The 72,089-nt window shown below is 43.2% G+C and overlaps 1 protein-coding gene across 1 annotated transcript; it reads right to left on the bottom strand.

Moving 5' to 3' along the window:
- Nucleotides 1–32,879: 32,879 nt before the first annotated feature.
- LOC122546141 (putative G protein-coupled receptor 139) lies at nucleotides 32,880–45,569 on the bottom strand. The gene is made up of 5 exons (XM_087981879.1): nucleotides 45,500–45,569; nucleotides 43,245–44,140; nucleotides 41,249–41,306; nucleotides 34,590–34,820; nucleotides 32,880–33,055 (listed from the first exon to the last, which is right to left on the bottom strand). Exons 1-5 carry the CDS (start codon nucleotides 45,567–45,569, stop codon nucleotides 32,880–32,882), a joined length of 1,431 nt encoding a protein of 476 aa, XP_087838005.1.
- Nucleotides 45,570–72,089: the final 26,520 nt, after the last annotated feature.

The following is a 72,089-nucleotide window of genomic DNA, read 5'->3' as shown; positions in this document are numbered from 1 at the left end:
CCCACTGTGAGCTATCTCGGAAGAGGGCTTGCGAAGATTTCAGGGAGTGCGAATGTGGCCGCAATTTTGACGGGCTTAAAAATTGACAGATTCACGCATCTGAAACTCTGTAACTTCCTTAGTCAGAGATTTGTTGGGATTAGGAATGCACTGTCTGGGAGACTGGTGAAGACAGATTCCATGTGAGATTTCAAAAGTCAGCTAGATATGGATTTCATATCAAGGAATTGAAATGGATTATGGACGTAGTGCTGGCAAATGGGACTAGGTGGATAGCACTTTCCGGAGCCTGGACAAATGCAATGTTTAGAATGGTCTCCTCCTGAACTGTGCAGTTCTCTGAATGTTATGTGATGGTGAGCCCACTGGGTCTTGCTCAAAAAAGTATGTCCAAGACCGGGCTTGAAAGGGGTTAGTGTCAGAGAGAAGGTACCCGACCTCAGAAAACTGGCATCTTGAGAAAAGTCCAAAAATGTCAGGCTAATTAATAAAGCCTCTAGCACAGAATGCCGACTTCGAGGAGCTTAGATTTCACAAAGGTTTTCACGTGCAGCTGCTTACAGAGCACAGGCTAGAAGTTGGAAGGATTGTAGGCTGTTTAGCCAATCGAAATTGCTCTTGCATTTGGTAATGTGGAGGTGCTGGTGTTGGACTGGGGTGGACAGAGTTAAAAATTGCACGACTTCAGGTTAAAGTCCAACAGATCGATTAAGAAGTATAAGCTTTCGAAGCGCTGCTCCTTCATCGGGAAGCTGGTGGAGCAGGATCATAGGACACAACATTTATAGCAAAATATCAATATGTCACACTAATGCAATATATTAAACAAACATAGATTACTGTTAAGTCTTTCACCTTTTTGAACGGGGCTGCAGGTTTCGATTCCTTTTACATGCAAATCTCAGGACTTCTTTCAAGTCACATTCCCGAGATAATTTACGAGTTTATATATAAAAAGTGATAACTCAGCGCAGACAATGCATGAAATGTTTGAGGTTCAAGTCTGTATTTATTCCAAACTTGAGTCAGACATGCTCTATTTCTAACGTAGCACATGGATGATACAACAATATTGACTGCCTACGGCTTGTGTGTTTTTTGAACAAAATATAATTAATCTGCACATGCAATGCTGCAAATGCAAATTCACTTCATAGACTTAAGGGTTTGTGCATGCCTGTGAGGGAGACTGAGAGCATGTGCGCACGCGTGTGTGTGTGTGTTGGAGGCAGCGGCACAGAGTGTATGTGTTTGTGCATGCTTGATCGTGTATATACCTGAATGTGATGGAGCATATGCTTGTGAGAGTGTGTGCACATACGTGTGAGTATGAGGTATGTGTGTGTGTGTTGGAGGCAGAGGAAGAGAGAGAGAGTGTGTGTTTTGTGCATGCTTGATCATGTGTGTGCCTGATTGTGACCGAGTATATGCTTGTGAGAGTGTGTGTACATGCGTATGACTATGAGGTGTGTGTGTGTGTGTGTGTGTGTTGGAGGCAGAGACAGAGAGAGTGTGTGTGTGTTTTGTGCATGCTTGATCGTGTCTGTACCTGATTGTGACGCAGTATATGGTTGTGAGAGTGTGTGCACATGCGTGTGACTATAAGATGTGTGTGTCAGAGAGATTGGGTGTATTCGAGAGGGTCTGCGTGAGTGTCTTTGTATGTAAAGTATGTGTGTGTATGTGAAATGGCTGATCTGATCATCCTCAACTTCACTTTTCTGCCTCTCCTAGATAATTCCTCAACTTCTTGATTTAAAATCTGTCGACCTCACCTATAATCATAATGAATCACCAAGTCCTCTATCGTGAATAATTTCATTGGTTCACTATGCTCCGAAAGAAGGAAAGTGTCCTCAACGCTGTCTTAAATGGGCGACCCTTTATTCTGAACATACGTTCTCTGGTCCAAAACTCTTCCATAAGGGCAAACAACCTCTCCTCTTCTACCATGATAATTCCTCTATGAATCTTTCATGTTTCAATAAGCTGACCTCTCGTTCTTCCAAACTCCCACTAATACAGTTTTCACCTACTCAGACTCTCCATAACTGGTATCAGCTAAGCGATCTCCCCTGGAATTCCTCAAATCCTAAACTGCCTGGGAACAGAGAAATAGCTGTGGAACTGAATGAATAATCTGTGTCAGACTTTGCGAAGAAAGACACGACAAATATCAGAAACATTCCAGACAGTTGGAAGGCCGAAATGGGTTCAGTAGCTATCACCAGGGAGAAAGTGTGAATAAAATTAAAGGCCTGAATGTGGACATATCACCTGGTACAGATTTGTGAAGAGGATAGGTGATTGATGAAGGAGCTGATGAAGGAGCATCGCTCCTAAAGCTAGTGTGCTTCCAATTAAACCTGTTGGACTATAACCTGGTGTTGTGTGATTTTTAACTTTGTACACCCCAGTCCAACACTGGCATCTCCAAATCATAAAGTCAAGGAGGTTCTGACAACTGGAAAATTGCTAATGTAAACCGCCTGTTTAAGAGGGAGTAAGGAAAAGGACAGGAAATTATAGAAATGTTACTCTGACCTCAGTCATTCGTGAGGTTTTGGAATCCATTGTAAAGACTGACGTTTCTGAATACTTGGAAATTTATTGTAAAATAGGGCAACGTCAGAATTATTTCATCAAGGCAATGGCATGCCTGACAAATCCGTTAGAATTTCTGGAGGAGGCAACGTACAAGTTAGACAAACGCGAGCCAATGAATATTGCCGATCTCCACTTCCAGAAGGTCTTTCATAACGTGCTGAAGAGGAGGCTGCTAGGTAAGATAAGGGCACATGGTGTTAGAACAAGATAACAGCATGGATAGAAGATTGGCTGTCTGGCAGAAGGCAGAGAGTGGGGATAAAAATGTCTTTCACAAAAAGGAAGCCAATGACTCGTCGAGAGGCTAGCTCTCAGAATGTAAGGACACTGCCCGCTGTCCAAGGAGACGGTGGCTGAACCTGATTGCAGCATTCTCTCCAGGCAGCCCTACCGCTTCCAGTCATCTCCCAGTCCCCATCTGTCCGCCCTCTGACAGTGCCTCCTCTGATATTTTCATGGAAGCATCGAAACTGGAGGCCGTTCGAACCACCAAGCCTGTTCCACTGTTAAACATGACCATGGCTGATCCTTCTATGATACAGTCATAGAGAATACAGCAGGGAAACAGGCCCTTTGGCCCGATTGTTCCATGCTGACCATGGTGGCCATTCATCCACTTCCAATTGTCCACATTTGGTCCATATGCCTCCAAACCCTACCCATACTTGTTCCTGTCCGATACAGTCTTTTTAAAAATATTGCTATTGTGCATGTCCCAACCTCATTCTCTGGCAGCCCATTCCCAATACACACCACCTGACCTTCAGATCGTTCTTTCCACTTCACCTTAAACCTATGGCCTCTCGTTTTCAATTCCTCATCACGGGGAAAAAAGACTTTATGCATTCATCCTATCTACGCCCTTTATGATTTTACACATTTCAGTGTTTTTACACCTCACTCTTCTACGTTCCTAGGAATAAAATCCTATCCTGACAAACTCTTCCCATAACTTAGGCCTAGTAGTCCTGGAAACACCCTCTTCAGAGAAAGAAGGAAACTAACAGACAGACTAACCACAGAAACTCAGAAAGTAGGAGTAGAATTCAGCCGTTCGGCTCTTCCAGCCTGCTCCACCATACAGTATAATCACAGTTATTTTTTCACTTTAGAGAGACAAAGAGAGAGAGAGGATGACAGGGAGAGATACAAACCCACAAAAACACATACATACAGATCCCAAAGCACGACGTGTCGCAGCACGAGTCGACCAATCGGTCCTCACACCCACTCCATCCATCAACATGACCAGAGAATGCAATCTAAGCAATGAAAATGTCCTTTCCTTGAAGGGTGGACAAACAGATAGATTGACAACAGAGAGAAGCGTACGCAGACAGACGGACAGAAACACTGAAACATGTAAACTCGGAGGAAGAGTTGGCTGATCGGCCTCTCAATAGTGTGATAGCTCATCTTCTGTCTCAACGTCATATTCCCACTTACACCTCAGACCCCTTGTTGCCTTTATAATAAGAATAAACAACCTCTCTTTTCCTTGAATTATTATGGCACCAGCAATGATTCTTGTGATACTCCAGTACTAAATCACATTTGATGTCAGAGCCGAGAGTACAGGCAGCCCACTTATGAATAGATGGGAAACATTGATTTCGATTGCTGCAGAGACACTGGAGAACAGGGCAAGTGAGGGTCAAAGTTTTGTTGGAATATATGTGAGCAGTTTAAAGGTTTTTTTTCTGGGTTTTGTGGCAACTTCCTAATTACCCGCAACTCAACTCCGTTTTATTCTAGAAAACAAGATGCAAAATCAAAATCTTTCATGTTGCAAGTACGTGCTTCTCCTAACTCAATTACCTCCCACTGCTAGCTGTTTAGGTGAGACATGCCCATTGCTTCACTTTGGTAATCATGAGGTGCTATGCAAGTGAGCCTAGATAAATACTGGCCAATCCCAGAACTCACTTTACGTTCGTAGCGACCGAACACATATGGACGGCCTGGGATGAGACCAGACTGGCTGGGGAGACAAACTGAAGACAAGAGACACATGTCCCCAGAGCACACATTGTTGCCAAATGTAGGGGTTGGTCATGTTGGATTTGCAAAGCCGCTCTCCATTTTTCAGGATTGACAAAGGAAAATGAGAGATACGGTGGGCTGAGAGATATGGTAGTCACAGATGTGCATGGCCTCGCTTGGGACTGAGGCCTTCTTCAGCCTTGTGATACTACTGACTATCGAACTGGCAAACAAAATTGGCCAGTGTCTGTCAATCAGTCTCATCCTCTGTCTCGGAATCTCATTGGTCCATCCTGAATGTTCAGACGTGGGGAGAGATTGGATACCAGAGCGCATGCGCTCGTACACACACACACACACACACACACACACACACACACACACACACACACACACACACACACACACACACACACACACACACACACACACACACACACACCTTTCTTAAACGGCCGACCCTCGCCGCTGTCTGGCTAGGGATTGAACATACCCTCTGGTTAGCCCTCTCAATTGTATGTCCCGATCTATCAGGGTGGTGCTGATTCTGCAATGGTCACAGGGTGAGGCCATTCTGTCCGTCCAGACCTACCCCCACCCACCGGGCCCATAGAATTCGAGAACCCGAGGTCGCTTCTGTCCTTGTTAACTTGTCGTCATCTCTCTGCTGCCTTTCCGTTAGTTTCTATTGAACAACAATGAACCAAGAGATTTCCAAACTAATTCCCCACCCCCATCATTCTGTCATGTCGTGCTGGTAACCCTCTCTCTATTTCGTCTGCATTAGCCTTCCCACAATCGGGTAACCACACATCGCTTACAAACCTCCAGTTAGCAACTCGGCACTGCTTTAAAAATAGAAACGTAGGTAATAGCAGGAGGACACGCCGCTCCTCTCTGTCATCCAACAGGATCATGGCTGATTGTCGAACTCAGTCCTCTGTTTCAATTTGCTCCGTTGGACCCTTTCGCCCTAAGAACCATTTCTCACTCATTCGTAAAAAGAAAATCATTGCTTTGGCCTGAAGCACATTCTGTGGCAGACAATTCTAAAGGCTCACCCACTGTCTGGGCGATTACATTTCTCCACGATTCAGTATTGCCCGATAATCGCAGACTGTGTTACATTTTTCTGTACTCCTGAGTCTTTGGGAACAGTATCCTGCCCCTACCTTGGCTAATCCTTTTAGGAATTTACTGATTTGTGTGAGATTCCCTATTTGCCCCAAATATCATTCTACATTCCAGTAAATGGAATCCTAATGGAGCCAGTTTCTTCTTTATATATTACTTCCATCGAGGAATTAGTCAGGTAAAATTCCTGGAACTCCCTCAATAGCCAGAACAACCTTTCTTAGATAAGGAGTCAGAAACAGCACAGAGTAGTCGGGAAGGTAACAAAAGATAGCACTGGATCGTACTTATGTATGTGCAGAGTGAGACACATTCAGGAACAATGTGTTGATTGGTTTGTACAATTGTGGACAGTTACAGATATCAGCCCGCTAACACCTTTCCGAATGATTCACTGACAGGTAGTATGTGTGAATTATATAGAGACAAATTTTCAATGGACTGGAAGAAGCAGAGTCTGTCTATCTCCCCGCGACTGACTTTGTCTCTATTCTCCGATGCAGAATCTGTCTCTATCGCTCTGAAACAGAATCTGGCTCTGGCTCTTTACTGCAAAATTGCTCAAAGCCCGGAGACATCCATTTTTCTCTCGTAGCACTTGGGAATAATTGTTGACTGGTCAGTGACTGTGAAAAGAATATGTGCTCAGGCAAATAATTCAATGAAGCTAGAAGAACATGAAGTCTTGGGAATGAAAGCTAACAGCTAATAGCATCCTGCGGATTGGAAAAATTGCATATTGATTCGCCAGTGTCTTTTCTTCTTTTTTAAAAAAAACTTCTTACTGTCTCTTACTCTCTCTCTCTGTTTCTCTCTCTCCGTTTGTAGGGATTTTATAACTGGTCGCGTTATAAATTGACCATGCATAATTTTGTGAACTGGTAGCAAGAACTAAGTCTAAAATTCTTGTAATACAGTCATCAGGTCAGACAGCACAGAAACGGACCCTTCGGACTCGAGTTAATGGTACTTGCCTTTTCCCTACGATAGAGGAATTTAAAGGCTGGCGGCACACTTTTAAGATAAGATGAGGGAGATGGTAAACAAAATAGGCTGTTTGTTTTACACAGAGGGTGGTTACAGTCTGGAATGAACTTCCTGAAGAAGTCGTGGACGTGAGTACAGTTGCAAGGTATAAAAGACATTTAAATAAGCACACAAAAAGGAGGGGTTTAGATGGAAATGGGCCCGTAGCAGTCATGTGGGGCTACGTTATTTTGGGATTATGCTTGTTGTTGAGACTTGTATTCGAATACTTTTAGATTCTTATTTCTGTTATGGAATCTAATGCTAAACGTGAATTTGGCCGTTGAGGTGCAGCTTGTATTTGGAAGCAAGAAGGAAATATATTTATTTACAGGAACTGGTCTGGAGAGATAATTGCAGGTGAATGGCTGCTTCTGAAACACTATAGACATTTCTGTTTTAGGATGTGCTGCTCAGAGAAGAACAGTTGGCTGGATCTTAGGTGGGTCAATCAACAGTAGCCTGGCGCTGGCCATTCATTCACAGAGAATCATGAAGGAATTTTATCTATTATTTGGACACGAGGCTGTGCGTGTGAAGCTTCAGGACTGGAAGCTGTTTTGACTTCTGCTCTCTTCGGTTTTATACTCGGTTTAAGGATTATCAATGGTTTTGAGAAATGAACCCCAATCTGTTAAATCTGAGGAAAAGTTTGAGATTTGAGCTGTTTTGAAGGTCATTGAATATTTTAATTTAAAGTGAATCTGGTGTAGGGAGGGTGATTTGTTTTGGATGGCATTCACCATGGTGTCACAACAGGATGAACAGAGGAAGTGGGAAAATAGCGGGGCAGAATTGGACAGGGAGTCAGAGATCAGGAATCAGAGAGGGAGAAACTGTGGTAGGGAATCATAGAGGAAGAAAGATAGAGGGAAATACATGATGGGAGAAAGAATGCAGGGCGGCACAGTGGTTTGCACTGCTGCCTCACAGTGCTTGGGGCCTTAAGTTCAGCCTTGGGTGACTGCTTGTTTGGAATTTCTCCCTGTGTGTATGGGTGTGCGCTGGTTTCCTCCCACAGTGCAAACAATTGCAGATTGGGTGGTTTAACTGCCCGGACTACCTACGAATATACTTGCAAGGTGGATTAACCATGGGAAATACAGACAAGGATAAGGAAGGGGATTGTGAGCATCAGAGGTTTGGTCTGGGCTCGATGGGCCGAATTGGGATCCCAGTAGGGATACTATGTAAAAGAGGGGTAAGCATCACCGAAACAGTGGGTAAAACGAGAGAAAACCACTATAAATGCCAGCGGAAACATCACAGAAGCGCTTCACAGGAGGCTCCCAGGGACTGCGGATGTCACATAGACAGGGGACGAAACGTCTGCAACACAAATTCCCAGCTCGGCGAACAGAACTACGACAGAGAAAAGCAGGTAGAAATGTTCTGCGTAGAAATCGAAGACAAGAAACAAAGAAGGAGACACCAAAGGAAAGAATAAGAAAGGAACTGAAGAAGGTGAAAGAACTGTGATGCGAAGGAACAGAGGGAGATTAATATGGAGAAAACAGTAAGGAAGAAGCTGGAGAGGCGAAGAGATGGGGAATCACAAATGGAGAAATAGAGATAGTAAACAGAGACAGAGGAGGGATGAAAGGAACAGAGAAATACCGAGGTAAAAACAAAACTAGACAGACAATATTGAGGGGAAACTTAGATAAGGAAACTGGAGGTCTGAGGTAGAAGCAAGTCATGAGAAAAAGATGGCCGAAGCAGAGATGAAGACATAAGTAGGGACAGTAATGAAGGAGTCGGTGACAATGCCTGTGTAGATAATAATGGAGCTTCACGATGGCAATTTTATCTCACCCGTTCTCTGACGTCTCCGTCTTCCCTGTCAATATGTGCACACCCCAATCCTAGTGGGAATAAAAATGAGAGACGGACAATAAATGTTGATTATTGCAGTGAGCTTTATTCACATCTGTTGTAAAGCAGTGGGTCAGAGGATGATTATACATGAAGAATCAAGCAGAGACTGAATTACCAAAACCACAGCTCGCATTAGTCAGAACTCAGACGAGTCGCACAGTCGGAAAAATTCCGGTTTTAGTGTCAAATAATAAAGCAGCAGATGGAATTGAAGGAACATCTCGTGCTTCGGGCAATCTTCTTTGCTTGACATCCTTCCTCCTTGCAGCTCCCTCATCACGCTCACATTCCATTGAACTAACTGAGAAAAGGAAAGGAAGTCTCAATTAATACAACAGTCAGTATTATAGGGCATAAAAAGCGCATCACAGTGAGCATATCGGAGACCAGAGCTATGCAGAATGCTCCGAATGTGGTCTGCCAGAGGTATTTGATGATCAGAACAGTGTACGTTACTTCCAGTGTGGTCTAACTTAGACATATGAAGATTAGGACTATGCACAGTGTTCCAAGTGTAGTTTAACTTGGAAGTGGTTGAGGCAGGTACATTTAAAAGGCATTGGGACAAATGCATGAACAGGAAAGTTTAAGAAGAATACAGGCCAAGTGCAGGGAAATGGGGGCCACGCATGTTGACATTTGGCCAGCATGGACCAGCTTGAGCCAAAGAGCCTGTCTTCATGTTGTTGGACTCTAACTCCATAACTGAGGGACATAGAGATCAGAACTATACACAGCGCTCCAAGTCTGGTCTAAGTGAGTAATATGGTTAACAGAACAATATACAGTGGTCCCAGTAAGATCTAACTGAGGGATGTGATGACCAGAAGATTGTACAGTGCTCCAACTCTAGTCTAACAGAGACATTTGATGATCATAATTTTGTACTCTGCTTATAGTATGCTCTAACCTAAAGATATGGAGATTGGAACTATGTACTGCGTTCAAACTGTGGTATACCTGAGGTACATAGAGACCAGAACTGTGCACAGTTCTCCACGTATGAACAAAATGAGGGCTATGTTCATCATAATTTTGCATAGTCATCCATGTATCGTTGATCTGGGAGGTATAATATATAGGACAGCTCACTGTGTTCCCAGTGAGATCAAACAGAGCGACGTGTGGAAAACTTCATAGCTTCATAGCCGATATCTCGGCTTCTGTCAGAACTTAATTTTCTGAGGAGACTCAATCAACAGGAGATGACAGAATACCCGTCACATGAGCTGCTAACATGTCACACGACTACTTGTTTTAGTCGAAGTGATTGTGTAAGAGGAGATTGTTAATGAAACGGTTGTACAGGGCCCTGGTGAGAGGACACATGTGTGCAGTTCTGGTTTCCAAATCTGAGGAAAGATATTCTGGCTATTGAGGGAGTGCAGCGTATGTTCACGAGGTCAATTCCTGGAATGGCGGGATTACCTTACACTGAAAGACTGAAGCGACTGGGCTTGTACACCCTTGAGTTCAGAAGACTGAGAGGGGATATGATTGAGACATATAAGATTATTAAAGGGTTGGACACTCTGGAGGCAGAAAACATGTTTCCGCTGATTGGTGAGTGCCGAACCAGAGGACACAGCTTAAAAATACGGGGTAGACCATTTAGGACAGAGATGAGGAGAAACGTCTTCACCCAGAGAATGGTGGCTGTGTGGAATGCTCTGCCCCAGAGGGCAGTGGAGGCCCAGTATCTGGATTCATTTAAGAAACAGTTGGATAGAGCTCTCAAGGATTGTGGAATCAAGGGTTATGGAGATAAGGCAGGAACAGGATACTGATTAAGGATGATCAGCCATGACCATATTGAATGGTGATGCAGGCTCGAAGGGCAGAATGGCCTACTCCTGCACCTATTATCTATTGTCTATTGAATGGAGTGAGGGTTGGATGCTTTTAGGCATCCTGGCGCTCGGGAATATGAAGGCAAAACAACCAATGATATAAGAAAAAAAAATCAGGGACTGTCCCAGAGGAGACAATTGGAGCGATGCATATAACTTGCAGGATCCACTGACTGGAGGTGATTACCAAAGAGGAACAATGCGTGATCAATGGTCAGTGGTTGGAACTGTAATGTAGAATTAATAGAATTTATCCTCCAAATGCTACATGTTAGAAGGAGATACAAGCAGACTAAGGACAGATCAGAGGGGGCAGTTGTTTTGGCTACTCTATTGAAAAGTAAAATTCCATTAATTTTATCAAAATGGTCGACGCTCAGTTTAATGGGTTTTTCGCCGAAAAGGGTTTCTTTTTTTTTCCAGTCCTGGAACCCCGATTTGGTGATGATGTGAAGACACAGATCAATCATGATCCCCTACCATTTCAGTACCGGTTTGACAGACTGAATTGATAAATCCTTGGTAAGCAATTATTTTAGCAGACTGAACACTCAGAGATGCACAAAGAAAAAGAAAAATATGGTATATGTTGTTGTTAACAAAAGCTTCCACCAGCTCCGAGTTTGCAAGGATCAAGAGCAGTGCTTTCCCGAACTTGCACTGAGGTTTTTCAAACGAGCAGTAATATGAGTGGAGGACGGATGCTCTTTATATGAAATCACAGATGATTCTCAAATGAGTTTTCACACAGGCACTGTGCGGATTGGACTCCAACCATGGTCATGTGAGTGGAATAGTCCACTGGATAAATCTTCACAGTTTGAAATGCGAAACATTCTGCGTATCTGGGAAATATTCAGCTTGGCATGAGACAAACAGTTACAAATGCATACACGATCTCTTTCTTACCGAATGGCCCAAGACCAGTATTGCAGTCACAGAGTTCTCACTGCTGTTCTAGCGCGATTAGATACATACTGACCAGTAAAGTGGGCACAGCTTTTCCTCTTATTGCAATTCAGATGCTTGTGCGAACTTGCCATGTACAAATTATTTTCTGTGAGCGGTGACCGTACTTTGTAAACCATACATGGAACATAGAACATTACAGCGCAGTACAGGCCCGTCGACCCTCGATGTTGCGCCGACCTGTCATACCAATCTGAAGCCCATCCCACCTACACTATTCCATGTACGTCCATATGCCTGTCCAATGACGACTTAAATGTACTTACAGTTGGCGAATCTACTACCGTTACCGGCTTAGCATTCCATACCCTAACAACTCTCTGAGTAAAGAAACTACCTCTGACATCTTTCCTATATCTATCACCCCTCAATTTAAAGCTATGCCCCCTCGTGCTTGCTGTCACCATACATAGAAAATTGCTCTACCTGTCCACCCTATCAAACCCTCTGATTATCTTATATGTCTCTATTATGTCACCTCTCAACCTTCTCCTCGCCAACGAAAACAGCCTCAAGACCCTCAGCCTTTCCTCGTAAGACCTCCACCTCCATACCATGCAACATTATAATAAATATCCTCTGCACCCTTTCCAAAGCTTCCATATCCTTAATATAATGCGGTGACCAGAACTGTATACAAGACTCCAAGTGTGGCCATACCAGAGTTTTGTACAGCTGTAGCATAACCTCATGGTTGCAGAACTCGATCCCTCTATTAATAAAAGCTAAACCACTGTATGCCTTTTTAACAACCCTGTCAACCCGGATGGCAACTTTCAAGGATCTGTGTGCACGGCCACTCTGTTCATCTACACTACCAAGGATCTTACAATTAGCCCAGTACTTTGCTTTCCTTTTACACCGACCAAAGAGAACCACCTCACACTTGTCCGCATTAAACTCCATTGCCAACTCTCAGCCCAGCTCTGCAGCTTATCTATGTTTCTCTGTAACCTACAAATCCTTCATCACTACCCATAACTCCACCGATCTTAGTGTCGTCTGCAAATTTTACTAACCCACCCTTCTATGCCCTCATCCAGGTCGATTATAAAAATGACGAACAGCCGTGGACCCAACACCGTCTCTTGCGGTACACCACCAGTAAGTGGACTCCAGGATGACCATTTCCCATCAATCACCACCCTCTGTCTTCTTTGAGGAAGCCAATTACAGATCCAAACTGCTATATCTCCCACATTCCCATTCCTCCGCATATTGTACAATAGCCTACTGTGGGGAACCTTATTGAACGCCTTGCTAAAATCCATATACACCATATCAACCGGTTTACTCTCATCTACCAGTTTGGTTGCCTTCTCAAAGAACTCAATAAGGTTTGTGAGGCACGACCTACCCTTCACAAAACCGTGCTGACTAGGCTTAATCAATTATTTTTCTAGATGGTTATAAATCCTATCTTTTGTAACCTTTTCCAACACTTTACCAACAACTGAAGTCAGGCGCACTGGTCTATAATTACCAGGGTTGTCTCTACTCCCCTTCTTGAACAGGGGAACCACATTTGCTATCCTCCAGTCTTCTGGCATTATTCTTGTAGACAATTACGATTTCAAGATCAATCCCAAAGTCTCGGCAATCTCCTCCCTGGCTTCCCAGAGGATCCTAGGATGAACCGCATCCGGAACAGGGGGCTTATCTATTTTCACACTCTGCAGAATTTCTAATACCTCTTCATTGTGAACCTCAATCCTACGTAGTATAGAAGCCTGAGTCTCAGTATTCTCCTCGAAAACATTGCCGTTTTCTAGATTGAATACTGTCGAAAATGATTCATTTAGTGCTTCCCCTATCTCCTCTGACACCACCCACAACTTCCCTCTACTATGCTTGATTGGCCCTAATCTTACACTCGTCATTCTTTTATTCCCTAAATGCCAATCGAAAGCCTTAGGGTTTACCCTGATCCTATCCACCAACAGCTTCTCATGTCTCCTCCTGCCTCTTCTGAGCTCTCTCTTTACGTCTTTCCTTGCTACCTTGTAACCCTCAAGCGCCCTAACTGAGCCTTCATATCTCATCCTAACATAAGCCTTCTTGTTGTGGTTCTGTTCGCCGAGCTGGAAATTTTTGTTGCAAACGTTTCGTCCCCTGTCTCGGTGACATCCTCAGTGCTTGGGAGCCTCCTGTGAAGCGCTTCTGTGGTGTTTCCCCCGCATTTATAGTGGCCTGTCCCTGCCGCTTCCGGTTGTCAGTTTCAGCTCTCCGCTGTAGTGTTTTGTGCAGTCCTTGCATGGGATTTTGTACACTACATTAGTTTTGCTCATGCTGTGTATCGGGTCCTTCTTTCTGGTGAGTTGTTGACTGAGGGTGGCTGTTGGTTTGTGTGCTGTTATAAGTCCTAGTGGTCGCAGTAGTCTGGCTGTCAGTTCGGAAATGCTCCTGATGTATGGTAGTGTGGCTCGTCCTTTGGGTTGCGGCATGTCCTCGTTCCGTTGTCTTTCTCTTCGGCATCTGTTGATGAAATTGCACGGGTATCGGTTTTTGGCGAATAACTTGTACAGGTGTTCCTCTTCCTCTTTTTGCAGTTCTGGTGTGCTGCAGTGTGTTGTGGCCCCTTTTGAATAGTGTCTTGATGCAACTTCGTTTGTGTGTGTTGGGGTGGTTGCTTTCATAGTTCAGGTCTTGGTCTGTGTGTGTGGCTTTCCTGTGTACCTTTGTGGTTCTTGATCAACGCTGATTTTCATGCTCCACAGATGTTTTCTGACGTGCTGTATTTTTCCAGTTCCACATTTTGCAGGCTGTAACTTCCATTTTCTACTGTCCTGACTGTTTCAGAGACATGGAGATAGGCACTGTGCACAGTGCAGCCAGCGTCATCTGGCTAAGGGATATGCAAATGGAGGCTCTGCACAATGATGCCGGTACATTCTGAAGGATAAGTCGAGGATATGCATAGTGATCCCAAATTGAATCTAACCGAGGGCTAGTGAGATGACAAGTGAGCACAGAGTTCCCATGTGGTTGTAACTGAGGGTAGGGAGATGGGGACTGTGCACAGGGCTCGCAGTGTGGTCTGAAGGAGAGAGTAATGGCGACTGTACACAGGGCCCCTATTGAGGTCTGAGCAATAGTGCGATAGGGAATGTGTTCATGCCCCCCCCCCCCCCTTACAGGCCAAAATATTGTGCAGTGGAAGGATAAGTGCCCAATTCTCCCGACGTAGTCCAATTGAAGCAGTCTGTTCATAGAACTGTGCACAATGGCTTGAAGTGTATCTGAGCCAAAGGACATGGGAATGATGAAATGCATAATGCAGGTTGGTTGATAGTGGAAACTCGATAAAACCACGTAGGGGAATGGGAGAGAACGCCTCCCTCCCATAAGCATCCACGACGTACCACAGTCCAAGAACCTCTCACTCTCTGCAATTCAGCGGCATCATTCAGATGCTCCAACGGGGTGGCAGGTATCGAAGTGATGGCTGTGATCCAGGAGAAATCCGGAGATGTAACCTTTGTATCTGGACATATGGCTGCTGCATCCGTCTACACAATGACTGAGATGGTGGGTGGGGGCAACAAGGTGGTGGGCATGGTGACAAAACAAGCCGTGTTAGAGGGCACATTCATCAGGTCCACTGATTCCTGTCAATTCGGGGAGTCAAATAATGGAGAGTTTTCAGAAATAAAGCCACTGCATTGACATTCACCTGAGGTCCGTCTCTTCTTGACACACAGTATGGCATTGGCTGGGGCACTGCGACACGACTGCATATATGTTAGCATTGTCGTCGGGTCAGTTCTGGGGAAGGGTGGACTCTTGTAGGGTCAGTGCTGTGGGAGTGCCACACTGTCATCGGGTAAGGTTTGAGGGGGAGCTGCACGATCAGACGTCAATGTGAACGGGTCAGTGCTGATGGACTGGACACTGTCGGAGGGTCAATTCTGAGGAAGTGGGCACTTTCACCGGTCAGTCCTTAGGGTGCAGACACTGTCAGAGGGTCAGTGCTAAGGGAGATCCCCACTGTCGGAGGGTCAGTGCTGAGGTTGTGCCACACTGTTGAATGATCAGAGTTGAGGGATTTGCCGTATGGTCAGAGGGTCAGCGGTGAGGGAAATCTGCACTTTTCGTGTTTCAGTGCTGAGTCAGGATGCACTTTTGTAACGTCAGTGCTGAGATAGTGCGAAAATGTCTCAGGCTCAATGCTGAGGAAACACTGTACAGTCGGAAGGTCAGCGCTGAGGGAATGGGCACTGTTTTACAGTCAGTATTGAGTGAGTGATAATTGGGGTTCAGTCCTGATGGAGTGAGTATTATTGGACGGTCAATGTGGAGGGAGTGGGAACTTTTGCGGGGTCAGTGCAGAGGGATTACAAAACTGTCGAAGGATTAGTGCTGAGGGAGTCCCACACTGTCGAAGGGTCAGTAATTAGGAAGTTCTGCACTTGTAGTGGATCAATGCTAAGGGACGGTGCTCTGTTGTAGGGTCAGTGCTCAGAGAATGAACAAGGTCTTAGGATCAGTGCTGAGGGAGCTCCGCACTATTGGAGGTCAGTACTGAAGGAATGGGCGGTGACGGCGGTCCGTGCTGAGCAAGTGCTGCACTGCCAGATGGTCACTGCTGAGGGAGCTGCACACTGTGAGAGGGTAACTGCTGAGACGGGGGCACTTTTCAATCGTCAGCCCCGAAGGTGTGCCGCGCTGTCGGAGTGTCAGTGCTGACGGAATGGGCACTGTTACATAATCAGTAAAGAGGAATTGGTCACTGTCAGGAGGTCAGTATTGACGGTTTTGGCACTGTCGGACGGTAAGTGCTGAAGGAGTGGGAACTGTCGAGGGTCGGTGCTGAGGGAGTGGGCACTGTCGAGGGTCCGTCCTGAGGGTGTGCTACAATGTTGGAAGGTCAGAGCTCTGCGAGTGTCCACTGCTGCAAGTTTAGTTCTGAAAACGTCGACTTTGTGGGCGGGTCAGTACTGAAGGTGCACAACACAGTCAGCGGGTCAGTCGTCATGGAGAGCTAGACTGCTGAGTGGGAGTGGACCCTATCGGAGGGTCAGAACAAGATGGCGAGGCAAAGAGAAATGCAATGTAATTGGTCTGAAACCCGGGAACATCAGGCACTACCTGGAGCTGGAGCTGGAGCTGGAGTTGGAGCAGGATCTTTTGCTGGTGCTGGCGATGGAGTTGGTGCTGTTGCTGGTGCTGAAGCTGGTGCAGGAGCTGTAGCTGGACCTGAATCTGGACTTGGTCTGGTACTGGAGGTGATGCTGATGATGGAGCTAGATCTAGTGCTGTCGCAGGTTCTGGACCTGCTACATGTGATGGTGCCGGCTCTGGAACTTGAGGGGTACTTTTTTACAGAGCTGGAGCTGGAGCGGAAACTCAATCTTGAGCTGGAGCTGGAGCTGGAACTTGAGCTGGTGCTAGAGCAGGACCTTTTGCTGATGTGGTGCTGGAGCTGGTGATAGCGCTGCAGCTGACTCTGCAGCTGGAGCTAGAGCTGGTACTGGAAAAGGAGACGAGGTTGTGTCTGCAGCTGGAACTGGAGCTAGTACAATTGCTGCAATTGTTGCTGGAGCTGGGGCTAGAGCAGGCTCTGGTGTTGGAGCAAGAGCTGTTACTGAAGTGGTGCAGGAGCTGCAGCGAGATGTAATCCTTCAACCTGTGCTGGAACAGGTTCATTGAGCTCGTGCCTTTGCTGCAGCTGGAGCCCAAGCTGGTGCTGAAGCTGGAGGTGGTGCAGCTGGGAAGAGTGCAAAGAAGATTTACGGGTATATTTCCAATACCAGTGGGCCTGAGTTATCGGGGGTGGTTGGCCAGGATAGGACGGCACTCCGCGGAATGGAGGAAAATGACTCGTGATCTAATTGAGGCGTATAAAATCATGAGCAGCACCGATAGAATGAATTGTATTCTCAGTGAATCGTAACCTAGGTTTTAAGGTGAAAGTGGATTGATTTAAAAAGGTCCTGATGGGCAAATTCTTCACCCAGAAAACAGTGCGTGCGTGGAATGGGCTGCCAGAGAAAAGGTTGAGGCAGATACAGTATTTAACAAAATAAACATTTGGATCGGCACATGGATTGGAATGGTTTTGGGTTATATGGACCATTCAGACGAAATGAGTGGCCACCATGATCAGTTTGGTCTGAAGGACCTGTTTGCATGTCGTGTTTCTCCATGACTCTATGAATTGGGTTAAAAATAGATAGGAACTGAGAACTTTGCTCCTAATGTGGTCCGTTTGGCGTGTTGGAGGCAGGCACGAGGGACTCTGCAATGTGCAGTCAGAATAGGGAAGAATGGATAGAAACTGGCCATTTCTTCTCCCAGCGTAGTCTGTTAATCGAGGATAAGGCAGGGTCTGTGCACTGTGCTCCCAGCAGGGTCTGTTAGGGGAGGTGTCGGCTGGAACTCTACACTGTATTCCCTGTGTGGTCTGTGAGGTGTGGTGACGGCAGCGCAAATACACTGTGCTCCTAGTGTCGTCCAAACAGTATAGGTGAAGGCAGAGACTGTGCACTATACTGTTGGTGTGGTCGGAACAGTGGAAAATGTGGTAGGTGCTGTGCACTTTGCTCTCAGTGTTATCTCGCAGAGTTGATAGAGGTAGCAAAAGAGTACGGTACTCCCAGTACGGTCTGAGTAGTGCATACAAAGGGAAGAACAGTGCACTTGTTTGAGGTTTTGTCCAAAGAGAGGAGGTGGAGGCATTGCGTTCTGAACAGGGGCGTTGGAGGCAGCGACCGTACTCTATCCTTCAGGCGTGGCCTAATCAATGAACACTTACACCAGAAATGTCATTAGCAGCAACAATTTGGAAGTGTGTAGAACGGTTAAGATGCCATCAACTCCTAGGGGCTCTCACCCAAGTACAAAAGTGAGAACTCTATCCAGTTTGATAAAAGTCCCAAATTGATTTTGACCCATAAGCAGCAGACCTCTTGAATAAGCAAGATAAGTAACTGGATTTAAGTTGGGGTGATCTCTGATCCAGATGAGCAGCAGTTCTGGTGTGTGTGAGTAGATCACTTCTTCCCGTATCTACAAAATGGATCATAAGATTGGCGACTGATGGCCTCACTTACAACCTCCTACTCCCACCCCAACCCCACCCCCACCATGGAGAGCTACAGCAAAACCAAACATCAACATCGGTGTTCCCAACATCTTCAGCTGATCTCCTCCGAGGGACATTGAGATAATTAAATTCTGTAAGCCATTTATAAGAACGCATATTATCTTAATTTGATGCTTACCAACGCTTTATAAGCATTTCATCCAACTTGCCGATGTTGAAGTGAATGTTGGTGAGCTGAATGATACTGCTTACAAAGTGTTCACAAGCTTCCGGCGAGTTTTATTAACTATTAATTACCCTCTGAAATTGCACAGCAGCATCGTCACAATTCACTATTCTCCCTAACTAAGATGAGCTACAAATGTAGAGAGCTTTCCCTCAATAGCTGTCTCTAAATCGTTTATCTTAACCAAAACAAGAGGGCCCCAAAACCAATCTCTGGGGCACCCCTTCAGATTGCCTCCAATCGGGCAAACGCCCATCAAAGCATACTGTCGGTTTCTTAACATTTAACCAACTGCTAATCCATGATGGTAAGGATCCATCCATCCCAAATATTCCTGACATGCTACGCAAACTGCTATCTGGCACCGTGTCAAGTAATGTCTAGTATTGACTTTTTTTTGCTCTTAGTGAATATTTATGTTATCCAAATTAGACCACATTCTATTTTCCCAATAATCCCAAGCTGACAGCTCTGAAGTTTAATGGTTTACCCTTTTCTTAAACCATAAGATCACATTTACACACAACTTGTGTTTGCAAAGCTCATTGCGGAAAATAGTGATGTGACTGGATTCTGTGCAGGTCCTGCAGAAGTATCCCGGGGCTGACATGAGCAGGCTCTATCAGCAAATACCATTTCCCTTTGAGAGAATTAAGACACCAACCAGTAGAGAATCCTTGTCCTGATTCCCATAGTCTTCATTGTAATCATGGCTCCATGCAGCCACACACTCTGACAAAAGTCGTGGCTCCCACCTTCTCCTTTTGGACCAAATTATTGTTCTGTGTTGAGAGCAGAACTCACAGAATCACTGATCGTTACGCAGTAGAATCACAGCAGAAGGCCAGTTTGTCCATGCTTTCAGCCTTGGCTCTTTGAAGTGCATCATGAATTAATGACATTCTCCTTGCATTTCAATAGTATCATGCATATCAATTATGTTCAAATCTTCACCGTACGCAGGCAGCACATTACCGAACAAAACTCCGTGCTTTAAGAAAGAGAATATTTTTTTATTTCATATTTGTAGCTTTTCAAATCAGTTGAAGTCTGTGCCTGATACCACAAACCCGGTTCCCTGTTTATTTGCAATCGGGAAAAACGTCTATCCTGTTTTCCTCTGTCCAAAGCCCTCGTCAACTTGGAGATCCTCCTCCCCTATCAAATCCCCTTCTTATTCTTCTCCTGTCAAATGAGAAAAATCCCATACTCTTCAATCATCAGAACTGTGGTTTCTCACCGGAAACCAGACTCGCAAATCTCTTCCACACGTTCTCAGACTCCAATATGTTCATATCCAGCCCAGGACGTTGCGTCAAGAACTGTGAGCAATATTCCAGTTGAGATGCAGTGAAATAATAATGAAGACGTCTGGGTGCAACTGAGGAGCATTACAATGCACTATTTAACCAGAGACACTCACAATCTATGACGAGATAGCTGGACTTCCCCAGTGATGATGGACATAGTAATTGAATGTGTAATGTTTCTGTTTGTATCCAATCTACTCCGTCAAGATCAAAACACATGATTTCACAATATTGACGAATTAATCTCGCGATCATTCAGATCTGCGTACTGTATCCACGGGGAGATAGTGAGCTAGCCGTGTCATATTCTGTTGCAGCTCATTCTTTTCAACTTAGCTTAATGTTTTGAGACTTGATGACGATCGGTATATCGTTTCACAGGCATTTTTTGACAAGTCATCGATGGTTCTGCAATAGTTAACCATCTGGGCAGGTGAATAAGCAGGGTGAGAGGCACACACACAGAAATAGCATGAGACGAGACCGAGAATGAGGGGGAGAACAGAGAACAGAATGATAATGATGCAAAGGAGCAGAATGAGATACAGAAAAAACAACAGCACAGGAGCGGAAATGGTATAGTGGTAGACGGGGAAGGCGGAAGTGCAGCGATCGATAGAAAAGAAATAGAAGGAGGAATTAGACGAAGGAAGAACTGCGGATATAGTTGTAAAATAGAGACAGGAAAGGCGAGGGAAAGAAAGGGAGAAAAGAAGGAAGTGAGACACAGAGAGAGAGAGATTTGGGAGAATAGTCGTGACAGGTGTTCGGAGAAGAAACGATTAGATAACAAGATGGAATCTCAGAATCAAATATAGAACACAAGTGGCCATTTGGTCCATCGAGTCTGTCATACCAAAATATGTTACGATTGAAGGAGAGTGATTCAGAGAGAACGCACAGACGTATTGTTGGACGAATAGAGTCAAACATCACTTTTTATTTAAACTTTCAAGTCACAAGATGTGCCATAGTTCTGGGCAGTTAGCGAATTCCTGATGAAATGTTGTCAATTTAAAAAGCCCTATCATTGTCCACCTATCTCTGTTTCTCTCTCTCTCTTCTCTGTCTCTCTATCTCTCTCTTTTCTCTCTCTCTCTCTCTCTCTCGATCGAGTCTCTTCGATTCTTTGTTCCCTTATCTGACAAAGTTATCACGCGCCCCAATTTGTGTCCACTTGATTTCGCTCCTGTGTGTATCCTATATTTCCTATCATCCTTGAACGGTCCACTTTGTCCCAACTGCCCATATCTGACCTATGCCTCTTTCTTTATCTTGACCAGAGCCAAAATCTCTCCAGGCAAACAATATCCACTACTTGCGGTAGCCGTGCTCTTCACAATACATTCATTGAATCATGGAGTCATCCAGCAAGTAAACAGACATTTCGGTTTAAACAATCCATGTTGATTGTAATACCAAACTAAACTTGTCATGACTGTTTGCTCGTGACCAGTGCCCCTTCATACATTTTATCTTTAATTATTTATCTAAATGGCTTGTAAACGTTTAGACTCTGCACATATCCCCCACTTTCACTTGCGAAAAAATCTCTGTATCAAATAAATTGTCCCTATTTTCTTTTTATTAAAATCTCTCAACTATCACTTTAAAATTATGCATCCAGTTTAGAAATCTCTCATTACAGGGAAAAGAAAACTATCATTTATCCTACCTATTACCCTAATCATTTTATAACCCTGATTAGATTATCTCTGCATCTTCGACGCGCCAGTAAAAAGTGTTATTACTCAATCCTTCAGTACCATGCAACATACTTGTGGGCGGCACGGTGGTACAGTGGTTAGCACTGCTGTCTTACAGCGCCAGAGACCCGGGTTCAATTCCCGCCTCAGGCGACTGACTGTCTGGAGTTTGCACATTCTCCCCGTGTCTGCGTGGGTTTCCTTCGGGTGCTCCGGTTTCCTCCCACAGTCCAAAGATGTGCAGGTCAGGTGATTTGGCCATGCTAAATTGCCCGTAGTGTTAGGTGTAGGGTGGGTTGCGCGTCGGGGTGGACTTGTTGGGCCGAAGGGCCTGTTTCCACACTATAAAGTAATCGAATCTATATACCAGATAAATCTCTTCTGAACGATCCATAACTTGATAATATCCTTTCTAAGACAAGAATATTCTTTGCCTGACCTCTGAGTATCTCGGTTTCTGGCATTTTCCTACCCTGCAGACGTCTGTTTAGCTGTGGATAGACACACCCTATCAGTTGTTCAAAATTCCGACTAAATAATACCAAAAATACCCTTCCCAATTCAACAAACGTAACTTTTGAAAGTTGTGTAACTATTTTAAAGCGAAGAGAATTATGATCACCGAAGCCAAAATGCTCACCCACAGACACATCAACCACTTGCCATGTTTTATTTCTGAAGAGAATATCGAATTGTGCCACTTCTTTAATAGGGCTGCCGTTTGTGATTTATTTTTTTCCTCAACACTCTGAACGAATATCTATCTTTGCAATCACTTAACACTGTGGAAGACCACTCTATGAATGGAAACTTTAAACTCTGTGATCTCTCGACATGTTTGTTTCTATATTCCCATTGACAATTGGATTTGTGTGGCCTACATTACAATACCATAAATGGGATCACCCCCTTCTTATTTCTGAGTTCTACCCTTACAGCTCACTGGACAATCCGTCACGAATATAAATTCCAAGTACTACAGTAAAGTTTTCGCTCATCAGAAATGCTAGCATTCCCTTCTTGCATCACATTTTTGTGGTTCCTTTATTATCTATTCCCTACTACATTTAGCTGAACATTGAGACATAGACAAACTATAACCTTACACCTTCAATTCATTTTCGGAGCTGACATGACACCTATTATTGAAGTTTCCTTGAGAATTAAGCTTTAACAAAAAGTTCTGGGGTTTACACATGAAAAAAAAACTGAAACCAACATGTTCATTCTAAAAGATGAAAGGCTTAACAAACAATTCAGATCTTTCTCAATATATGACACTGTAAACGCTTGGTATAAATTCTGTGTTTTCCAATCTTATACTCTACATAAACTTGATGAAGGAGCAGCCCTCCGAAAGCTAACACTTCCAATACACCTTTTGGACTATAATCTGGTGTTGTGCAATTTTTTTACCTTTGTCTCCCCAATCAAACACCGGCACCTCCAAATCATGACAACAAATAGGGAATGCGTAGGCAGGAAGGCATTGTCAAGCAGATAAGAGTCTCGTTCGGCCATTCCTGTCGCAAATGGGTCTACAGTTTCGCATGTTGGGATGCAGAGTGGCCTCTAAAGTGAAAGCAACAATTGTGGCCAAATCAGTGCTACAGCAATTGACATTGTTGAACTGCAGCAAGTGTATAATTGCAGGTGAGTGATAACGATTGTGCACTTTATATGGCCGCAAGCGACAGTCCCGTTTTATGAGAGGCCTCCCATGTTTCCAAAGGTAAGGATATTTCTGAACAGATGCAGGATATTCTGAAACGAGAGTTTGAGCAACATGGTCCGTATTAGTATTACTGAAAGGGCGATCAGGTCAATTAAATGCAATTTGGTGAGTTTGTTCTAAATTATAAAGTGTAACCTCTCAGGCTGCAGTTTCGGGATGACTCCCATTACAAGGTGCATATGAAACATGAAAAGGACGATGATACGTTTGAAAACATGGCTAAAGAATTTGTGTTGGAGGGACGGCTTCAGATAATTGAATATTGGGATCAATTCAAGGACGTATGGGGCGTATACATGTAGGGCAAATTGCCCATACTGAAGGTCACGATTACCTTTCAGGATGGTTTGCTAGCACCAGTCTGGAGAGTTTAAACTAGTGAAGCATGGGTGTGTGAAATATAATCGTTCCGCGTGTGAATTGATTGAGGAGCATTTCAATGTTAAATCAGTTTAATCCAATTTGAGGTATTGGCATGGCAAGCTTAATGAACCCTCCAGCATTAAGAACATAGAACATAGAAGAATACAGCGCAGTACAGGCCCTTCGGCCCTCGATGTTGCGCCGATCCAAGCCCACCAAACCTACAGTAGCACACTATCCTCCATATGCCTATCCAACGCCCGCTTAAATGCCCATAATGACGGAGAGTCCACCACTGCTACTGGCAGGGCATTCCATGAACTCACGACTCGCTGAGTAAAGAACCTACCCCTAACATCTGTCCTATACCTACCCCCCTTAATTTAAAGCTATGCCCCCTTGTAATAGCTGACTCCATACGTGGAAAAAGATTCTCACTGTCGATCCTATCTAAACCCCTAATCATCTTATACACCTCTATCAAGTCACCCCTAAACCTTCTTTTCTCCAATGAAAACAACCCCAAGTGCCTCAGCCTTTCCTCATACGATCTTTCTACCATTCCAGGCAACATCCTGGTAAACCTCCTCTGCACCCGTTCCAGTGCCTCCACATCCTTCCTATAGTATGGCGACCAAAACTGCACACAATACTCCAGATGTGGCCGCACCAGAGTCTTATACAACTGCAACATGACCTCAGTACTCCCGAACTCAATTCCTCTACCAATAAAAGCCAGTACGCCATATGCCTTCTTCACCGCACTATTTACCTGGGTGGCAACTTTCAAAGATTTGTGTACATGGACACCAAGATCCCTCTGCTCATCCACACTACCAAGTATCCGACCGTTAGCCCAGTACCCCATCTTTTTATTACTCTTACCAAAGTGAATCACCTCACACTTAGCTACATTGAACTCCATTTGCCACCTTTCTGCCCAGTTCTGCAGCTTATCTATATCCCGCTATAACCTGCCACATCCTTCCTCACTGTCTACAACTCCTCCGACTTTCGTATCATCCGCAAACTTACTCACCCAACCTTCTAACCCCTCCTCCAGGTCATTTATAAAAATGACAAACAGCAATGGTCCCAAAACAGATCCTTGCGGAACACCGCTAGTGACGGCACTCCAAGATGAACCTTTGCCATCAACTACTACCCTCTGTCTTCTTCCAGCCAGCCAACTCCTAATCCAAACCTCCAACTCACCCTCAATGCCATACCTCCGTATTTTTTGGAGTAGTCTACCATGGGGAACCTTATCAAACGCCTTACTAAAATCCATATACACCACATCTACTGCTTTCCCCTCGTCCACCTCCTTAGTCACCTTCTCAAAGAATTCAATAAGGTTTGTGAGGCACGACCTGCCCTTCACAAAACCATGCTGGCTATCCTTGATCACATTATTCCTATCCAGATGTTCATAAATCCTATCCCTTACAATTCTCTCTAAGATTTTGCCCACAACAGAAGTGAGACTCACCGGCCTATAGTTACTAGGGTTATCCCTACTCTCCTTCTTGAACAAGGGAACCACATTTGCTAGCCTCCAATCTTCTGGCACTACTCCTGTCGACAACGAGGACATAAAAATCAAGGCCAATGGCTCTGCAATCTCTTCCCTTGCTTCCCAGAGAATCCTAGGATAAATGCCATCAGGCCCAGGGGACTTATCTATTTTCACCCTTTCCAGAATTTCCAACACCTCTTCTCTACATACCTCAAAGCCATCCATTCTACTTAATTGTGACTCAGTACTCACATTGACAACAATGACCTGTTCCTGATTGAATACTGACGATAAGTATTCATTCAGTGTCTCCCCAATCTCTTCAGACTCCACACGCAACTTCCCACTACTATCCTTGACTGGACCTATTCCTACCCTAGTCATTCTTTTATTCCTGACATACCTATAGAAAGCCTTAGGGTTTTCCCTAATCCTACCAACTAAGGACCTTTCATGTCCCCTCCTTGCTGCTCTTAGCTCTCTCTTCAGGTCCTTCCTGGCTACCTTATAACTCTCAATCGCCCCAATTGAACCTTCACGCCTCATCTTTACATCGGCCGCCCTCTTTCATTTAACAAGGGATTCCAATTCCTTATTAAACCACGGCTCCCTCACACGACCCTTTCCTCCCTGCCTGACGGGCACATACTTATCAAGGACACTCAATAGTTGCTCCTTGAACAAGCTCCACATATCAATGACACCCTTGCCTTGAAGCTTATTTTTCCAGGCCACACATCCTAAGTCATGCCTCACAGCATCATAATTTCCCTGCCCCCATCTATAACTCTTGCCCTGTAGTGCACACTTATCCCTCTCCATCACTGAGTAAAGGTCACCGAATTGTGGTCACTGTCTCCAAAGTGCTCACCTACCTCTAATTCTAACACCTGGCCTGGTTCATTACCCAGAACCAAATCCAGTATGGCCTCACCTCTTGTTGGCCTATCTACATATTGTGTCAGGAAACCCTCCTGCACACATTGGACAAATACTGACCCATCTAATGAACTTGAGCTATAGCTTTCCCAATTGATATCAGGAACGTTAAAGTTCCCCATAACAACCACCAAAAGTGCATCGAAAGTGGATTTATTTTAATGCAAGGGGTATCAAAGGCAAGTCCGATGATATTAGAGGAGAAAGTGAGGGCTGCAGATGCTGGAGATCAGAGCTGAAAATGTGTTGCTGGAAAAGCGCAGCAGGTCAGGCAGCATCCAAGGAACAGGAGAATCGACGTTTCAGGCATAAGCCCTTCTTCAGGAATGAGGAAAGTGTGTCCAGCAGACTAAGATAAATGGTAGGGAGGAGGGACTTGGGGAGGGGCGTTGGAAATGCGAAGGAGGTCAAGGTGAGGGTGATAGGCCGGAGTGGGGTGGGGGTGGAGAGGTCAGGAAGAAGATTGCAGGTTAGGAAGGCGGTGCTGAGTTCGAGGGATTTGACTGAGACAAGGTGGGGGGAGTGGAAATGAGAAAACTGGAAAAATCTGAGTTCATCCCTTGTGGTTGGAGGGTTCCTAGGCGGAAGATGAGGTGCTCTTCCTCCAACCGTCGTGTTGCTATGGTCTGGCGATGGAGGAGTCCAAGGACCTGCATGTCCTTGACGTGGTCCCAGACGTGGTCGACGATGCCCTCCACCGCATTTCTTCCACTTCCCGCTCCTCCGTCCTTGAGCCCCGCCCCTCCAACCGCCACCAGTACAGAACCCCACTGGTCGTCACCTACCACCCCACCAACCTCCATGTATAGAGTATCATCCGCCGTCATTTCCGCCACCTCCAAACGGACCCCACCAGCAGGGATATATTTCCCTCCCCTCCCCTATCAGCGTTCCGCAAAGACCACGCCCTCTGTGACTCCCTCGTCAGGTCCACACCCCCCACCAACCCAACCTGCACTCCCGCCACCTTCCCCTGCAACCGCAAGAAATGCAAAACTTGCGCCCACTCCTCCCCCCTTACTTCCCTCCAAGGCCCCAAGGGATATTTCCATATCCGCCACAAATTCCCCTGCACCTCCACACACATCATGTATTGCATCCGCTGTACCCGAATTGGCCTCCTCTATATTGGGGAGACAGGCCACCTACTTGTGGAACGTTTCAAAGAACACCTCCTGGACACCCGGACCAACCAACCCAACCACCCCGTGGCTCAACACTTCAACTCCCCCTCCCACTCCACCAAGGACATGCAGGTCCTTGGAATCCTCCATCGCCAGACCATAGCAACATGACGGTTCCACCTAGGAACCCTCCAACCACAAGGGATGAACTCAGATTTTTCCAGTTTCCTCATTTCCCCTCCCCCATCTTGTCTCAGTCAAATTCCTAAAACTCAGCACCGCCTTCCTAACCTGCAATCTTCTTCCTGACCTCTCCGCCCCCAACCCACTCCAGCCTATCATCCTCACCTTGACCTCCTTCCACCTATCGCATGTCCAACGCCCCTCCCCCAAGTCCCTCCTCCCAACTTTTATCTTAGCCTGCTGAACACACTTTCCTCATTCCTGAAGAAGGGCTTATGCCCGAAACGTCGATTCTCCTGTTCCTTGGATGCTGCCTGACCTGCTGCGCTTTTCCAGCAACACATTTTCATCTCAGATAATATTAGAGCCGAGATCAGTGCATAGGCATACATGGGGTTACCAATTATATGAACTTAGTTGAGAGAAGCGCAGGACTTGCAGGTCAACCTTCCAGGATTTAAAGTTTTAGGCGAAACACGATAGCTTGTAAAAGGGGCGGGGAAGTGAATGTCATAACTGGACTTAGACAGGATATCTTGGAAGGTTCGTTTATAGAGGCAATATACTTCCGATTAGCCAGCAGAAGATACAGGAACAGATATGAATACTGAACGTTGAAAGAAAGAAAAACAGCAATGTTGTTCCAGTGTGCGATCTTAACTTCACTGTAAAAACTGGAAATCGCTTTGAACAGGAGGCTGAGATGAGGTATTATTTCTTAGGTACATCTCGGAGGAATTATTGAAATAGAATTTCCTTAGTTGAGGGTCCAGCAATGGAAAGGATCTTATAAAACGTTGTACTGTAAAATAATGCTTATCAGCTAATCAAAATTTCATCGATGATAAAGATTGTGAACAGTGACCAAAACTATGAAAGATTCAAGACTGAAGCTAATACAGATGAGATTTGTCAGGGGGTGATAATGGGGAATTAGGTAAAGATTAAATTCAACAGTACTAGACAGAAACTGAAAAAAATGCATTGAAAACGTGTGTATGAGAGAAAATGCACAAATGAAATGTGGGCGTTTTTGTATTTAAAGGCAAATAGATCAACGTTCAGGGTCAGCATAAGAATGAAAGACAAGGATGTCAAAATTCTAGACCTTGTCCTATGGACCAGCACAGACCCCCTACAAATATTTCAAGAATCTCCCGTATACTCTAACTACAATTTCAGTTCGCATCCCTCTGCAGAATTAGTTTAAAATCACGCGAAAAGTACAACCAAATCCCACCACTCTGCGAGGATTTTGGCTCCCAGCTGGTTCAGGTAAAGACTGTTCTGTTTGTAGAGGCCTCACCTACCTCAGATAGAGACACAATTCGCCAGGAACCCAAGATAACCAAACCCCGCCCCCCACCAACTATCCTGTAGACAAGTTTTCAACTCCTTTCTCTCCCTCTTCTTTGCCCAGCGAACATGTGGCACGGGCAACAAACGAGAAATACCAAATCTCTTTTTTCTACTCTAAAGTGCCCCTCTCGCTACCTTAATTTCTGCCTTAAATCCCCATCTCACTTCCTACCTATGCCATTGGTGCCTACGTGGCGACTTGGAGCTACTTCCCTCCCAATCAACGATTATGAAAGCACAATCAAAGACAACATGAACCCTGGTATTTGGGAGGCAACACACCAACAGTGAGTCAGCCTCGTTTCCACAGAGCCTCCTTTCTATTCACCTACCTATGGAGTCTCCAAGCAACCACCCAAATGTAAAGCCTAACTGACACAGCAGTCCCGTGTCGACTCCTGCTCAGTGAGTGCTCCGCCTATACACGAGATAAGCTTTTTTATATTATAAAATTAATTTCTCGCTCGCCCTCTGGTCCTCGCTGTCACTCCTCCAAATCTTATTGCCGCCTAAAAAAATGAAGAACTCTGATCTCCAGTTTAAGTTTTTGTATATTTTAAATTGTTCTTCCCGTTGATCCTCTGGTCCTCGCGTGTTGCTCCACCCACTCCAAAATGCTGCCGACAAAATGTAGAGGATTTGAGATTCCTGAGTATTCCTGTTCCTGTTTTTGAAGAATAGCACTGGCTATTTTCCATTCTTCTGAGACATCGCCTGTGGTTAAACAAAGTACAAAAATCTCCGTCAATATCTAATTCGTGGGCGGCACGGTGGTACAGTGGTTAGCACTGCTGCCTCACAGCGCCAGAGACCCGGTTTCAATTCCCTGTGTGGAGTTTGCACATTCTCCCCGTGTCTGCGTGGGTTTCCTCCGGGTGCTCCGGTTTCCTCCCACAATCCAAAAATGTGCAGGTTAGGTGAATTAACCATGCTAAATTGTCCGTAGTGTTAGGTGAAGGGGTAAGTGCAGGGGTCGAGGTGGTATACGCTTCGGCGGGTCGGTGTGGACTTGTTGGGCAGAATGGCCTGTTTCCACACTGTAAGTAATCTAATCTAATCTCAGTAATGTTCTGCCTTATCTCCCTCAGATACTGGGTTAGATGCCATTAGGCCTTAAAGTTTTTCAAGGCACTCAAACGACTCCTTTGCTAATGTCAACATGCGCAAGAATATCAACATTGGAAGTATGATTGCTCGCTGAGCTGGAAGGTTCGTTTTCAGATGGTCCATCACCATACGAGGTAACCACTTCAGTGAACCTCTGAATGAAGCACTGGTGGTGTGGCCTGCTTTCTATTTATATGTTTAAGTTTCCTTGGGCTGGTAATGTCATTTCCTGTCGTGACCTCATTTCCTACGATGATGTAATTTTCTGATCCTTTCCTTAGAGGGTGGCAAATTGGATCCATGTCAATGTGTTTGATGATAGAATTCCGATTGGAATACCATGTTTTAGGAATTTTCGTGCCATTCAGCCATTCCTTTACCGGCGGCACGGTGGGTCAGTGGTTAGCACTGCTGCCTCACATCATCAGGGTCCTCGCCTCGGGCGACGATCTGTTGGAGTTTGCATACTCTCCCCGTGTCTGCGTGGGTTTCCTCCGGATTCTCCCGTTTATTCCCTCATGCCAAAGATGCGCAGGTCAGTTGAATTGGCCATGTGAAATTGCCTATAGTGTTAGCGACATTAGTCAGAGGGAAATGGGTCTGGGTGGGTTACTCTTCGGAGCGTCTGTGTGGACTTTTTGGGCCGAAGGGCCTGTTTCCACAATGTAGATAATCTAGGTTTGTCGCATAGAGCGAACAGCTAATGGGGAGCTTCAAACCAGCATCTACAGGAAAACAACACATACAGAACAAATATTGAACTACACAAGTAATCATTCCAACATCTACAAATGAAGCTGCATTAGAACATTATTTCAACGAGTCACCCCACACTGCAGCACAGAAGAAATACGTGAAGCAGAGGAAAATCACCTATGGAGTGTACTTAAAAGAATGGGTTCCCAATGAATGCAGTGTGCCGATTTCTCAGCAACAAACCCAAACAAGCAGACAAAACGCGTCCAGAAACCCTAGCCACTCTCCCATACATCAATCACATCTCCGAAATGTCTGACAGACTACTCCGACCCATTGGCAACAAACCTACCAATACACTAAAACATAAGATAATGAACTTGAAAGACCCTATAGAAAACTAGCCAAATTAATATCACTTACAAAATATCTTGCAATCACTGTAACAAACATTCCATTAAAAACAGGCAGAAAACTAGCCACCAACATACATGAACATCAACTAGCCACAAAACGACATGAGCCACTGTCACTATTATCCTCACATATGGACGAGGAAGGACACCACTTCGACTGGGACAACACATTCATACGAGGACAAGCCAAACAGAGGCAAGCACGACAATTCCTAGATGCATGGCATTCAACCGGAACTCTATCAATAAAAAAATCGACTTAGATACCATTTTCCAGACCCTGAGAAAAAGAGCCGAAAATGACATCACCAACCGAAGGAAATCTAAAAACATAAATAGAAACCGGGCCCATATCACCAGTGTTTCATCTGGAGTCTCACAGATGTTGTGACCTTGAATGGTGACGAAACATCTGGAAATGAACCTCCCAGCTCAGCGAGCAAACTAACATTCAGACATGCGCAATTTTCAAAATGAATTATTGTAACAACAGTCTCCATCTAAACAGTCCAGCATTTTTGTCCCTAACGTTCTCCTAAAATTTCAATGAATTATGATCAGTGTATATGATTGTCTTAGATACGTTTCTGGTAATATAAACACATAAATGTTGCAATACCAACACCAAGTTCAAAGTTTCTTTCTCAGCAGCCGAGTATGTCTGCTGATGAACGTTCAAATTCCTGAAGAAATACTTGTCGGGTCTTTCTATCTTCTCGCCGTCTTCCTGCAGGAGCACAGCACAGACACCCACATAAATTGCATCGATAGCCACCTTGAAAGGTTTCAAGTAATCAGGTGTGGCTATTACTGGAGGAGTGGTTTACACTGTTTTCAGGCTATCAACACCTCCTGGCTGTCCGCTATCAACTGAAACATCTTGCCTTTTATTTTGCAATCACTGAGTGGAACAGCCACACTGCTAAAATTCGACACATTTTTTTGATAAAATGAACTTAATCTTAGGAACCGTATTACTGCTCTTTTGGTCGATGGTATGGAAAATTCCTCAATTACTTTCGTTCTCCCAACCCGTGGACCAGGGACCAGGAAAGTGACTTGGGCTTTGGCAAATTCATATTTCGCCAGGTTTATCACCAAACCAGCCTTCCAAAGTCGATTGAACAAGTCGGTTAAATGCTGTAAATGGTCTTTCCATGAGAGACTAAAAAGCACTAAACATGTCATTGATGTGCACAACACAGATTTGTCATCCGGCAATTACCTTATTGGTTGGTCTCTGAAATGTGGCCAGAGAGTGTTTCATACCAAATGGCTTACTGTAACTGATCAGTTCATTTGGCGTTACAAAAGCTGAAATGTCTTTGCTCTTTCTGACAAAATTATCTGCCAGTCGACTCTGAACAAGTCCATCTTAAAATATAAGTTTCTTGTCCCACCTTTTCAACACAATCTTCCAATCCCACAATAGGATAAGTATCAGTCTTTGTAACTGCATTGGTTTTGCGAACGTCCACACAATTGGGTACCATCTTGCTTTGCCACATAACGATGGGTGAGCTCCAGTTACTGTAAATGACTTCGATTATGTTCTCTTCGAGCAATCTCCTTCTTAACCTGTGCCAAATAATGAGACTTATGCCGATAAGTATATTGCTTAATCGGAACAGTACCTTCTATATCAACATCATCCACAATTAGATAAGTGCTTCCGATTTTGTCTTTCCCGCATATTTCCCCATGTTATCGTAATAACTCTTTCAGGTCATTTCGATTTTTCTCAGGAAGGAAACCCAAATGTTTATCATAATTTCTGACGACTTCCTCATTCTGCAATTTAATTTGAGTAATGTCAAATTCAGAATCCTCTGAAATTGGTTCTTCTCTTTCTGTTGTGATCATTAGCACTTTCACATACCCTGTAAAAATAGCATTTGGGCATGGTCATGTCAAACATATAGGAGATATTTTCCTGTCTGGAATCTCTATCAAGTAGTACATCGCAATCAATTTCCCTTCGATCTGATAAGGTCCACTAAACATTGCTTTTAAAGGATCACCTATGACTGTAAGCAATACTGTTAATTTATCCTGATAGAAACGTTGCGATTTTTTGATGTTTTCTCTACTTCTTGTTCATAACCTGCTGCAATATTTTTAAATGCGATCGAGCCAACTCGCCAGCTTCGTTTACTCGTTCTCTAAAATTTGACACACAGTCCAAATGCGTGGTCTCTGAATACTGACATACTTACTTCTCCTTAATCAATTTCAATGGTCCACTAACTTGATGCCCAAAGACTAATTCAAATGAACTGAATTTGGTCCATTGATTTGTTGCAACTCTGTCAGTAAACGCGCGAACGGAATTCCCTTATTCCAAACATGGCCTTTAGCTTTCGACACAACCGTCCTAGCGCTCCCTGTGAAACTGGATGTACACAGTAGATTTGAATTGTTTCATTCCTAATCTGTCTGTAACTTTCTTGAAAGTTTGGATATGACGTTTGACACTTTGGAAATCCGTATCGAGTTAAAAAAAATGAATAGTTCTCGACAAACCTTTTGCCTGTGATTTTGCACAATCGGATGGCCTTTGAAAATCTCGTCGGTAAATCCATTATTGCTTGCAAATACTGATTCCCACGTGTTGCTTGACGCAGGGACCTCCACAATCAGTCAAGACTCTTGTAAAAGTTTCCTCAACTGCTGGAATAAATAATAAAGTTACAGGTTTTATTTCCGCCTGTTGTTTTCCAATTACCTGACATGTATGACACATCAGGCAACATTCAGCTATTATCCTCGTGCAATCCAGGCCAGTAGAAATGGGCGACACGGTGGCTCAGTGGTTAGCACTGCTGTCGCACAGCACCATCGTCTGGCGTTCGCTTCCTCCCCTGTCTGTGTGGAGTTCGCACATTCTCCCCGTGTGTGCGTGGGTTTTCTTCGGGTGGTTCGGTTTCTTCCCACTATCCAAAGATGTGCAGGTCAGGTGAATTGACCATGCTAAATTGCCAAGAGTATTAGGTGCGTTAGTTAGTGGGGAATGAGTTTGGGTGGGTTTCCCTGCGGAGGGGCGGTGTGGACTTGATGGGCGGAAGGACCTGTTTCCACTGTATAGACAATTGAAACAAAAAGAAATATGTTGGTATTTTAATCTATTTCCCTCACTCCTAAATGATCCCAAGTGGTCACTCATACGACACTCGCAACATCTCCATTCTATGGCACACTGGGGACACATTTTGATGCATTTCTGCCCATTTCTCAACTGCTTGAATGTGTGATAGTCGCCATTTCCTCACTAAGACATCATTTTAACAAATAGTAACTGTCACGGCTGCATTCAGATTCCTCTCAATATATGTATTTTGATACAACTGCTTTACATTTTCATTTTTTGCTGCAACTCAGTGAGTTTTGCAGAGCTAAAGATATTTGCATGATTACCTCTTTGCACCTGTTTTGTGTCAACTATCTGATCGACCATCGTCTCTGACACTGACACTTCAGACACCTTATCTCTGCCATTTGATCTCTCTGGTTTCAACTGGTCATTCTGTGAACCTGTTACTACACACTCGGGGAAGGTTCCACGGTAAAACTCCTGCATTGCTTCAGTTGTCTGAGTCTCCAGTGGCTTTTCAAACACAGTAGATGTCACAGGTGAATCAGCAATATCTTTCGAAAAGACAAAATATATTCCTAGAGCTGAGAATTTGTCCAGTACTCCTACTGCCATTTCTTCACTCTTCTCTGAACTCTCTAGCCTCACTTTACATAACTGAGAGCTTTTGTCTCACCGTGACCACTAATTTCTTTGACAGTCGACCTTCAGAAATACTTAACTCTTCATGCATCAGCATCACAGACTGAGAGGATCCTGTGTCCCTTAATATTGTAACATGTCCACCTGCTATTCCTGTCCAATTTGAATAAACTTTACATTTGCAGGTATATTTTCTAAGTAGATCGGTCACTTACTCCTTAATCAACTTTCGATCAGTTTGTACACTCTGATCCAGCTTTTCAGCTTCCATTGTGCTTTCTGTTTCCTCTCCAACAAAACTCACAGTCTTGTCCAGTTTTCATACATCTGTTTTTTTTTTTCTCGCCCAACAACAATGTGATTTGATGTGGCCTACTTCATTACAATAAAAACACCGAAGCTTTTTACCTTCTTTAACCCCCTCACGAGTTTGTTCTTTACATTGTGGTGAGTTATCCTTCTGGTGTTCACCGAAATGTATCTTGGCCTTTCGGCCTGAGGATTTTTCTTTGTCCCAATTTCTGTCCCTCATGGACTGAAATTGATTCTGGAAGCCAAATCAGGTTTTATGAACCAGCTGATGATCATCAGCCACTTTAGCTGCTAACTTTTCCGTTGTAACTCTCTGCACCTCCACATGAGTACGCAATATTTCAGGCAGTGAATTTTGAACTCCTCTAAACTAATTGTCTCTGGAAGAGCATCGTAACTTTTCTCTATATTAAATGCTCTTATTCACCTATCAAAATAACTTTGGTTGCTCCTTTCAAACTTAATGTAGGTTTAGCCAATAATCCTTTCTTAAATTGCTGAAACGATGTCGACAGGTTTCTAGTACAAGGTCATATGAACTTGAGATAGTTTTTTTCACTTCCTCATACTCCACAGGTTCCTCCCCGATAGTGATGCGAATGCCTCATGAGATCTAACTTCAACAACACCCACATGGTCTCTGGCCACTACATTGGTTTCGTCACTTTTTCAAATGAGATGAAAAAGGCTTCCCCATCCTTCTCATCAAATCTAGACAATGTTTGAAAATACTTAAACAGTTTCTCAACAGGCCTTTGGGGACGACATGCTGGCACTGGTGCCTCACAGCTCCAGAGACCCGGGTTCAATTCCCGCCTCAGGCGACTCTCTGTGTGGAGTTTGCACATTCTCCCCGTGTCTGCGTGGGTTTCCTCTGGGTGCTCCGGTTTCCTCCCACAATCCAAAAATGTGCAGGTTAGGTAAATTTGCCATGCTAAATTGCCTGCAGCGTTAGGTGAAGGGGTAAATATAGGGGAATGGGTCTGGGTGGGTTGCGCTTCGGCGGGTCGGTGTGGACTTGTTGGGCTGGAGGGCCTGTTTCCACACTGTAAGTAGTCTAATCTAAATAATAACAGGGGCTTGGTCATCTTTACGCTCTTCCTCACTAAGACTATCTTCAGACTTCATCTCCATCCTTTAAAGCTGTATTTCCTTTCAAAGTCTCATTTTCTGAAGTTCAAACTCTCTCTCTTTCTTCCTCCTCTGCTAAAGTCATTCGTTCTTTTTTCTTTCTGTACCTGCTTTAATCGTAACTCAAACTAATTCATTCCTACTTCTAACTGCATTTTCTTTCATTTCCTATTGAAGTTTACTTATTTTTATGGATCTTGATGGGGCTTTCAACAAATTTAAATCCTGAATTACTGCTGCAATCATCTCACATTTCCTCACGTTAGGAGGCAACTTCAACTCCAGCGTTTCTACTAATTCCTGCAGCTCCGGTCTCGTTTCGCCTTTCAGGAAGGCATGGTGGCTCAGTGGACCAGGGTACGATTTCAGCTACGGGCGACTGTCTGTGTGGAGTTTGCGCATTCTCCCCATGTCTGAGAGGATTTCCTCTGCGTAGCACAGTTTTCTCCCCCAATCCAAAGACATGCAGGTTAGGTGAGTTGGCGATGCTAAATTCCTAGAAGTATAGGTTATTAGTCAGGATAAATGTAGGAGAATGCGTCTGGGTGGGTTACTCTCCCGGAAATACATGCAGGGAAGCTATTCGCTTGGAACTGAGAAATAACAAAGGGATGATCACCTTATTGGGATTGTATTGTAGACACCCCAATCGTCAGAGGGAAGTTGAGAAACAAACTTGCAAGGAGATCTCAGCTATCTGAAAGAATAATAGGGTAGTTAGGGTAGGGGATTTTAACTTTCCAAACATCCACTGGGATTGCCATACTGTGTTAAATGTTTAGATGGAGAGGAATTTCTGAAGTATGTACACGACAATTTTCTGATTCAGTATGTGAATGTACCTACGAGAGAAGGTGCAAAACTTGACCTACTCTTGGGAAATAAGGCAGGGCAGGTGACTGAGTTGTCAGTGGGGGAGCACTTTGGCACCAGCGATCATAATTCTATTCATTTTAAAATAGTGATGGAAAAGGATAGACCAGATGTAAAAGTTGAAGTCCTAAATTGGAGAAAGGCGAATTTTGACGGTATTTGGCAAGAACTTTCAAAAGATGATTGGGGGCAGATGTTCGCAGGTAAAGGGACGGCTGGAAAATGGGAAGTCTTCAGAAATGAGATAACAAGAATCCAGAGAAAGTATATTCCTGTTAGGGTTAAAGGGAAGGCTGGTAGATATAGGGAATGCTGGATGACTAAATAAATTGAGGATTTGGTTAAGAAAAAGAAGGAAGCACATGTCAGGTATAGACAGGATAGGTCGAGTTAATCCTTAGAAGAGTATAAAGAAAGTAGGAGTATACTTAAGAGGGAAATCAGGAGGGCAAAATGGGGACATGAGATAGCTTTGGCAAGTAGAATTAAGGAGAATACAAAGGGTTTTTACAAATATATTAAGGACCAAAGGGTAACTAGGGAGACGATAGAGCCCCTCAAAGATCAGCAAGGCGGCCTTTGTGTGGAGCCACAGAAAATGGGGGAGATGCTAAATGAATATATTGCATCAGTATTTCCTGTGGAAAAGAATATGGAAGATATAGACTGTAGGGAATTAGATGGTGACATCTTGCAAAAAGTCCAGATTACAGAGGAGGAAGTGCTGAATATCTTGAAATGGTTAAAAGTGGATAAATCCCCAGGACCTAATCAGGTGTACCATAGAACTCCGTGAGAAGCTAGAGAAGTGATTGCTGGGCCTCTTGCTGAGATATTTGTATCATCGATAGTTACAGATGAAGTGCCAGAATACTAAAGATTGGCAAACGTGGCGCTACTGTTTAAGAAAGGCGGTAAAGACAAGCCAGGGTACTATAGACTGGTGAGCCTGAACTCGGTGGTGGGCAAGTTGTTGTAGGGAATACTGAGGACGTACATATATTTGGAAAAGCAAGGACTGATTCGGGATAGTCAACATGGCTTTGTGTGTGCCTCACAAACTTCATTGAGTTTTTTGATGAAGTAACAAAGAAGATTGCTGAGGGCAGAGCAGTAGATATGATCTATATGGATTTCAGTAAGGCGTTCAACAAAGTTTCCCATGGGAAACTGATTAGCAAGGTTAGATCTCATGGAATACAGGGAGAACTAGCCATTTGGATACAGAACTGGCTCAAAGGTAGAAAACAGAGGGTGGTGGTTGAGGGTTGCTTTTCCGACTGGAGGCCTGTGACCAGTGGAGTGCCACAAGAATCGATGCTGGGCCCTTTACTTTCTGTCATTTGTATAAATGATTTGGATGGGAGCATAAGAGGTACAGTTAGTAAGTTTGCAGATGACACCAAAATTGGAGGTGTAGTGGACAGCAAAAAGGGTTACCTCAGATTACAACAGGATCTGATCCAGATGGGCCAATGGGCTGAGAAGTGGCAGATGGAGATTAATTCAGATAAGTGCGAGGTGCTGCATTTTGGGAAAGCAAATCTTAGCAGGACTTATACACTTAATGGTAAGGTCCTAGGGACTGTTGCTTAAAAAAGAGACCTTGGAGTGTAGGTTCATAGCTCCTTGAAAGTGGATTCGCAGGTAAATAGGATAGTGAAGAAGGCGTTTGGTATGCTTTCCTTTATTGGTCAGAGTAATGATTACACGAGTTGGGAGATAATGTCGCGGCTGTGCAGGACAATAGTTAGGCCACTGTTGGAATATTGCGTGCAATTCTGGTCTCCTTCCTATCGGAAAGATGTTGTGAAACCTGAAAGGGTTCAGAAAAGATTTACAAGATGTTGCCAGGGTTGGAGAATCTGAGCTACAGGGAGAGGCTGAACAGGCTGGGGTTGTTTTCCCTGGAGCGTTGGAGGCTGAGAGGTGACCTTATAGAGACTTACAAAACTATGAGGGGCATAGAGAGGATAAATAGACAAAGTCTTTTCCCTGGTGTTGGGGAGTCCAGAACTAAAGGCATAGTTATAGGGTGAGAGGTGAAAGATATAAAAGAGACCTAAGGGGCAACTTTTTCACGCAGATGGAGGTATTTGCATGGAAAGAGCTGCCAGAGGACGTGGTGGAGGCTGGTACAATTGCAACATTTAAGGGGCATTTGGATGGGTATTTGAATAGGTAGGGTATGGAGGGCTATGGGCCGGGTGCTGGCAGGTGCGACTAGATTGGGTTGGAATGTCTGGTCAGCGTGGACGGGTTGGACCGAATGGTCTGTTTCCATGCTATACATCTCCATGACTCTATGACTCTTCGGAGAGTCGGTGTGGACTTGTTCGGCCTGTTTCCACACTGTTGGGACTCTAGCCAAATGAAACCTCTAAGGTCACTTCTTCCACCTACAGTACCTCCTTGTTGACTGAAAGAGGCATTGCTCTCTAAGCGCTGTTTAAACCAATCAAATCAACTCCAGAAAGAAAAAGACACTAACACTCACTACAAAGAGACCACGATCTGTAATGGACTAGGACCAACGCAAAAAAAAAAAACATTTTTAAGCAGGTAGCCCAGCCTGTAACTTTGTTATTTGTTTTAGGTAAGTGTCTATTTTAGATATTTCCAATGTGAGTTAACTGGTCCAGCTGCCAAGTTTTAAGCAAACAGAATGTGTTTAGAAAATTACGGAATGCAACACAACGAAACAAAGATCGAATACGCAATTAACTTATCCTATCGGAAACCAAGAAGCTGGCCCAACTTAATGGCGCTGATCCAAATGAAAATTGCTCCGATGAACATATCCATTAGCACTCAGAGCAAAAATGAAACCACCCACCTTATAGGCTTGAAGTTGGACAGAATGAAGTTGGACAGGTGACAGGGGCAAGTGCAGCTTTTCTTCATACACACGGCCACTGAACTGAATCAAAATCTCTCATCTACATGAAGACTAGCAGCCCAGCTAGCTGGCTACTTACGTTTATATTTCACCAGTTTGCAAGGCACGAAAGCCTGAGACAGGAGATATTATCTGTTATGGGTAAAGAAAAGGTGCCCAAATAAAACTTTCGATCTCAGTCTCTTTGGACACTGGCCAATTACCCCATCTCTAGAAAAAATGCGAGGGCATAGTTAACTTGTAAGAAGGATTGTGACAAGGAATACACAGACAGAGAAGAGTTCCGTAACGCCAGGAAGACGGGTATGTATGGGCAGGCAGACCAGGATTCACCTGTTGCCATTCCTTTCTCACACACGTACACCACTTTGGATACTGTCGTTTGGACAGCATGGCCTCTCGGTGAAAGCAGTAGCATCATGTCAGTGAGACCACTGCAGACACTGGTACAGCAGGAGGTTTTGAAGCGCAAGCCAGCAACAATGCTAGGGGACTCTGCAGTCAGGGGCACAGGCATGCGTCTGGAATAAGCCCTGTGAACTTCCTTCACTCCCGCTCCAATGTCAGTACATCATTTCTCCATCATGGAGACAGAAACTGCGCAATTGTGGCTTTGGCAGCACCGTAAATACTGCAGAATAACCTTCTTTGTACAGTATTTTATTTTCATTCTTAATTGCCTGATGCACCTACAAAACAATACTATGTGACTTATGCACAAAGATACCTAGGTTTCTCCGCAAGTAGCATGCTACAATTATTATTGTCAAGAACTCCGACATGTTCCATGTGTAGCATACAGCGCCTCAGACGTTCCAGGATTAAATTCCACCTAAAGCTACTCATCTGAATTCACCAGTTGATGGATGTCATACTGCTGCCTGAGACCACCCTTGTCACTTTCAAAAACACCATACATTTTCTGTTATCTGCAAACTTACTAATTACTCCTTCAGCATGCACATCCAAATCATTAATTTATGTCACAAACAGCAAGTGAATCAAATGTACACCACTGATCACAAGCTTCCATGAACAAAACAGATATCCATCATTACATTTTCCCTCCTACTTGCAAGACAATTTAGTTTTTCAACTTGCACTGGATCCCATGGGTTCTTATACTTTGGGGCAACATTCCACGTATGACAATGATAAAGTCCTCATCAATGATTTTCGTCACCTGTTTAAAAAAAGTAACATTTTAATTAGTTACACAGGATTTTCATCCGCCAAATCCATGCTGACTATCCTTATTTAATCACTGCCTTTGCAAACTAATTGATCAATTCTATTTGGCAATTATCAGACTGAAGCTGAGGATCCATGGCAAGAACTATTTGTGGAGGCTTTGCTTGTACTGTAGGATGATATTGCCTCGGTATCGTCCAAACACAAACGGTCTGAGATCCACATGCATATCCTCGATCCTCATTTAACGCATCCATTCCTCTCCATGTGGTCTCCTCTATATCAGAGACACCGAAGGCAACCTTGCAGAATGGTGTTGGGAACATCTCTGGTGTGTACAAACCAACCATTCCACCTTCTCGTGGCCAAATATTTCAAATTCCCCTCCCTCTCCCCCGATTATATGCCCATTCTGGTCCTTCACCTTCTCTGCAAAGGCCACCCGGAACTGAAGGAGGAGCACCTAATCTTCTGTTTGATAGCCTTCACCATCATAGCCTCAACTTTAAATTCAACAGTTTTCGAATCTTTTTACCGACACAACGCATCTCAAATCCAATCCTCCAACTCGGCACCACCTACTTGAATTGAGCTAACTTAACCTTCCCACCACCCATTCCAAATATCCACTCCACCATTCCCACTGACCTAACAGCATCACCTCATAACTCCATCCACCTATTGCTTTCCCAGTTACATTTCCTCCAGCCTCATCCCCTCCACCGTCAATACGTCGCACCGCCCTCCCCTCTTCACAGTCCTGTTGAAGGAGAATGCATGAAACATCGGCGTTCCTCCTCCTTGGATGTTGCCTGAACTGTTGTGCTTTTTCCAGCGACACATTTCATTGAGTATTATGTATTTGTTTGTGAATCATACAGCCAGAACACGATGTAAGGGACATCTTGCAGGAAAGAGGTAACAAATGGCTTTTTTTACTTGTTTGTATCCAGGTGCCCTGAAGCTGTGAGATATGGAGGCAGAGAAAGGAAACGCTCATGACGAGATTTACCGAATGGAATTACCTATTCGAAGACGCATGACACGGAAAGCAGGACAAAGGTTACTGTGCTTGTGTGTACCATGGTTCTCTAAATGGTTAGAAATCAGAATGATATGACACATTGTCATCGCTCTTTTTTTGCACAGTATCAACCGCTCTATCGGGAGTCTGTACAGTAACTCTTCAACTCTGAAGCAATAATGTGGTTCATTCACTACAGATAATATTAATATTGGAACACAATCTTTTTGTTGTCGTTTTTGGCAAATATCATTGGAATACGACAAATTCAAAGTCGAATCAAGTTTATATTGACATACATAAAGGGAACAAAATGAAACAATCAGACTTGTGGACACTCACGATTCAAATGAATGATATAATAGTGGAGCTATCAGTTTTGTTTTATGAGACAAAGCACACCAGTGCAATCAGGGTGAATTCCACCATGAAATATGTTCAGCCAGTTCGCTGCTTCTGGACGAATTATCCGTTTTTGCAACATCTTATTTTTCTTGTCATTGAAGTTGACAATTCATTAATGAAATGGATTTTATACACGTGCACAAGCAATGATATTACACGCATATCTACGTTAAGTATATTATATGAATAATACCGCTGCCGGCCTGACATATGACAAGCTGATCCCGAATCAGTAAAAGCACCATGCAGCAGCGATAGATATAACAAAGGCTAAACAGTGCAATATGGAACAAAAGTAAAAAAAAACCTGATAATTGTTATATGACTGAATAAGGGCAATTTTAGCTTCATTAAGCATTCTTATATTAACACTTTCTGCATGGAATTTTAAGAAAGTGCTCCAAATCACGTGGGACAGTGTTTGGTGTACCTTTGAAATGTAGATGCTGCAATGTAAGCTGGAGTTCACGTTGAATTATCTCGTTTCCACATTTTAAATACATTTTCGAATGGACTCAGTGGATATTTCAACCAACTCTGCAACTCAGCTCTTATTTTACTCTGTGTTCCTGCATAAATAAAAGGGTTTATGCATGAACTCAATAACTGAAGCATGTATCCGCATTGTTGAAGAATAAAGGTGGGATCACTTGCATCTGAACCTGAGGAATATGTGACATTCGCTATTCGGACATAGAGGATCATTACAACAAATACCAAATATAGCAGAATGAAACTGCCCGAGATGGCAAACAGTAAAACAATGGACTTCCTTCGCTTCTCCATCTCTGGGTCACCCTGGTTCTCTCCAGTCCTCTGGGTCCGCAGCCTCCTGCGAGATGCATTGGCTGCAAGAATGTGTCTGACGGTTAAAGCATTGAGAAGCAAAATCAGAATGAATGGGAGACAAGGTGTTAAGATTGATCGAATCCAGTCGTATGCAGCCCATGCCAAGGATATGTAGTATATTGCCTTTACAGCACAGAACCAGGGTCGATTGTTAATAATGTATACAGGTTCATACATAAAATATGTGGCGATATTTTTTCCACAAGACAGTGCTGACACAATTCCTATCACCCATGCTGCCATCTTCTCAGTGCAATATTTAATTTTCAGCTTCTGCCAACAAATGGCAACAAAACGATCAAAGGTGAAAGCCACGGTTAACCAGACAGAACTGTCAATGGCTGCAAAATTTACAGCTGCACGAAAACTGCAGATGGGTGTGATAGAGAGGAAGGTGAATGGGAAATAAATTCCAGCGATCCGATTTAATATCACAATCGTGACTAAAACCAGGAGATCTGTCGCCGCCATAGACATTAGATAATAAGTCATACATCCTGAGAGGCCGCATCTTCTTCGCAATAGTACGATAATTATTGCCAAGTTAGCTGTAACAGAAATAAAGAGCAAGACAAGGTTTTTACTGCTTTCACTCTCTTTGTTTTACATGACATCATATGGTTTACGATGCATAAAGACATGATCTGATTTGTAGAGCAATCTATTATTCGAGAGACAATTCATATGGCTTATATACAATCCTTTGTGTAAAACAAAAATGATTGTCAGTAACATAACAACATAATAAGCTTTATGAGTCTGAATTAAGAATAGTATACGTGAAAAAAAATGCAAGGCATAGAATTCAACATGACAGCATCACATTCGCATCAGAAGTGTCGCACAACCAATGAAAACCAGAAGATATGCAAACATAAGATAAAGGAACAAGGATAGGTTATCTAGCCTTGTGAAACTGTTCCAACACCAAGTAAAGTGGCAGTTCATTTGATTTTTACTGCAACTTTACATTCCCGCATCTGCCTATTTTCCTTTAATACTCTGCATCAACAGGCTGTTTACTTGGGGAATTGCGAAGACTCGCAATGGTTACAGGAAAATAGACCACTGCATATCCGTCATTGACACGTCCTCTGGCGTACTGTGGCTCAGTGGTCGTCACTGCTGCCTCACAGTACTAAGGTAACGAGATCAATTCCTGCCTAATGCAACAGTCTGTGTGGAGTTTGCACATTCTCCTTGCGTCTGCACGGACACCTCCGGGTAATCCAGTTTCATCATACAATACAAAAATGTGCATGCCAGGTGAATTCGTCATGCTAAATTGTGCGTAGTGTTTGGTGCCTTAATTAAGGGAACGGATCCAGGTGGGTTTCTCTTCAGAGGATCGGTGTGGAATTATTTGGCCGAAGAGCCTGTTTCCATACAGTAGGGATATTAACCACTCTGCTATTTTTTGTGTCATGACTCCTAATTACAGTTCTACCAATATGAAAGAAACTATATAATCATAGTTGAGTTCTTTCAATAGCCACCCAGACAAATCCACGCAGGATTCTACTTATTTTAATCATGTCACTGCTGAATTTACCAACTTTCAATGATACGTGCCAGACTATCTACTGTTTCCGAATAGGTCAACCCACTTATTCCTCGTTGGGAAATTCTGAAATAACATTTCCATGAGGGGATAACTTATACATTTCGCGTAATCGTGCCAATAAACTGAAAATATCGATAGTATATATTGGGTCTTCTATATAGTATTAAATGGATAAAATATTATGTTCGTTAAATGCAAGGAAGATCGTCATTAATAGGTGTAGTTTCTCCCTTTAAAGGCGGAAAAGGATGTTGGAAAGGGTGATAACTGCCATTGGAAAAATAGAGAATTGATACATCTGGGCAACGATTCATGCACTACGAAAATAAACACACTGGTCTACCTGAAACTCCGACAGCAGCAAAGACAACGTAAGAAATGGCAAATAGCAGACCTCTTAGTACCTCGTGCATTTCGAACAGATGTTCTGCAGCGATTCAGAAATGGAGTGGAAAATTCTCAATTTATGTGCGATGCCAGACTCCTGAGATTTAATTACATGTCTGAACTTTGAAACACCGCGCATTTATTCAAAAAGAAAACAAATTACTGCAGTTGTTAATTGGTTTAATCGTGATATTTCAGCCTGGTCTGGGGAAAAAAGAGAAACGTTACTGTGATCCTCATTCAGTCTCACAGACTTTTTAAAAAAAAATTAGAATCCCTAAGCTATGGAAGCTGGCCACACGGTGAGTTGGAGGCTAACACAGCTGTTTCACAGCGCTATCGACCTGGATTGGATTCCAGCCTCTGGCCACTGTCTTTATGGAGTTTGCACATTTTCCCCGCGCCTGCATGGGTTTACTCTGGTTGCTCTGGTTTTGTCACAAAGTCCAAAGATGTGAAGGTTAGGTGGATTGGCCATGCGAAATTGTCTATTGTGTTCAAGGAAGTGTCGGAGAGTTGCATTAGTCAGTGTTAGATGTATGTTAGTAGGGGAAATGATCTTGGTGGGATACTTTTCGGAGTGTCAATGTGGACTTGGTGGGCCAAATAACCTGATTCCACACGGCATGGATTCTATGAAAGACGTCTATGAGACCGAATAATGATCACATTTTTTTTTTCGTAAAGAACAATAAGAAGTTTCAGTCTACGGCGAGGACAACTTTTCTAGGAGGTGCCCATTTTCCTGCTAATGCATTGCCAAATTCTCTGATAATGCAAAGTAAGATACGTATCCTTTGAACACATCCACGTTATTAATTTAGCCTCATAACAGTTTCAGGAAACTTCCCTTCATGCTACATAAACTTTGTTTGACTAGTTACCCTACTTACATTTATCTAACACTGACTAATGCAACTCGCCGACACTTCCTTGAACACAATAGACAATTTCGCATGGTCAATCCACCTAACCTTCACAACCTTGGACTTTGTGACAAAACCAGAGCAACCAGAGGAAACCCAAGCAGGAACAGGGAAAATGTGCAAACTCCACAAAGACAGTCGCCAGAGGCTGAAATTGAATCCAGGTCGCTAGCGCTGGGAAATAGCAGTGTTAACCAACGAACTACCGTGTGGCCAGCTTCCATAGCATAGGGATTCTATTTTTTTTTTTTAAAGTCTATGAGACTGAATGAGGATCACAGTAACGTTTCTCTTTTTTCCTGAGACCAGGCTGAAATATCACGATTAAACCAATTATCAGTTGCACTAATTTGTTTTCTTTTTGAATAAACGCGTGGTGTTTCAAAGTCTATAATTACCTTCATGCAGATAAATTCAGTTGCATCAGGGCAATTTTATTCATTAGACAGAAATGTAGTTCTCCAAAAGTAACAAACGTTCAAGCATCCAGTTCAGTAATTGCAAATTCAGCGTATACATGAAAATGAGAACAGACAGAACTGTGCTGGACAGGAACAGTAAGATAATTCACGGTTAGATTTTACACGTGACATTCGCTTATTCAGTCCAGTTCGGCAAAATTGTGCTGACTAGTTTATGACCATGTAGTAAGTCATATTTCGCAAAAACCATGGATGACTCAGTGATAGTTAGTATGGCTGTGCAGGGGCAAAGATTTGCCACAGAATTGTGGCTGCGAGTTTTCAGTTAGCGTCAAAAGTGCTTGATGGGAAGACCGGTAAACATTGTCATGTTATCGCTTAAATGTCCCTAATGTCTCTGACTCTGCTCCCACCGCTCGCAGTGCATTCCATGCACTCACCACTCACTGCATAAAGAATTTACATCTGACATCTCCCCTGTACGTTTCTCCAATCAGCTGAAAATTATGACCCCTCGTGACAGCCATTTCTACCCCAGGGAAAAGTCTCTGGCTATTTACTCGATCTATGCCTCTCATTAGCTTGGAAATCTCTATCAAATCACTTCTCTTCTTTGCAGTGTGAAAAGGCCGAGCTCGCTCAATACCTTTTCAGGAGGCAATCCCTCCAGTCCAGGCACCATCCTGGATTTGAGGAGTCGAGACATCTGGGGACTAGTGACAAATCTGGTAATTAAAGACCAATGACCCTTACTTCGGTTGTGGGTAAAGTGTTGGAAAATATTATAAGATATATGATTTGTAATTATTTTAAAGGAATAAGTTTATTACGGATAGTCAACACGTTTTTTGTGAAGGCGAGGTCGTGTCTCAGAAACCTTATTGAGTTCTTTGTGAAGGTGATCAAACAGGTGGGGTAATTCGGTTTGGGAGGAATAACATGAATGCAGTGTACTGGGCAATTACATGAAAATTAACGTCGATGGTACGGTCGATGGACACTGAGATCTCGCTGCCCTTGTGCATAGATCCCTGAAAGTTACCACCTTGGTTGATAGAGTTGTTAAAATGACATACATTGTGTTAGCTTTGATTAGTAGAGGGATTGTGTTTCGGAACCTTGAGATCAGGTTGCAGCTGTACAATACACTGGTGTGGCCGCACTTGGAGTATTGCTGACAGTTCTGATCACTGCACTACAGGAAAGATGTGGAAGCGTTGGAAAGAGTTCTTCGGGGACTTAAGAGGATGTCGCCAGGGACTGAAGGTTTCTCTTACCAGGGAAGGCTGAGGGACCTGAGACTGATTTCGTGAGAGAGAAAAAGGTTGAGAGGTGAATTAATTGTGGCATGCAAAATAATCAGAGTGTTCGATAGGGTAGACAGTGAGAGCATTTTTACTCAGATGGTGATGGCGCGCACGAGGAGACATAGATTTAAATTGAGGGGTAATAGATATAGGACAGATGTCAGAGGTAGTTTCTTTACTCAGAGTAGTAAAGGTTTGAAAGGCACTGACTGCAACAGTAGTAGACTCGCTAACTTTAAGGGCATGTAAATGACCATTGGATAGACATATAGACAAAAATCGAATAGTGTAGGTTCGATGGGCTTCGGATTGCTTTCACAAAACGGAGCAATATCGACGGCTGAAGGGCCTTTTGTGCGCTGTAATGTTCTATGTTCTATGATCTGTCCTAGTGAATCGCCTCTCAACCCAATTCAAAAGCATCTACAAACTTTCTAGAATGAGACGACCAGAATAGAACACAATGTACCAAGTGCGGTTTAACCAGGGTTTGATACAACTGGAGCAAAACACCGTGACTCTTATACTAAGTCTTCCTATTATTGCAAGCCAACGCAAGATATGCCTTCTTCATAAGCCCATCAACTTCGGTGGCAAATTTGAGGTTTCAGTGCATGTGGTCGCCAAGATCCCACTGTTTCTTCACACTGCCATGAATCCTTCATTCAACACTATATTCACCATTCAAATGCATCTTCCAAAATGAATCATTTCGTATTTACCTAGGTTGAACTTCATCTGCCAATTCGCAGTCCAACTTTGTATTCTGTCAATGTTGGCTTATCGCCTGCAACAACCACGAGACTATCTACAGCCCTACCTATCTTTGTGTCATCCACAAACTTACTAAACCACCTTCTTCATCACGTCATTTGAAAATAAAACACTAAAAAGAGCAGAGCCCATTAAGGAGATCCAAGTGGGACACCAATGGTCACCGAACTCCAGGCAGAAAACTTCCCAACCTCTATCACTAGCTGTCATCTTGTGGCCAGCCAATTATGCATGCAGACAGCCAAATTTTCCTGCATCCCATACCTCCCCATCTTTCGCAGCAGTTCCTAAAAATTTTTCTTTCCAAACCTTCTTGAATAAGGGCACAAAATTCACTGCTGTCCAGTGTTCAAGGACCACACCCGTAGCTAACAGTGAAGCAAATACATCTGCCACAACCCCTGTAATTTCTTCACTGCCCTCTTCCAGTGTTCTTGGATATATCAGCTCTGAACAAAGCGGTTTATTCAAATTCATTCTTTCACACGACCAACCACACCTCTGTTTTGATGTGCACTGTCTGCACGATATCAACACTAGCTTTCCAAAGTTCCCAAGTCTTCATGTCTTTCTCCAAGGTAAAGACCGATGCGAAGTATTCATCGAGGACCTCGCCCTTCTCCTGCAGTTGGAAATGAGGCATGTCCACTTTGGGCCTTCTGAGGTTCTACTGTCTCTCGAGTTATCCCTTTTCCTTTCATCTATTTAAAGATTCTCTTTAGATTCACCCTAATCATCTCAGCCAAATCTGCCTCTTCCTCCCTTTCCGTCCTCCTTTCTTTATTCAGTAAACTCCCGCATTCCCAATACAACCTCCAGGGATACATCTCGTCCCATGCCTACTTCTTTGTTCTCTTCAAAATCTCTTTTAATCCAATGCTCACTATTGCTGACAAAGTTGTCTTTCACCCTCGCAGGTAAACATAGACATTGTACTCCTGCTACCTCACTTTTAATTAATTCCCACTTGCCGAAGGTCCCTTTGCTTGCGAGCATAATACTCAAAAAACTCCTGGAATCTCCTGTCTAATTCCTTCAAAACTTCTTGCCCAATTTCTCACATGCGGCTGTCTACATCGCATTTGCTAAAGCATTGAATAAGGTCCCTCATGGCAAGCTGGTCATGAAAATGAATTCCCATGGGATCCACAGTGAGATGGTAATTGTGATTGCTTTGATCAAAGAAGAGAGATGATAAATTTGGAAGGGTGTTTTGTTTTACTGGAGATCCGTGAACAATCGTGTACTGAAAGAATCAGCGTTTTGATGTTGTTGTAAATGATTTGTAAGAAAATATTAGCTGTATAATCTGTACTTATGCAGACACTAAGAAGATTGGTGCAGTTGTCGAGAGTGTGGAAGGTTGTCAAGCTATATATCAGACATAGATCCCTAGAAAGGTCGGGCATGGAAATGGCAGATTGAGTTTATTTCGAACCAACGTGTGGTCGTACATTTTGGGAGGTTAATTGGAAGTGGAAGGCATGCGGTGCAAGACGTGATGCTTAGGAACATTGCTGTACAGAGATGTGTTGAACTGCAGGTTCATAGCTCCCTGTAAATATCAACGGAAGCGAATAAGATGTTAACGAATGTGTGCAACAAGTTTGACTTCATCGGTAGAGTATCAAATTTTGCGTTGTCATGTTTCAGCTGTATAACACCGTATTTCGGCTGTATTTGACTACTGTGTACATTTCTCCTCGCCATACCAGGGAACGATTGGGGATGCATCTGACAGGGCCACAATAGGTTTCCCAGGATGTTGCCTCCGTTCGACAAACAAAAGGAGAGATTGGACAAACGTTGACTGTTTTTCTCTATGTTTTGAAGGCTCGGGGTGACCTGATAGACGTATTTTAAAAGTCAAACAAATGGTTTGGGTGGCTGGTTGGAGCATTTTTCCCAGAATTAAAACGAAAAAAAAAGTTATATGGCATATGTTTAAGATGAAAGGGAGAATGTTGGAAGGAAATGTGTCAGTGTTTTTCATGGATGGCGACAGGTGCTTCGAACTCACTGTCATAGGAGGTACTGAAAGCAAATATAGGGGCAAATTTTACGAAGCATTTAGCAACGCGCATGAACCGACTGACAAAGGCGAGATGTGGACAATACGCAGGTGGATTGCATTAATTTATGACATCATGGTTCGCACAGCCGTGGTGCCCTGGAGGGCCTGTTCCTTGTTCTGGACCTTTCTATGTTCCATTGAGCGAGACCAATTTCTGTTTGACACTTTTTTTTGTATAATGGTCTAACTCCCGTTCAACATTGTTCCTTTCAGTGAGATCAGGCTCGGCTTTTCACTACTACAGTCAAAATGGAGTCGACAATCATCCCCCAAGTGTATACTTCATTCTTAAGTGTCCACCAGGTGTCCTGAGTCTGTGACCTCCAGGTCTGAACAACACTCTGCGGAACGTCATTAATGATTCCATGTGTCCAATCACATTAAATATGGTATGAGTTTCAGTGAAATCACTGCAGCTCTCCTCAACTCCCATTTCTTATAGAACAAAAGTAATGTACCAACAATGAACTTTGCAAACATTTACTGAACCCCTTCTGTGGCAATCCACCCTTTCCCAGGGAACGTGATGAGATCTACACACAATACCATTGATACGTTCTCACCATGTTCGTGTTATTTAAAAAAATGCCATTGTTGCTCCTGCACTGAAAACATATTCCTGGTGAGATCTATGTACCAACTTCTTCCTTAACTGTTTGCTGTTCCTGCATCTTTCCTTTTTGGGAAAAGTAATGGATCAGACCAGACCCTCCGCTTCTCTGCCATTACCACCTCACCTTTCCCACCCCCCCTCCCCACCACGGCAATGTATTGCAAGTACGTAGCCTCAAATATAGGTTGTTGAAATTATATAAAGTCGAGTTTAAGGTGCTATGATCCAGAAGCGATTCAACTGGTCCACCATTAGGCTGTAATGAAAACACACTTTATTCATACGACAAAGTTAAAGTACACGAAAAAAGTAATCCGCAATAACGTTTACACTGTTGAAATTCTGAGAAAAAACAAGGTGTCACTAAATCACGATTCATCACCTGTTCTAACGGAGACAAAGTTCTATAAAGACACCTGTAGCATGACAATGTAGTAAAACAGGGATGACTCTCTCTGCAGCATAGAAAAAAACGAAACAAGCTGCCCCTTTTGGGTTTTAAGAGGAAGTCTCGCTACCTAAGCCCTCCCTCCAGTCGACACTCTAGCTTTTAGCTGTGCAGTAGCAGAAAGTTTCTCATAAAGTGCAAGCAATGCAAAAAGCCTTCAAAGGTCTGCATGGGTCCTGACCCCGCAAATTCATGCTTCTTTTGTTAAATTTTAATGAAAACGCACCGGGGATAATTGCAACCTGTTTTACAACTGCCTGCGTGAAGCAGATACTCTGGCACCAGTGTGGCAATGCAAATTTGCCAGAGAAACAGGACACAACACATCGCTCTTAAAGACCCACTACTCTCACATATCCCTTTAAAAAACACATACATCTACGTACAAAGTTGGCCACATTTTCAAAGTCATTACTCCCACACTATTAGTATTCTACATTATATAAATGTGTGTGTTCACGCACGTGTGTGTCTATCCAGTATTAACCCTGCACGTCAATAATACGATAAATAGTCAATAATACAAACAAACAGTCAATAATACAATTCATTTCAGTTTGCTTGTTCCACCTCGCACACTTCCATTTTCCTTCACCAAAGTGATGATCAAGTATCAACAAACCTGCCAGCTATATCATTTAAAAATGGAATGGATGTAATAAAAGAACTCATCTCAACAATCTGGTGTTTACCCTGAAATTTGTCTGAAAATCTTAGGGGGTTCTCATCAGTACACACACTTGTCTGAGTTATATAGAGTCATAGAGTCATAAGGATGTACAGCATGGAAATAGACCCTTAGGTCCAACCCGTCCAAGCCGACAAGATATGCCAACCCAATCTCGTCCCACCTGCCAGCAACTGGCCCACATCTCTTCAAACCATTCCTATTCATAGACGCATCTAAATGCCTTTAAAATATTGCAATTGGACCCACCTCCACCACTTCCTCTGGCAGCTCACTCCATACACGTACCACCCTCTTGTAATGGCATGCAATGGCAGCACCAAACTCAACGTCCCGTTTTCAATTATCGAATAGTTCTTTTGATGAATATTCAAATTTCTGGAATATATTCCAAAGGTCTCTCAGTACGATCGTTGTCGTCTTGTGAGTGCACCCAACAGACACCACACCCTCATCATTCCAAACATTTAGCACTTTCACTGACTTTGAGCAATTTTTTTTTTTGCAAACACCAGGCAGGTGGTCAACACAGCTTTTGGGATTCAAATGTCGTGTGACACTCTTTAGTACACTGAAATTTTCTGCATGTGTTCAACAAGTCTATCAGTTGAACAACAACGCGGCTAAAATTGGTATGAATGATTAGTGAAAAGGATTTAGGTCCAGGAATTGCAGTAATTCGCTCTGTGTTGACGGTATAGGACGTTTACCAATTACTGTTATTTTCAAATTCCAAGGAATCATTTGTACATGTTTAATCATACGATCTAGGATCATACATTTTTGAAATTCATTCTTAGGGTTATCACCAAGTTCGTAGTTTCAAGTTCATCAAATAGTTTTAATACCTGCTCCAAATGTTTCTTCCGTGTGTGAGGAAAATCGCCAGATTTTCCATCTACATTACACAATTGTATATTGCCGAATTAACATGATTGGTTAATCTTTGAAATGTGGTTGGTGAAGTCTTCAAACATACAGCATGACTTTAAATTGGGTCGTCCATTTGGGTTCACGAACGCCGAAATTTCCTTCACTCTTTCTGATAAAGGCACATGCCATTATTGCCTGAGAATATCAGCTTAAATATGTAAGTTGCTTGTGCCATTTACACATTATATTTTCCGTTTTTGCAATACAGTACTAATCAAATTTTCTAACAAGTAACACATTCTCCTTTTGCTATTCTTCCCTATCAAAATACTCTTTGAACATATTCAAATAACACACCTTATGAGTCTTATGTCTACTGATGTTCCTATCGAATAATTTGATTTGGTCCTCAATATCTTGTTTTAAATTTTTACCTCCCGCGGGAAGCAATTCTAACACTTTATCTTCACTGGCCAATCTTCGAATCTTTGATCTTATGTCTGCTTGTTGTTTGATTATATGTTGCAAAACTTTAAATACCATCTTGCCAACTCATCCGTTCAATTCGTTTTCTTCCAGAGATCAGACACAAGCTCCAAAAATGTAGGCTCTACATGAGGACTCACCAACCTTTCTTTAAGCAATTTAATAGCACTTTCACCTCATGGCCCAAAACTATTTTAAATGGACTAAATTTAGTTGTTCCATTAGGTACATTGCTAAATTCAAAAATTAAAAATGGAATTATTTTATAGCAATCCTCTGGATACTCTTGACTATAGATACTCCACATTTTCTTTGAAGATTGATGTCACCGTGTTAATGTGTCCTGCGATTCTGAATGGGATGCATTTGATTTAAGAAGCATTAATTCTGAGTTATCCATAAATATCTTGAATAATTTTAGTGTAAAATTAGAGTATTGATCGTATTGATTTTCGGTGAGTTGCCCATATCTAGTTAAAGAAAGGTACCTCCTCTGCCTCCTTTTAGCTTTGAAAATGCATAATGGAATGACATCATAATCCAGTCAACATGTTCAATACGGCGAATAATTATTTATTCCTTCTTCTCGTTATAGGGAAATTTCCTACGCAATTCATTAACAATCTTGTAAAAGGTTCGTGAAATGCTGGAATCAGTATTCAGGGTGTTGGTCATCTCATTAACTCAAATGTTTTCATTATTTGACACATGTGACGTCGTCGGCAAAATTCTGGAACAGCTATGTTCAGTTCATTCCAATAAAACTACATTTATTTTTTCAAGTTTGGCTTGTGCTTTCCTTACTCCCAAATTACCTATTATTGTTAAGTAATATACTGAGAACAACATCTCCTTTCTGCTCATTTTTTCATCCGCCTGAATATGTAATTATCCTCATTACATCAAGACTTCATTTTTACGACAATATAATTCGGAGGTAAACTCAGAGTTTTCTTCTCGGTCTGCTTTTAGGATCAAATGCTTCTTCTGGTGCTTCCTCTGTCGTAGTTCAGTTAACTTCTCCGAACTAAAAATGTCCTCTTGGACCTCCACTTGATCTTGTTTTTTCTTCTCAGCTGTTTGATCATACAGAGCTGCTGACAATTGAACGTTAACTGTCTTGTCTTTATTCTTTTATTTCCCCTTCCGTTTCAACATGCGGTTTTGCAACTCTGCTGACAAGTATTCAGGAAACGTTTCAGGGTGTACCTCCTCTAACATCTCAGTTGTCCATTGTTCCATTGGCTTTTCAATCACAACCGGCATCATTTCCACCTGTGATCTAGCTATGTCATTATCGGCGTTAAACTTTATGTCTTGAACAGAGAATTTATTTATCCTTCTTGCAATTTCATCAGTACTTTTCATCTTATTTTCCTAACTTGCTTTATTCAACGGAAAGGTTCCTCTCTAACCACAATTCCACATATTACCACTTTTATTTCTGGTAACCTTTTTTTCTGAATTGTATCTCTCTTCATTTCTCACTGTCAAATATTGACTTCCTCCCATTTCACTGTTTTTATTTTAACACAATCCTCCTAGCTCAAATGTTTAAAACAAACCCACACAGGTAAATTCTTTAAAGAGGTCTGCCAATTTCACTGAAACACCATCTGACTTGTTTGTGATTCTGTTGCGTTATCTATGCTTTCTTTGACTACCTACTTACTTATCCTGTTTTATCAGATCTGCCTTCCCAGTGGTTTTCAAGTGGTTTTATTTATTACTGTGGAAATATCTGATGTTGTTTATTTTCTCTTTCTCACTCATGGGTGTTTTGCTTAACTTGTAGCAAAATATTTTTAATATCTTCGATATGATCACACTTGCCCTTAAACAACTTAGGATGCCTATTTTCCATAATGCTTCACCCTCATATATTGCAAATGATGCTCGAAGCCAAAATTTGATAAATTAACTGACTCATAATCAGCTGCCATTTGCGCTGTTGACATTACAGTGAAAAAATTCTGTTCCTCCAGATGAGTGCTGATGACTTCAAGCAGTGAATGTTTGACTCCTCCAAAATAACAGCTTCTCTCCGAGCTTCATATGTTAACACGATATTCAATACCTTTATAAAACAATCAAAGTTAGTTTAATTGTTCCATTCTAATTTTATGCATGTTTTATCAAGTTACTTCTTCAGATTCTCTAGAACGTAGTCTGTGAGCTTCTGGCTTTAGTTCATGTGCACGACATAATAAGTTAGCTCGTTTGAGCATTGATCACATTAGCCATGTTATTTGTTTCGGCTCTTCATTAACTCGACCATTCTCGTCGAAGCTCGGCAACGTTTGAATGTATTTAAACAGATCCCCACCAGGCCTTCGGCAACGATTAGTTTGATTTTCATCACTGACCTCATCACGACACTGACCTGTTACCTTTAGCTGAGCCATTTTACGGCGTATTTGCCTTTTCAGCAAAGACAGTGAAACACTAATTAGAGAAGCATTGTGGGAGTATCAGCAAACATTCATCCCTTGGAAATAGAAGCCTCTTAAATGGAGTGCGAAGCAACCGTGCCTGACAAGCAAATTCAGAAATAGCATCAAAGCAAAAGTCAAAGCATACCATGCAGTGAAGGGCAGTGGGAGGGCAGAGGATTGGGAAGCCTACAAAGACCAACGCGGGATAAATATAAAAGGAATGTGGAGGGAGAAGGCTAAATATATGGGTAGGTTAGCCAATAATATGAAAGAAATGGACTTTGAACGGCGGGGAAAAGACGTTATAGAAACGGTGTTGTGGTTCATAGAAATTGTGGAGAAACCGAACAACTTCTTTGCGTCAGTCTTCGCATTGGAAGATTAGAGTAACGTTCCAAAACTCCCAGAGGGCCGGTGGCAAAGGTGGGAATGGTGGCCATTATCAAGTAGCAGTTGCCAGAAAAACTGAAAGGTCGAAAGGTGGCCAAAACCTTCCGCCCAGCTGGACTATACCACGGAGTCTGAACAAGATAGCTAAACAGCTAATGAAGGTTTAAGTGAAGGTTTGGAGGAGATGGTCTTGGATTGGGGTTGAAAAGTTTAAAAACCAAACAACACCAGGTTATAGTTCAGCGGGTTTATTTGGTTTCACGAACCTTTGAAGCACTTTTCCTTCATCAGGTGGCTGTGGAGACGGTGTAAGTGGTAATCTTGCAGGAGTCACTGCATTCAGGGAGGTCTCAGAAATCTGCAAAATAGTTAATGCATACACATGATTAAGAAGGGTATAAGGCAAAAGATGGCAGAATAAGGCCGTTTGGCATGAGCTTTGTCGTTGGTAAGATTTTGGAGTCCATTGTGAAGGCCGAAATGTCTCAATATCTGGAAGTGCATGGTAATTAGGGAATAGTCAGCATGTTTTCATCAAGGGAAGGTTATACTTGAGAATTCTGCTCGAATTCATTGAGGAGATAACGAGCAGGTTAGACAAAGGAGAGCTAATGGCTGTTATCTACTCGAGCATCCAGAAAGACTTTGACAATTTACCACACAGGAGGCTGTTGAGTGAGACAACAGCACATGAGGTGACAGGCAATGCACTATCATGGACAGATTATTGGCAGAAGGCAGAGAGTGGGAATGAAAGGATCCTTCTCAGCGTGGCAAACGCTGACTGGTGGGGTTCTGCAAGGGTAAATGTTGGGTATACGAGCTTTCATTGCCTACATTAGTGATCACAATTAAGGAACTGTGGGCATTCTGGCTAAAGTTTCAGATGATGCCGAGATAGGTGGAGGGGCAGGTAGTATTGAGAATCCGGGGAGTCTGGAGAAGGATTTAGGCAGGTTTAGAGTGGCAGATGGATGACATCATGGGAAATTGTGAGATCATGTACTTTGGTAAGAAGAATGCAGGCATCAAATAATTTCTAAATGGGCCACAGTTTAGAAATCTGAGTGCAAAGAAACTAGTCCAGGAATCTCCTAAGGTACGAAAACAGACGTTGCAGGAAAAGCTCGTCAGTTCTGGCAGCATTCTGAAGATGAATCAGTGTTATCGTTTTGGGTCCGGTGACCCGTTCTCAAAACTGATGGTAACAGGTTAAATGTCAGTTTATATGCAGACGTAATGTGGAGAAAGGGTGTAAGTAGTAAACGATACATGGCGACAGAACCCAAAGAGAGAGAAGAGCAGTGGGGCTAACAAAGAGGAAGCTATCGATTCGGCTAAGGGGAGTAAAAAGCAGTTAATGGAGACATTTCGTAGCTAACAAAACGTAGTTTGCAATGGCAGACTATCTGGTTGCAAGTCCTTAAGTGTGGATTAGGGGTCTATGTTCAGTCCCTATCATTATTGGAATCCATATTGAGTCTGGAGCACTGCAGTGCTCCCAAAAGTGGTGTTGTTCTATCAACTTGCATTGAGCTTCACTTGAACACTGCGACAGACTGAAGACAGGGAACAGCGAGTTATGTTCATGTGGCAAGTAACTGGAAGCCAGGGTGATTTTTCTTGCGGGCAGAACGTAGATGGTCTGCGAAGACGTCGCCCAGTTTGTGCTTTGATTTTCCAATGTGGAATGAAGTAAATTAGATTGCTTGAAGTGCAGGTGAAGTGCTGTTTCATCTGGGACGTAAATTATGTCCCTTGGACGGATAGAAAGGAGGAGGTAAATAGGCTGGTGTTACCACCTTGTGTTGAGAATGTTGGGAGTGAAGGAAGAGTGGACCAGCGTGTCCAAAAGGGAACGGTCCCTGCAGTGGATGGGGAAAGGAGGGATGTAGAACATGCATCTGGTGTTATTATCTCACTGGAGGGAGTGAAAATGGGGGCTGATTGAGGATACTGGTTGGATGGTAGTTACTTTCATGTCCCTGTTGTCGGAGGGAAGAGAATGGATGAGGGCAGAAGTGTAGAAGATGGCTTCAATCCGGTTGAATGCCAATGTCGAACAAGTCTTCTTTTCAGGAAGAAGGTCGACATTTGGGAGGCTCACTTGTCGAAGTTGGCCTCACCGGAACATATGTGATGGAGAGAGAGGAACTGAGAGAATGGAGTGGAGTCTTTGCAGAAAGAAAAGTGTTAGCATGTACAGTCCAGGTAGCTGTTGGAGTCGGTGCGTATCGGTAAAGAGTTACTTTCGAAATGGAAACAGAGATAGCGAGGAAGACAGGGGAGGGGTCAGAGGTAGACCGGATGAAATTGAGGTATGGTGGAAATTAGATCTACTCCAGTTTACCAAACTCGCTGCTCAATGTGGTCTCCTAGAGATTAGGAAAATGGAACAGAGACTAAGTGACTGTTTCACAGAACACTGACATTCTGCCCACAAAAAAGACCCTGAGCTTCCAATAGCCTACCACTTCAATGCATGAACCTGTTCCCTGACCAACATTACTGACCCAAGCCTGCTGTAGTGTCCAGAGAACATCGGCGTAAGCTGGAAGACAAATACTTCATTTGTCTGCTCGGGACATTGCAGCGCTCCAGTCTCAATGTCGAGTTCAATAATTTTACGGTCTGAACTCTCCCATGTCCTTGCTCCCTCCCCCAAACAACAGGCCTTGGTATCATACATTCTGCCATTCCACACTACATGTCACTGGCACTCTCCTTGGCAAGATCGTAATCTACTCCTTTGTCTGTCCAAATGCTGTTCCACCTCTGTGGGCTGTGGTCCCCTCTAACTTTTACTCTTTGCTCGGGATACCACTCTATCTTGTGTTTTCCAAGCTACCATCAGTTCTGTGCATCATCACCGGACACGAAATGTTCATTCTGATGTGTCTTCACAGATGCTGCCAGACCTACTGAACTTTTCCAGCAACCGTTGTTTTTGCTTCTGGTTTACAGTGAACGCAGTTCTTGCGGTTTTTCTTAAGGTCATCTCGAAGGTTGAGTGGCTGGTTAGGTAGGAAAGTACAATGTTGGCATCTATTTCGAAATGACTCGAATATAAAAGCAGGGATGTACTGCTCGTGCTTTAAAAGGCACTAGCCCGACCACGTTCAGAATATTGTGAGCAATTTTGGGACTCATATGTAAGGAACGATGTATTGGCCCTGATGTGTATCAAGATGAGGTTTACAATAATGATCTCTGGAATGAAAGACTCAACATCTTTCATCACGTTTGACGACTCTGGGTTGAAACTGAATGGATGAGCGTGGATCTAGATGAAATTTACAGAATACTAAAGGCCTTGAATAGAGTAGATGGAGGGAGGATGTTCCCATTTGCGGGAGACACTAGTACCCGAGGGCACAACCTGAGAGTAAAGAAGGACCGTTCAGATCGGATATAAGGAGAGCCTGGTGAATCAATGGAATTCAGAGATACAGAAGGTCATGGATACCACGTCGTTGTATAAAGTTAAGATAGAGGCTGTCAATTTCTTCACTGTGAAGGGAACCAAAGATTATACGTACTTTGAATATGCCTAACAGATACTGTGCATGGAAACGATAAGAGAAAATGCTTGTAACGTTTTACAAAAAAAAAACAAAGCTTTTACAATGAAAATCAAACCTCCCGTTTTGGGTACATTTTATTCTCGGAGAAAATTAGGACTGCAGATGCTGGAGATCATAGCTGAAAATGTGTTGCTGGAAAAGCGCAGCAGGTCAGCCGGCATCCAAGGAGCAGGAGAATCGACGTTTCGGGCATGAGGGTACAATTCCTGAAGAAAGGCTCATGCCCGAAACGTCGATTCTACTGCTCCTTGGATGCTGCCTGACCTGCTGCGCTTTTCCAGCAACACATTTTCAGCTCTACTCTTTTTTCTGGTTTAGTTTAGTTTTTGCTGGGGACCCCAACAAGCTGGGGACCCCAAACAGAAGAAAGAAACTTTCAGCCCCTTTGAATTGTTAAGAAGACGCCTCGCTATTTAAGACATTCCTCCAGCAGAGAACGCCAGGTTTTCAGTTGAGTAGCAGCATAAACTTCCGCAATAACTGAAGCCAACTCTAAAGTGAACATGGGGGTGTAAAAAGAAACTCTGACCATCCGTTCCATTCACGTAGCTAATAATTTTGAGTCTTCTGTCAGTGTGCCAGCCATCTTTGACCTTCAAGAGAAGATCAACCAAGGTTTTCCACATTCCTTTCATACTCTTGCACCATTTGTCTAACCTTAAAAAAGAAGAATACCAAGTGATAACTCCAGGCCGTTTAGGAACTGACGGTCTGAACCAAACAAACTAGCACGACTGTGACAAGACCTCGCGGCAATAGCAATAGGAAAGAATGGATCTCTCTTAAAATCACAGGACTGTCACAGAAACAACGATCATCGGCGCACTTTGATCACTGTGCCCAGTAAAATAAAACTCCATCTTTCAGCATGTATCCTATGTCTGTGTCAAAGAAAAGTTCCGCTTTTCCACAATGATTGTGGCATTTCTGTCTATTAGTTTGCGGTAATTACTCACTGTCGTCTACCTCCCAAGTGCCAGGAAATTGGATGTCTCTGATCGAGTCGAGAAGAATCTGAACGGGGAGGTTGAGCTGGCAGAGGTCGTGGTGCATAATGGCACCGGTGACATAGCTCGGAAAAAAAGGATGAGGAACTAAAAAGTGATTTCAGGGAGTTAGGTTTGAAGTTAAAAAGCAGGCGGAGCAGAAAGTTAATCTCATGATTACTACCAGTGTCACGTGCTATTGAGGTGAGGAACAGGGAGCAACTGCAGCTGAACAGTGGTTACAGGGCTGGTGCAGGAAGGACATCTTCAGATAGGTAGGTGATTGTAGTACCTTCTGGGTAAGTTTAGACCTGTACATCAAGGACGTGTTGCCCTTAAACTGGAGGGACACCAATACCCTGGGTAGGAGATTTACCATAGAACGTTTGGACGGTTGAAACTCGTTTGGCAGGCAGATGATAATCATAGCAACATATCAGAGGAGAGGATAGATGTTCAACGGGCAGAAATAGAATGCAGAGAGTCTGTTAAGAAGGATACGCAACTGATAGGGAAAAAAAAGCTGGGTTAAAGTGCGCCTGCTCCAATTCAAGGAATGTCAGGAGTAAGAGTGCTGAAAATAGAGCATGTATCATTACTTGGAAATACAATGTTGTGGCCATTACAGAGACATGGATTTCACGGCGGGGGGGCGGGGGGGGGAGTTGATGAGTGGGAGTAGGGAATGATTACTGGATGTTGCACGGTTTAGGTTTTTTTTAAATCAAGGAGAGGTGTAAAATACCAGGGAGGTAGCATTGCTAATTGCAGATGAGAATGCTGTTGGGCGGGGGGAGGGGGGGGGGGGTTGTCGACTGAATCAGTATGGGTGGACTTCAGTAAGAAGAAAGGAGCAGTCACTTTATAATGTGTTTTCTATAGCCCCTCCCAATAGGACCAGAGGGATGAAAGAAGAGATTGGATAGCAGATACTGGAAAGATGCAGATGTAAAAGAGTTGTTGTTATGGGTGACTTCAGCTTCCCCAATATTGCTTGGAATCTCCTTCGTGCTGATGTTCTCGATGGAACCGATTTTTGCAGGTGTGTCTGGAAGGATTCCAGACTCAACGTGTCGATATGTGGACAAGGGGTGGCCATATTGGATTTGGTTCTTGGCAACGAGCCAGCCAGGTCTCAGATCTCTCGGTGGCAGAGCATTTCGGTGAAAGTGGCCACAACTGACTCGCCTTTACAATAGCTGTGGAGTAGACTAGGAGCAGACAGTATGGGAAGGAACATAATGGGGGATGTGAAATTATTCTCTTATAAGACAGGATCTGTGGAATACTAATTAGAAACATTCTATGTGATATACAGAACAGAAATGTGGAGGCCGTTTAAGTAACCCTTATTGTGAGTGTTCAATAACATTGTCCCTCTGAGACAGGCAAAGAATGGTAAGGTGACTCAGCTTTGGTTGGCACGTGAAGAGGAGCTTCTCGTTAAGAGGAAGGAGCAAACTTACTTAATATTGAGGCAGAAGGCACTGGCAAAGCTTAGAAGGGTTACAGGGTACGTCGCAATGAAATCAAAACTTGGCAGACGTGAGCTAGGAGAAGGCACGAGCAAGCCTTGGTGGGACAATTGCGGGAAAATGCAACTTCATTCTGCACTTACGTGAGGAATACCAGAAAGACCAGAGAGAGTGTCAGGCCTATCAGGTATCGTGGAGAGAAATTGTGCTGTCATGATGAAGACGAAGGCTTCTCTAGAGATAGACGTGAAGGCTTGTTCAGAGTTACAAGTTAGCCATCAAGGACAAACACAGAGAGTTAGGAAGGGCCTGGAGGGGACATGAGGAATCTTTGGCTGGTAAAATCAAGGAAAACACTAACGATTCCAAGAGATAGGCCAGGAATAAAAGAATGGCTAGATTAACTTTGGGGCCAGTCAGAGACGCTAGTGGGAAGTTGAGCGTGGAGTGTGAGGAGATAGCAGAAGCACTAAATGAATAGCTTACGTCAGTATTTACACTGGAACATGACAATGCTGTCGAGGAGAATGCTGACATACAAGCTATCAGACAAAATGGAATTGATGTTCATAAGGAGGAGGTGTTAGCATTTCTGGAAAGTGTGAAAATAAATAAGTCCCCTGGGCAGGACGGTATTTATCCGAGGATTCTCTGGGAAGAACGGGAGAAGACTGCAGAATCTTTGGCTTCGATACTAACGTTATCATTTTCTACATGAAGAGTGCCAGAAGACTGAAAAATAGCAGACGTGGTCCCCTGTTCAAGAACGGGAGTAGAAACAATCCTCATCATCATCGACCAGTAAGCCTTACTTCGTTTGCGTGTAAAATGCTGGACAGGATTATTATAGATAGGATTTATAATAATGTAGAAAGGAATAACTTGGATTAGGGATCATCAACAAGGTTTTGTGAAGTGTAGATAGTGCCTCATAAATCTTATTGCCTTCTTTGACAAGGTGACCAAACAATTGTCTAAGGGTAAAACGATTGATGTTGTGTATCTGGATTTCAGTAAAGCGTTGGGTAAGGTGAATAGTGGTGAAGGGTATTGTAGGTTACAGAGGGACCTAGATAAAACGTAGATCTGGACTAAGCCGTGGAGAATACACTTTAATGGAGAAAGGTGTGAGGTGATTCATTTTGGAAGGAGCAAGGCTCGAAGGCTCGAAAGCTTGAAGGTTAGAAAAGGCTTGATATTAAGAAGGTGAATATGCTGTATACTTTGGGAAGCATATAGGTAGATTAATCCCCAGAGCCGGACCTGGTAGATCCAAGGTTAGTGTGGGATGTGAACAATGAGATTGTGGTGCCATTGGTAATGACCTTTGCATCCTCGGTCTCCACGGGAATCGTACCAGATGATTGGGGGAGGCGAATTTGTTCCTCTATTCAAGAAAGGGAATGGGAAAATCCCTGCGAATTACACACCAATTAGTCTTACGTCGCTGTTAAGTAGGTTACTGGATAAGATTCTGTGTGATAGGGTTTATGACTACTTGGAAAAACAGAACTTGATTATAGACAGTCAAAACGGCGTGTGAGGGGCAGATGATGCCTCAGAAGCCTTATGGATTTCTTTGAGAATGTGATGAGACAAGTTCATAAATGTCGAGCAGCGTATGCCTTGTATGTGTATTTCAGTCGGCATTTGATAATGTTTACCACGTTAGGTTCATTTAGAAAATTAGGAGGTATGGGATAAACCGAAGCGTGGCTGTCTGGATACAGAACTGGCTGGCCAAAAGAAGGCAGCGACTGGTAGTAGATGGGAGATATTCTGCTTGGAGGTCGGTGACTAGTGGTGATCTGCAAGGATCTGTTCTTGAGTTTCTGCTCTTTGTCATTTTTATAGATGACTCGGATGAGGAAATTGAAGGTTGCGTTAGTAAGTTTACCGATGACACAAACGTTGTTGGTGTTGAAGATAATGTTGAAGGCTGTTTCAGGCGAAAACGAGACATTCACAGGATGTAAAGCTTGGCTGTGAAGTGGCAGATAGAATTCAACGGAATGACCGTAAAGTGATTCATTTTGGAACGTCGAATTTGAATGCTGAATGCGGGAGAAAGACAGAATCTTTGGCAGTGTGGAGGAACAGCGGGGTCTTGGGGTCCACGGACACATGTTGCTGTACAAGCAGATAGGTTCATTAAAAAAGGCGTATGGTGTTTTGGCTTTCATTAACAGGGGGATTGAGTTTCAGAGCAGCGAGGCTTTACTGCAGCTCTATAAAAGCTTCTTTAGACCACATTAAGAATGTTGTGTTCAGTTCTGGTCACCTCATCATTGGAAGAATGCAAGTTTTAGCGAGAGTGTGCAGTGGAGATTTACTCGGTCGCTGCCTGGATTGAAGGGCTTGTCTTATGAAGGGAAGTTGAGTGATCTGGGGCTTTTCACTATTGAGTGAAGAAGGAAGAGAGATGAATTGATAGAGGTGTGCAATGTAATGAGAGGAATACGTAGAGTGGAAAGCTCGAGACGTGTCCTGAGGACAGAAATGGCTGCCACGTGCTGTCATATTTCGAAGGTGACGTGAACAGGGTATCGGGGAGATGTCAGATGTTGGTTCTTTCGGCAATGAGGTTTTGGTGCATGGAATGGATTGCCAGCGGTGGTAGTAGAGTCAGAAACAGTAGGAATATTTAAGCGACTGCTGAACAAGCACATTGATGGAAGTAAATTGGGGGCATGTAGTTTCGTTTGATCTGAAATTAAGGCGCAACAGCGTGGGCTAAAGAGCCTGTACTGTGCTGTGCTGTTCTATGTTCGACGTCCTGTGTTCTTCACCATCATTTCCTTCAGCAAAACACAAAAAAAAGTTTTATATTCAGAGATCTTTTTCCTCATTATATCATTACCGCGGAACGGTCCATACAGAAAAGGCCTGTGCACCCAGGAAAACTACGCAGAAGCATAATACTCTTTGCCCCATTACATCGTTTCGCTTCTATGTGGTCAGTATCCCTCTATTCCCCGCTGCTCATATATCTATCAATATACCTCTGGATCTTTGCGTTTGTACCTGCCTCCACATCCGTCTATGGAAAACAAAAAAACCTCTCAGGTGTCGTTCAAACTTACCACTTTTTTATTTCAACCTGTCCAGCTAGTAAATGACGTTGCTAACCTGTGTGTTTAAGAAAATCACTAACTATCCATTCCCTTCGTGTAACTAATAATTATGTTGTCTTCATTCGGTTGCCATTCATCGTTCGACATGCAAGTGAAAGAAACCAATGTTGCCCAATCTTCCTTCATTACGAATACCTGCAGACCAGACAACATCCTGGTAAAATGCTTCTATACTCTTTCCAAGGCGTCTTATAAATATCGCCAAACTAATATTGTATGCAGTTCCAACATGATTTGCAAAGTATGTACTCGATACCTGGACTGATTAACTAATAATGTCGCATACCCTCTTGTCTATATTATCAATTTGTGCTGCCAAATTCAAAGAACTGTGGACTTTCCCGCCTCCATCCCTTGGCATTTAATAAGGATTCTGCTGAACCGTTTATTTACCAGTCTTCGTCTTTTTCTCCTCATTTTTTAACTTCATTTAATTTCACCCAATCCAGTAAAGTTTAGGTCAATATGCACAGGGTGTTACTTTATACATTTAGCAACACAAATGAAATTGCCAAAAAGAATTTCAGGTGACGAACAGGAAAAATGATGCCCGACGTCAAAGCGTACAATGGGGAGGAGAACGTGAGGACTGCAGATATCGGAGCTTTGATTTAAAATGGCATACAAGTTTTCTAAAGCACGAATCCGCCTTTTAGAATCATACGACTGAGCTTGGCAGGGCAGGGCGAGGAGAACGGCGGAATCAACCATTCTTCTTACTTGTTGCTGGTCGCTCAAGTGTGGGCTTAGTTGAAGAGTGGGATTTACCGAGGAGAGTGAGCAGCGACGAATTCAGAGATCTCCTGAGTCTGGTTATTTTCAAAGGAAAGATATCGGATGCAGTTGAATTCAATTATCCTACTGTCAGATGGGGGAAATAAAGGAGCAATCGAGTGCCTCTGACTGCTATGCTACAGGAGGCGTGTCCGTTTGCAGATTCTCACAAGCTGGTTGAAACAGCTGATGTGTACGCTGAGGGGCAGATGGGAGCGTGATAGATAGTATCTTCAAAGAAGTGTTCACATCTCAAGTTAAATAAGTTAGAATATTAATTCATTTGCAGGATTTGGGCAACCCTGGCTGGCCAGCATTTATGGCCCATCCCTCCGTGCTCTATGGAGGGTGATGTGGGTTGTCGTTTTGAAACGCTGCAGTCCATAAGCTATAGGTTCACTAACAATGCAATGAGGCAACGAATTCCTGGGTGACTGTCAGAAGAAGTAGGCAGGGAATATAGGTGTCGTCCTTCTCTCAGTCAGGTATAGCGTTTTGGACACCACCAGGCAAAGATTGCCTCCCAGGGGAAATTAGCAGCAATAGCCAGTTTTGGGTAACTACAACTGGCTCTGTAGTAAAGTCGACTGAGAAAGTATAAGCAAGCAATTGTTCCAGGTGAATGACGTGGGCACAAACAGGCATGTATGTGGGCTTGAGTGAGACTTCAGGATGATGTGCTGTTTCTCTGGTGCCAGTTTTAAAAAATTGCCATGAATCTTTCTGAAATTTCTCAAAAGTGAGCTTGAGCAACCAATGGCCATTGCACACATTGATCCAAATGAGGAAGGTAGATCATCACCATTGGGGATGACTGGCTTCCACTCTCCAGGTGAGTCCATACCTGGCTGCACAGAATTTCACAGTACTGTTACACTTGGGTTCGTCACGCCAAGGAATGGCTGTGGCATTTGTGTGGTAGTGTGTTATTAAGACTGTTGTCACCTGGCTTCCACTCCTACCAGTAGTCACTAGGGAAATGTTTGATGCCTGTTTGGATGCACTTCTTCCACTTTGTATAGTCTTGGACCGAGCGTTCTCAAGTGTCTTTGGGAATGCCACACTTCACCAGTGAGGCCTTGAGAGTATGGTGGAAGCCTTTCCTCTGTTCATCTGTGGCACTGCTGTCGTTTTGAAACCAAAAGTAAATAGCAGCTTAAGGCGTCCAGTGTCGGTCATGTGGATGAGGTGTCCAGACCATTGTAGCTGATCAAGAGTGATCAATGCCTGGATGCTGGTGAAAATAGCCTCGTCGAGGACACCGGTGTTCATGTGGCGTTCTTCCCAGCGTATTCACTTGATCTTAATCAGACAGCATTGGTAGTTCTGCTCCAGCACATTCTAATGTCTGTTGTAAGTAGTCTACATCTCAGAACCATATGAGACAATGGAAACAACCATAGCTCTGTGAATGATGATCTTGCTGCCGGATCTGAGGTTGGTGTTCAGCAATGATGTAACCTTGACTGGCACTGTTTAAAGCAAGAAATTGGTCGGTATTGGAGCTATTTCACGTTGCAACCACTTTCATGTCATCGGGAACAGACGAGGGATGGTGACAATCTTCCTGGTGCAACCAAAGTGGTGAGAGTTATTGCTTCCCGTTTGACATTACTGAATGCCCTTGCAAAGTTAAGTAGATATTTTCTCTGCAGATCTCTTGTGGCTGGCTGATGTTGTATTTCATGCCCGTATCCATGTCACGTCGCCAACTAGTGCCATTAGCTGCAGTTGCAGATAATGCGTGCGGTCCAGGGGACGCCTAAATGAAGGTTGACCACGACCAATAGCTCAGGAGTTGCCGATCATGAAAGAGATCCGGCATCATCCGAGCACGAGTGCAGACTTCCATCGCGTGAGGAAACGGCTGTTTGAGGACACCAACATCAGATCCGGCAGCAGGATCATCATTTGCCGAGCTCTGGCCACATTTCAGAGACTAACTAATAAGGTCACTTCCGGATTACCCAAATGTGTTGAGTACATTGATGACCTCGTAATTTTTAGTCATTCATGGAACAAATTCTAATTCTCACTCATTGTGCCGAATTTTAGAAGTGTAGCTGCTCCACTCGCTAAATTACTAAAGAAAGGCAAGAAGTTTCAGTGGACAGCGGATGGTCAGAAGGCCTTTGACAGCCTGAAAGCTGTTAACAGCTGTCATGGTATTAGCCACATCTGATGAAACAAATAGATGCCAGTGATGTGGGTATGAGTGCTGTGCTGCCGCAGGAAGATGATGAGAAGCTTAGAAATATCTACTGGATATTTCTCCAGACGAATTTAATGCTCACCAGCAAAATATTAGATGGTTGACCAAGAGACTTTAAGCTTGCTAATGGCACTATAACAATGTTTATAGTACCAGCAATGCACCTGAGACAATTGTACACACTGATCAAAACACATTGAAATTTGTGGAGAAATTTAAGGACAAAAATGACAGAGTGTTTAGATGCAGCTTGTTCTTACAGCCATCCAATTTCAATATTATGCGTGTGGCAGGTCGAGCAAAACGTGTTCGCTGATCCATTTTCAAGACTCGAGTGATAATCAGAGACGTTCAGTGGTTTGAGTGTCACAGACTGAATCTGAATGTATTTGTTCATGTTTGCTTTTGTATAGTCAGTGCAATGTGTATGTGTATATTAGAGTATTAGCCAATTTTGAAGGGGTTTTAAAAATGAAGCCAGCTTTGTATATGTATGGTTGCTGTTTTTGACCTATAATGCATAATGTCTATTATATCTCCGGTATTAGGAACAGCTAGGAATGTAATCGCTTAAAGTACACATGAACGTACAACACTTATATGCATGCATAGCCACAAATTAAAATAATAATACACACAAGAGCAGTCACAAGTTCATATTTAATAATGACGTCAGCTCTTTTCTCTCCTTACGGATGCTGCCAGGCCTGCTGAGTTTTTCCAGCATTTTCTCTTTTGGTTTCAGGTTCCAGCATCCGCAGTAATTTGCTTTTGTCCAGACTTTGCAATCATTGACTTTGCGATAGTCCACACATAACCGTCGGTACCAACTAGCTTTTCATATCATTACTGTCGGTAAGCTCAAGTCCCTGCAAGTCATTTTGAGTTTGTTGCCTTGGGGAACGTATTCAATCTTTTTTTTCAATCTGTGATATCTTTAGAATGTTAAGTCTATTAGAATGTTTCTTATTTGGAGCAGCATTTCCTATACCTACATCATGCAAAATTAAATTACTACATCCTGTCTATTCCCACGTATCTCCACGTGCATTAATGATAACTCTTTCAGATCATTTCAATTTTCCTCTGCAAGACAACTTAATAGTCTATCCAGTTTTTGATGCCTTCCCCATTGTCCAGTTTAATTTGAGGAATGCCAAATTCAGAATCGTCTGAACTTGGTTCTGGTCTCTGCCGTATTCAATAAACATTCTGTTTTTTCCGTTCCTTGTCTTTCAAAATAACTTTAGTGCATGTTCTTATGATATACAGATTTCGTTCTGTCTGGAGTCCTTATCAAATAGTTCACCTCACCCAGTCTCCTTTCGACTTGATAACGTTCACTAATCCTTGCTTTTTGCTGTTCGCCCAACAATGGAAGCAACACTAAAACTTTGTCTCCATTAGCAAACTTGCCAGTTTTTTATTTCTTGTCTGCTTCCTGTTTCATGATTACTGTGATAATTGCAAATGTTGTCTAGCCGATTCCACTGCTCTAATTAACCAATCCTAAAATTGGCACGGAGTCGAAAAATGTGGTCTACCTCAAACATTTTTCCTTAATTAACATTAGTGGTCCTCTCACCTCATGCCACAAACGAGTTGAATTGGATTGAGTTTGCTCGATTCATTTGGAGCATGTGTATTGGCAAAAAGAACATAATTCTTTTGCTCCAATTATCTGGATATTGTTGAGTGCACGCCTTTGACATGTTGTTTCACCGTGGATGCCACCTTTCTCCCTGCAGTTCTGCATATTACGATTGCATCTGGATTGCTTCATTCCTAAACTGTCCATAACTTCCCTGAATAATTCTGATTGGATATCTGATTGGAACTCTGTAGGGAGTCCGCCTGTCATGAAACATTTGAGCAATTCTTCTATCATCCTTTTAGGTATGATATTGTGCAATGGAATGGCCTCAGGAAATCTAGTGGACACATCTTATTGGTAAGATATACTAATTTCCTCTTTTTGTTGTACATAGGGACTTTACACAATCCATTATAACCATTGTTAAGTGTGCCTCACAGCGTAGGACAGCGGGCTACCCGATAAAAGATGTTGACTTTATTACTATTTCATTTTAAAGATAGCAACATTCAGGGACACACTCAGTATCTTTTTGTGTTTTTCGTTTTTTTTTCATATAATTAATACAAATTTCCATCCTTCTGTTGTTTTAGTCAGTTAGATTCTCTAAGCTAAAAATATGCACTTTGTCCTACACCTGTTCATGTTTTGTCTCAACCATTTGATCGAACATGGTTTCTGACAATTCCATTTCAACATCTTCATCCGTAGTCTTTGATTGCTCCTCGTTTTATTTTTCAATTGGTGACTTTGTGAAATTTTTACCAAACAGTCAGATAATTCCCAGAATATATTTCCTGCAACAACCTTTGTTGGCCGTATTTTACACTGGTGTTTCAACAACGGGGGGTAGCACTCCCGCCCATGACCAAGCTATTTCCTTACTAAGGACGAATTGTATTCCTGGTGTCTAGATTTTTTCCAATACGCCTGCCACCAGTGATCCACTTTTAATTGGACCGTCTACCTTCACAGTACATCTTGGAACACTTTTTTGTCTCTCCATTAATTCCACATACTGCCACGTTTTCTGGCAATAATCCTTCTGAGTATTACATGTCAGCATCTCTCAACATGAAAGATTAACATGATCCTGTATCTCTTAAAACTGTATTATCTATCGGCTCTTCCTGACTTATGTGAGTTAACCTCACCTTCGAACATAAATGGTTTTCGACGATCTGGCACTTCTTCCTTACCCAATGTCGACGACTTTATTGCAGTGAAAACATCGGAGCTATCAAACTTCAATTTCCCCTTCATGAGTTTCCATTTTACATGGACCTGCTTGAAGTCTACAAAATCATGAGTGGCATAGAGAAGGTGGAGAGCAAGGAGCTTTATTTTTCCC

This window comes from Chiloscyllium plagiosum, unplaced genomic scaffold (assembly GCF_037043375.1).
Source record: "Chiloscyllium plagiosum isolate Xiang-an unplaced genomic scaffold, Cpla_swu_hap1 HiC_scaffold_41, whole genome shotgun sequence".
NCBI classification, from domain to species: domain Eukaryota; kingdom Metazoa; phylum Chordata; class Chondrichthyes; order Orectolobiformes; family Hemiscylliidae; genus Chiloscyllium; species Chiloscyllium plagiosum.
Note: the sequence above shows the minus strand (reverse complement) of the source record. Positions and strands in the feature narration are given on the sequence as shown.

Bases quoted from the DNA above. Each gene is read 5' to 3' on its own strand.
- LOC122546141 (XM_087981879.1), bottom strand. From the start codon at position 45,569: ATGCACGAGGTACTAAGAGGTCTGCTATTTGCCATTTCTTACGTTGTC. The intron at 34,821-41,248 runs GTATAAGAACCC...TCTTTTCGAAAG, and splicing joins ACGTGGAATGTTGCCCCAAA to ATATTGCTGATTCACCTGTG. The intron at 33,056-34,589 runs GTAATCATGCAA...CTATTTTTACAG, and splicing joins CACAAAACAGGTGCAAAGAG to GGTATGTGAAAGTGCTAATG.